We start from the raw sequence: 64,401 nt of genomic DNA, 5'->3' as shown, positions 1-64,401 counted from the left end.
GTGGCACAGCTTCTCTCATCTGGTCTCCTTTTCTAGTCTGGTTTCAATCATTTTGGAAAGTCCTGGAACTATTTCACAACTCAGCAACAAATGCTTTTTTTCTGCTTAGTCAACCAGAATGAGTTTCTGTTGCTTGCAGCCAACAACACTGACTGATATAACATATACACTCATAATCTTGAATACAGGTTGACTTTGCCATACATCATTTCTACCTGGAATTAAAAACACACATGGACACAGAATTTTATGAAAGTTCGACAGAGTGGAGGGTGACTGTGGGAGGTCATTGGGAACAATTTTTAGCTCACTGATCTATTTATAATTCATATAAATAGAATATAGTTATAGTTTGCATGGATGATTATGGAACTTTTCAGTGTGGTTTTACAAAACTGGGATGCAGAAGTGGATTTTTACCTTTCAAGTGTAATTTTACTTCCAAGTCTAACTCTGAGCTTTAAAAATTTTGTGATGAATTTGGCCTTTGAATAATAAGAAAGAAAATTACTTAAATACATATCTTTCCTGTTATTATAAGCAAAATGGCTTCCCAAAATTGTATTACTTGCAAAACTAAGATCACAGAGGAAGTTGAACTGCTGAATTATTTAAAGTAATCTGACTCACTGGAGGCTTAGCTTCTGAGATGGAAGAAGATATGATAGCTTACAAAAAAGTTACTGATAAATTCCAAGATGTAATTCACTTTGAAGAGAGTGAAATGTGGTTGGTGGGTAATGAATCTCTCTGACCTTATGTAATGAAAGAGTTGCATTTGCAGTTTGACAAAGGGGTTACAATTACAAGGCATCGCTGAACTTCTGGAAGAAGCTACTGCTGCAGATGGCCAAGTGGTCTACTGAGATGTCAGATATAAGACAGGAATAAACCTTACAGAGGTCAGGGGTTTGACCTTGGTAAGTCTAGACACACTAATATGATTATCATCACTCTAATCAAGTTAGAATGTAAACACACATTCTACAAAGCAAGGACTCCCTTGTGGTGATTATTTAGAGGATGATGAAAAGCTGCTTTCTGTCTCTGCTGAGAACACAATGTGAAGAAATGAGGTGACCTTCATTAGGTCAGTGGCTTTCAACCAGGGATGATTTGGCAATGCTGGCAAGGAGAGGGGAAAGGCAGAATGTTACTAGCATCTAGCTGGGGGGGGCCTGAGATGCTGCTAAATATCCTACAAGGCACAGGGCAAACTCCCACAAGAAGAATTATCTGGGCCAGAAATGTCAATAGTGCTGAGGTTGAGAAACCCTGGGCAAGATGGAAGAAAGAAATTTCTGAACCTGAGGTTGTATAAATCTCAGAATGGGTTTACAGCTCCAGGACTACTGTGGGGTGAATGAAACACTGGCCTCAGGGTGCATAATTTGAGAATGTCAAAAGCCCCAGTAATCAAGATAAATGATACTTTTAAAAAATCAGTGCAAAAAAATCCATGATGATCAGGGTATAAAAATTTTAAATAAAGACAGGATCGAACAGAGATGGGATTTGAATAGAGGAAGTTAATATAATATTTATCTTGATTACTGAGGAAGGCAAGGATCTCAGTCTCATTCTAGTCTTGGCCTGTTGATTATCAACGGTGTGGAATTGTTTCAGCTTAAAGGTGACTTGATTTGATTGTAATTAAGCTGGAGGTAGTTAAACCTGAGTGAAAGTGTTAGTCACTCAGTTGGACTCTTTGTGACCCTATGGATTGTAACCCACCAGCCTCGTCTGTCCAAGGAATTCTCCAGGCAAGAATACTGTGCTGCTGCTGCTAAGTCACTTCAGTCGTGTCCGACTCTGTGTGACCCCATAGACGGCAGTCCACCAGGCTCCCCCGTCCCTGGCATTCTCCAGGCAAGAACACAGGAGTGGGTTGCCATTTCCTTCTCCAATACATGAAAAGTGAAAAGTGAAAGTGAAGTTGCTCAGTCATGTCCGACTCTCAGCGACCCCATGGACTGCAGCCTACCAGGCTCCTCCATCCATGGGATTTTCCAGGCAAGAGTACTGGAGTGGGGTTCCATTGGCTTCTCCGAAGAATACTGTAGCGGGTAGCTATTCCCTTCTCCCGGGAATCTTTCCGGCCCAGGGACTGGACCCGGGTTTCCTGCATTACGGGCTTCTCAGGTGGCTCAGTGGGTAAAGAATCTGCCTGCAATACAGGAGACACAGGAGACGCAGGTTTGATCCCTGGGTGGGGAAGATCCCCTGCAGGAGGGCATGGCAACCCACTCAAGTATTTTTGCCTGGAGAATACTATAGACAGAGGAGCCTGGAGGGCTATAGTCTGTAGGGTCACAAAGAGTTAGATATGACTGAAGCAACTGAGCACTTATGCTCACATGTTCCTGCATTGCAGGCAGATTCTTTACTGTTTGAGCCACCAGTAAGCCTCGTAGAAGGTAAATGAGAAGGTCTTTTCTGGTTCTAGAATTTTAGATTTCAGTAATTAAGTTAAATGAGGAAGCAACCCTCATGTTAAGCTGAACAGAATTTGTAACATGGCTTTTTAATTTCTCTGATTTATAGCATGGCCTTGGTTAGCCAAGTCATCTTTGTTATGAAATGTAATGTGTGATGGCATCTTAAAGAAATCTGTGGCATTAACTGTAGTCTTTAGCAACACCTTTCTATTGCAAATTTCCCTGCCAGGAAAAACTGTTGTGTGACTTTCCCATTTTACTTTTCTCATCCTCTCCTCTTCTCAGTCCCCAAACCTACATACTATTATTTTCTGGGATACACAGATATTGCCATTCTTCTACATTTCTTGCTTCTTTTGTTCCCCCAAATGCCATGGATGGAATCTTTGTGTTTTGTATTTGTGTGTGTTTGTGTATGGGGGGGAGGGCAGATTTTAAATATTTTTCCTTCTAATAGCCTTGGGGGGATAGTCTGTCTAAATTTAATGACTAAGTTTATGTATGTGGGCTATAGTGTACTTACAACATAATGCTGATCTCCCAGAAATGCCAGATGAAAGCTTCAAAGATAATTTACTACCCTGGGCAGGGCAAGATAGGCAGTTATAAAAATTTTCAGTAATATTACTAATTAGGAGAAATGTGGTCTTGGAGCCGTATTAGAACAAACACTCTAACCTTTATAGATTGCCTTCCATTAATTTCCCTGGTTTCCGTCTATGAGCAGCTCCCGTTAAGAGTACCTGCATTCAGCAAATGTACTCTTGCATGAAGTAACTGGATATGGGACCTACCACTTCCCCACATCCTGTCACTTAATCTAACTGACATATGTACCATTCCTTTTGATCTATGCTAACCATCATTATCTCAATGCAGATCTCAACTTCCTATCTGTTATTTTAAAAAAATGCTTTAATCAGAGGGTAGCAACAAGTTGGGTTGAATTATAGGGTTTGTTTTGGGTTTAGAATTTGTTTCATTCTATTAGAAACAAAGTAACATCAAACTTAGGCTCCTTCTTCCCAACCCCTTAGTGGTTGCTATTTTGATGAGCTATTTTGTGTTTATTTCTTGAAAAATGAACAAAAGGAAAAGAAAAGAAAAAGGAACTAAGTGGTAGATGGGTAGATGAAGGAAATTCTAATTTAATTGGAATTACCAAAGCTGCTGCTGCTGCTGCTAAGTCGCTTCAGTCGTGTCCGACTCTGTGTGACCCCATAGACGTCAGTCCACCAGGATCCCCCGTCCTTGGGCTTCTCCAGGCAAGAACACTGGAGTGGGTTGCCATTTCCTTCTCCAATGCATGAAAGTGAAAAGTGAAAGTGAAGTCGCTCAGTCGTGTCCGACTCCAAGCTAGACATCTCCAAGTGCTTTCTTCTCTTTCTTCTTCATACTTTTCATTTTCATTTTCATCCTGGTCCAGGGTGAACAAAAGTTCAAGTAGACTGACCACTACTTAAGCAAAGAATGCATTTAATTGTTTAGGATTTGGGACTATGAGCTGTCTGGGTGTGTACTTTGCTACAGAAAATCCACCAGGAGAGGATCTAAATGATCCATGTGTTCAGTTTTCAAGATGGTGATGAAAATGTTCAGTTTCCTTTATAATAAATAGGCTACCTGAACATTAGGTTTGTGGGCTTCCTATGGCAGAAAAGAAATTATGTCCCCTGGATAATTTTAGTTACATCCTCAGAAAGAAGATTAAGTGAGACAAATGGGGTGTTTCTTCTCTTTTCTATATTCCTGTTCTTTAAACAGTTGTTACTCCACCTATTTTATATAACCTTACAAACATATACTGAACAAATGGAGGAATAAGTAAATGAATCAGAGTTCATTGCAAATGGTAAGGATTCTTTTAGAAAACTTTGATCTTGGTCATACATTAAGTATGAGTCACGAGGTAAAATGTATTTCTTTTTACAGTGGTTTGCACTAATGATTGCTTAAAAGAGAATATCATACAAACAACATCGCACCCCACCCCCCCAAAAGAAAGAGAGAGTACCATACAACTTTTAAACAGAACCTTACAACTGCTAAATAAACTGTTACTTCTTTATTGGAGGCATCAACTTAGGGTTGGAACATTTTCCTTTAATCACCCTGCTCCCTATGTTAACAATATAATTTCATCTATGTTAAAAACAACTCCCTCCATTGCACTATTGTCCTTTTGTGCATGTTTAAAATTTTTCATAGAAAAAAAAATTAAAAGCTTTCCATCCACTGCACCAATTTATTGTTCAGAGTAAATAAATCAGGGAGTGCCTCTCATGTCTAATACTTTGAGGCAAACCCTTTAAATGCCATCTGGGTCATCTCAGTGCCAGGTTCTGTGCCCTAAGTTGCAGCTTCTGTTCAGGTCTGTTTCAGATTATGTCAGTAGGATGGAAAACAATCCGTTACCATAGTAAGTCAGTACCTTCTCAATATACAAGTTCAATTATGATATTCTCACAGAAAGCTTCCATTGAAAGAAACTGACAAAAATAAATACTAGGCTCTTAGGGAATGATCATTTAGAGGTTGTCTCTTCTAAAAGAGTTGTTTTCTTCTCCTTTATAGATTTAGTGGAAACTCAAAGGAGGGTGAACCTCACATTTGTAGGACACTTGTACATCAGGCATGCTGCTAGGCGCTTTCAGTCAGCACCTCCTTACTCTCCACTGCAAGCGTGGGGTGACTGGTATCAGCCTCACCTTCCAAGTGAGAACTGAGGCAGCTGAAGTTCCGACCCCATTGCTTCTGGTGAGGAGGACCAATGGCGGACTAAAATACGGCTAAAAACTTTGTGAGGAAAGAGCTGTGTATCTACCAGGGGTGACGGGATGACAGGAGTCAGTCACCTCCTCCGGGAGGACACGAATGATGTTGGAGTCCTCAGGTTAGCCCCTCAGGAGGGAGAAGCCACCTTCCTTATTCGAGTGCTCTGGGTTTCACACAAAGGCCATCTCCTTTAGTGGGGTCTCAGAGTGCTGTAGAAGAGAATACTGACCTTCAGAAATGATGCCTTAGCACCCACATGTGCTAAATTTATTAGGATGATCGATTTGTTCCAGTTCAACTGTGACTGTCCCATTTTAAAAGTCAAAGTTGACGTATGGCAAAACCAATACAATATTGTAAAGCAATTAGCCTCCAATTAAAATAAATAAATTTAAATTAAAAAAAAAAAGTCAAAGTCCTGCATCCGGAGAACCCCATCAGTCTTTAGCAAACTGAGTTGGTTGGGTTCCAACATGGCTTTGTAAAAGTTAGTTGTTTGATTTCCGACAATCACACTGATGTGAGTCTCATGAAACACACCAAGGCATTGTAAAGACACCAAATTCATAAAGGAAGGTTCAGTGGTAAAGAACCCACTTGCCAAAGTAGGAGATTTGGTTTTGATCCCTGGGTGAGGAAGATCCCCTGGAGAAGGAAATGGCAACCCACTCCAGTATTCTTGCCTGGGAAATCCCATGGACAGAGGAGACTGGCAGACTGCAGTCCATGGGGTCCCAAAAGAGTTGGACCCAATTTAGTGATTAAACAACAACATAAAGGAAATAAAGTATTGCATTTTCAATGACTCCTCTGCCACAGGAGAGACTAAGCTTCTGTGAGTTGGCTTTGGTAGTGGTAAAATGTAGTCACCAGAGCTCATGCTGGCAAATCAACATAATTTCTGGGTTCCTCTAAACCTGAGGAATTGGTATTTCTTTCACAGGTCAGTCCTGCCCCAATGACTTCACTATTCCTATTTGAATGAGTGGGTAGGCTGAACACATAAAACTTAACTTCGTGTTATACCCACTATTAAATAAGGACAGAGGGTGTAATTTCATAAGACGGAGTAGGGTCCAGGGAGACATTTCCATTTGACATCATAACAGCATTAGCTTGGAAAATTATCTGGACCCATGCAGAGGATACACTGGGTTTAGTTCAAACCCACCAAGTCCAGCTGTTTATAATAGATTCCTTTATGCAGTCTCTGGACACTTGACATGAACTATGAAGTATATTTAGCAGATCTGCAAAAAGGGAAAAAGCATTTGGAGGTATTTAGTAAAGTGAACTCGTTGGAAAAAGAAAAACAGAAAGGGTAAAAAATAAGTCCATCAGGATGAGAAAGGAAAAAAATAGGAATGGAAAGTACAGGGAAATACAGCAAGTTTTAGTTTAGATCTGTTAATTTATCTTTTTAAAACCTATTTTGGGCCTGAATTATGTTGTAGCCTAGGAATATTTAATCCAGACAAGGCTAAATGGTAAAGACAGACTGATTTTTATAGTAATTCATTTAGCATTAGATGTCTGTGTCATTTTCTTCCTGACTGTTTTTTATAACTCTGCTCTGGGAGTCCCCCAAGAGCAGTTTGGTCTTCAAGTCTTTCAACTGGTTTCAAATAATTTTTCAGATAGGCAAAAAGATTTGTCTTTCAGAAAACCTCTATTATTTTTGAATAATAATCAATATCAGGGAGAGAAATCATCTACATCCTGAAGACAAAAAGAACTTAACATCTATTAAAATACGATTAGCATGGGACTTCCCTGGTAGTCTAGTGATTAAGACTTCAAGCTCCCAATTCAGGGGGCCTGGGTTCAATCCCTGGTCAGGGAATTAGATCCCATATACTGCAACTAGCATAGATGGATTGTCAGAGTTTACTTAAATACTAGGAGTTCTGTGAGTCTCAAAGTGTGGTCTGGAAACAGCAGTATGAGTGTCCCCTGGGAACCTTCCAGAAATGAAAATGCTTTGCTCCCCACCCCAGACATGCTGAATAATTAACTCTGGGGGTGTGGAGCAGAGAGGAGGCAGCAATCTGTATCACAACTAGTCTTCTGGGTAATTTTGATGCACAGGAACTTTGAAAATCACCGAATTCATATATCCACAGTGGTGGTTTTATTTCCTAACTACTCTGTTTTATCACAAGGACAGGCTTTACCAACCAGGCAACTAAACTAAAAAGTTCACTCAATCTTCAAAAATTGGTCACGTCTTGCCTGATGCTGCCTCTGGTGGCAGCAGAGTCTGCAATCTGCAGAATAGCTCTAGCATATGGGTCATATTGTCAATCATTATTAAAATCCTTACTAAGGATCTTTTCTAATTTCAAAATTTGTTGGGAGATAAATGACATATAACATTGTCTATATCCTGCACACGTTTTCTTTCTTACATTTTAAATCATCTCTGAATTAGTTATAATACATCATACAATGTAAATGCTGTGTAAATAGTTGTAAATACAATGTAAATGCTATATAAATGGGCTTCCCAGGTGGTAAAGAACCTGCCTGCCAATGCAGGAGACGTAAAAGACACAAGTTCCATCCCTGGTTCTGGTTTGATCCCTGGGTTTGGAAGATCCCCTGGAGGAGGGCATGGCAACCCACTCCAGTATTCTTGCCTGGAGAATCCCATGGACAGAGGAGCCTGGTGGGCTACAGTCCATAGAGTCGCAAAGAGTAGGACATGGCTGAAGTGACCTAGCACTCAGCACGCTATGTAAACACGTGTCAGTGTGGAGCGAATTCAAGTTTTGGTTTTTGAAACTTTCTGGAATTACAAAAACTTTTTTTTCCCTTTGATTTGTGGTTGGTTGAACCCTCAGATGTGGAACCTGCAGATTCCAAGGGCTAAATCCAGGGCTTCTGCTTTTCTGGTTGAATCTTGACTGATACAAATTGGCAATAGTGTCAAGTCCAACTCAAGGCATGCTTTTGTATGATTCCTGAGCCAAGAATGTCTTTTATGTTTTTAGGGAGTTGTAAAATAAAGCAAAGAATATGTGACAGAGACCATATATGTCCTACAAGGCTGAAAATATTTACTCTCTGACCCATTACACGGAGAAGGCGATGGCATCCCACTCCAGTACTCTTGCGTGGAAAATCCCATGGACAGAGAAGCCTGGTAGGCTGCAGTCCATGGGGTCACTAAGAGTCGGACACAACTGAGTGACTTCACTTTCACTTTTCACTTTCATTCATTGGAGAAGGAAATGGCAACCCACTCCAGTGTTCTTGCCTGGAGAATCCCAGGGACGGGGGAGCCTAGTGGGCTGCCGTCTATGAGTTCGCATAGAGTCGAACACAACTGAAGCGACTTAGCAGCAGCAGCAGCAGGCCCATTACAAAAAGTTTGCTGACCCTTGTAGGAAAAGTAGGAGAGTAAAATGCTATGGCTGCTTTTTAAACAGTTAGACAGTCTCTTAAAAACATAAGCACAAATTTATCATATGGCTCAGAAATCCTGCTCCTATGTATTACTGAAAAGAAACGAAAATTCAAAGACTTGTACCTAACTGTTCATAGCTATTTGATTCATAATAACCAAAAAATTAAACAACATAAAGGCCCATTAACAACTGTATAGATAGACAAACTGTGATACATTCATAGAATAACAAGGAATTAACCACTGATACCCAACACAGAAAAACATAAAAAAAAATTATGCTAAGTGAAAGAAGGCAGAGACAGAAGAACGCATATTGTATGATTTCCACTCCTTTTATATGAAGTCCCAGAATTGACGATATCAATCTCTAGTGACAGAAAAAGTGCTGGTTGCCTGAGAGGTCAGTGGGGTGTTGACCTGAAAAGAGTTGAGTGAACAGCTCAAGGAACAGCTTGATTGAAAAGGTCTCACATTTGCCAAAACCCATTAAACTGAACAATTAAAGTGCATAAATTACACATCCATGAAAGCGTTATTCACTCAGTTGTGTCCAACTCTTTGTGACTCCATGGACTATAGCCCTCCTGGCTCTTCTATCCATGGAATTATCCGAACAAGAATACTGGAGTGGGTAGCCATTCCCATCCATCTCCAAGGGATCTTTCCAACCCAGGGATCGAACTCGGGTCTCCTACATTGCAGGCAGGTAGATTCTTTACCATCTGAGCCACCAGGAAAGCCCTATACCTCCAAGAAGCTGACTTAGAAAAAAAAGTCACAGATACACATTGGTTTAAAACCTAAACTTCCTATTTAGGCCACCTGTGTAACCAACATGGCAATGATTGCTGTGTTAGTTTCCTAGAGTTGTTCTAACAAAGTACCACAAACTGGGTAGGCTTAAGTGGCAGAAATCTGTCTCATAACTTTGGAGGCCAGAAATCCAGAATCAAGGTCTTGGCAGCATTGGTTCTTTCTGAGAGAACCTGTTCTGTGCCTCCCTCCTAACTTATTGGTTTGCTGTCAATCTCTGCTGTTCTTTTCCTTCAGATATATCACTCTGATTGCTGCTTTCTCCTGCGTATGTTTCTGTCTCAATTTCCCATTTCCCCCATTTCATAAGGACATTGGTCAAACTAGCTTAGAACTCACCCTAAGGATTTCGTCTTAGCTTGATGATTTGCAAAAATCCTATTATCAGATAAGGTTCCACTCACAGGTACTGGGGGTTAGGATTGTAACATCTTTTGGTGGTAGGGGGGAAATAATTCAATCACAAATTGACAGTTGTTTACGAATTAATGTAGAGGTGTAGGACTTGGCCTTATGAATTCCATCATCTCAACAAATTCCTCTTTTCCTTAAGCCATAAGCTTTCAGAATCTTTGCCCCATCTTTCCTGTCTATCAAGTTATCTTGATCTAGGCCAAGTTCTACAGGATAATCATAATTAAATTGATTTGGGAGGAGGCAAACATTTACACAGAAAAAGACAAACATATGTATTCAATATGCAGCTAACCCATTCATTGATTTACATCAAGGCTTTAAAGTAAATACTACCTATTTAGAAAGGTTGCTTTACCTAAAATAGTATGGTTGCAGCCACAGCTGCCTTTACAAAGTCTATTTTTGAGACTTCTGAATCTGCCATAGCCACACGTGCGACCAATAAACCAATAGTAAAAATCATTTCTATTAATAATATTTTGCTTCCCTTTTCAGAGTGGAAAGTTTCTAAGGCTGACTTCTTCCTTGTCCATTTATTTTTAAATGAAATGCTCTAGAATACTTACTCTAAAATTCTCTAGTGAAAGAGTTAAGATGTTTTTAATGGACAAAGCTATATCTGCCTTGCTTTTTCTTTGCATCTCTTAATTTCAACATCATATAAAAATTTCACAGAATAGAATAATTCTATTGGAAAATAGAAGAAAAAGTTCATCCAGATGTAACTGTATTTTTCCTGAAATTCTGTACACACTCCATTTAGATGTACTGTACTGATTGAACATATTTTTTTCCTTCATAATATAGATGTTCTTCTTCCTGATAGTTACTTTGATAGTATAACATTTCCACTGCAGTTTTGTTCAGAGAGGAAAACAATGTCAGATTCCTTTCTTTAAATGAACCTGGTTCACACATTTCCTAGCTTTTTCTTTATATAACAGCTGAAAAGATGAATCTAATCATCAATTATCCAATCAACGACTAGATGGGCTTATAGTAATGTTCCAGGCACTGAAAAGAAATTAGAGAGGAAGAAAAGAGGTCACTGTCCTTAAGAACGGGAAATCTAGCTGAGGAGTTTACAAAAGAAGTGTCGGATCTGCATGCAGATCAGATTCTCTGCTGTGTTTATCTGCACAGTATACTTCTATGCCACCTCCTCTGAACTGCTATTAGATGACGGCAGCTAAAGGTCAAAGACACTGATGAAAGTGAGCATGGAAAGGAAGCAGTAGACGTGTCAGCCTGGGGAAGGTCCCCCAGGCCGCTGTGTGTTGCTGCCAAGGGAAAAGATTAAGTGTGACTTGATCTCTACAAGGTATTTGCTCATGAAGCTACACAGGTGCTTGAGGGAATGTATGTGAAAATAATACTAATAAGCTAGTGAGATGTCATTTATAATTGAATATGAAAGGAAAATATGTTATTGACATACTATATGAAAACAGAGATTCCTCTCCATTTGAAATGAAAGAAACTCACGTTGACAGCTGCTAATGAAAAAGAAATTTCTACTACCTTCCCTGTGAGACAAAGCAAAACCACCTTCTTTCACATTAAATATTTAATTTCTGGATGTGGAAAATTAATTATGCTGTAGATGAGATGAAGTCAATTTTTTTTTAATTTGGATTTTTAAGCTCATGATATCTTCTATCCAGATGCTAATATTTCACTGGAGGGACAGAGGTTTTATAGATTTACCAAAAAATGGGGCCCCCTCCATGAAGAATTTTTTTTTTTCCTCTGATTAGTGGAAGTCAGGGCATAGAGCAAGTCCAAAATAGTGAAAATTACTAGAAATGCCTCTACTCAAACATTTCCAGTCTTGTTTGAGTCTGGGATAATTGTTTCCATGTCCTAGCTTAATTTGTTAGCATAAACAGTTTTATGAGTTTATCTGAATTTTTTTTTTTTTAACTTTCCAAGTTCCTTTTGCTTACAGGGTCCTAGCCTTTCTTTCTTTCTTTTCAATATTATTCATCAATTTGGTTGCAAAGGTCTTAGTTGCAACATGCGGGATCTGTGATCTTACCTGTGGCATGTGAGATCTTTAGGTGGGGCATGGGGATCTAGTTCCCCAACCAGGGATTGAACCTGGGCACTCTGCATTGGGAATGAGGAGTCTCTAGACCACCAGGGAAGTCCCCTAGACTTTCTTTGGGAAAGGGCAGGACTCACACCTTTTCAAATATTCACTGTGATTTATAATCCTATAAAACAATCTGCTTGATTAGGGCTGAGGTTCTATGGACTATAGACTAAGGTTCGTGACACTGTACAGGAGACAGGGATCAAGACCATCTGCAAGAAAAAGAAATGCAAAAAAGCAAAATGGCTGTCTGAGGAGGCCTTACAAATAGCTGTGAAAAGAAGAGAAGTGAAAAGCAAAGGAGAAAAGGAAAGATATAAGCATCTGAATGCAGAGTTCCAAAGAATAGCAAGGAGACATAAGAAAGCCTTCCTCAGCGATCAATGCAAAGAAATAGAGGAAAACAACAGAATGGGAAAGATTAGAGATCTCTTCAAGAAAATTAGAGATACCAAGGGAACATTTCATGCAAAGATGGGCTCAATAAAGGACAGAAATGGTAGAGACCTAACAGAAGCAGAAGATATTAAGAAGAGGTGGCAAGAATACACAGAAGAACTGTACAAAAAAGATCTTCACCACCCAGATAATCACGATGGTGTGAGCACTGACCTAGAGCCAGACATCCTGGAATGTGAAGTCAAGTGGGCCTTAGAAAATATTACTATGAACAAAGCTAGTGGAGGTGATGGAATTCCAGTGGAGCTATTTCAAATCCTGAAAGATGATGCTGTTAAAGTGCTGCACTCAATATGCCAGCAAATTTGGAAAACTCAGCAGTGGCCACAGGACTGGAAAAGGTCAGTTTTCATTCCAACCCCAAAGAAAGGCAATGCCAAAGAATGCTCAAACTACTGCACAATTGCACTCATCTCACATGCTAGTAAAGTAATGCTCAAAATTCTCCAAGCCAGGCTTCAGCAGTACATGAACTGTGAACTTCCAGATGTTCAAGTTTGTTTTAGAAAAGGCAGAGGAACCAAAGATCAAATTGCCAACATCTGCTGGATCATGGAAAAAGCAAGAGATTTCCAGAAAAACATCTATTTCTCCTTTATTGACTATGCCAAGGCCTTTGACTGTGTGGATCACAACAAACTGTGGAAAATTCTGAAAGAGATGGGAATACTGGACCCTGACCTGCCTCTTGAGAAACCTATATGCAGGTCAGGAAGCAACAGTTAGAACTGGACATGGAACAACAGACTGGTTCCAAATAGGAAAAGGAGTTCGTCAAGGCTGTATATTGGCACCCTGCTTATTTAACTTCTATGCAGAGTACATCATGAGAAACGCTGGGCTGGAAGAAGCACAAGCTAGAATCAAGATTGCCAGGAGAAATATCAATAACCTCAGATATGCAGATGACACCACCCTTATGGCAGAAAGTGAAGAGGAACTAAAAAGCCTCTTGATGAAAGTGAAAGAGGAGAGTGAAAAAGTTGGCTTAAAGCTCAAGATTCAGAAAACGAAGATCATGGCATCTGGTCCCATCACTTCATGGGAAATAGATGGGGAAACGGTGGAAACAGTGGCAGACTTTATATTTGGGGCCCCAAAATCACTGCAGATGGTGATTGCAGCCATGAAATTAAAAGATGCTTACTCCTTGGAAGGAAAATTATGACCAACCTAGATAGCATAATCAAAAGCAGAGACATTACTTTGCCAAAAAAGGTCCATCTAGTCAAGACTATGGTTTTTCCAGTGGTCATGTATGGATGTGAGAGTTGGACCATAAAGTAGGCTGAGCACTAAAGAATTGACGCTTTTGAACTGTGGTGTTGGAGAAGGCTCTTGAGAGTCCCTTGGACTGCAAGGAGATCCAACCAGTCCATTCTGACAGAGATCAGCCCTGGGTGTTCTTTGGAAGGACTGATGCTAAAGCTGAAACTCCAGTACATTGGCCACCTCATGTGCAGAGTTGACTCATTGGAAAAGACTCTGATGCTGGGAGGGATTGGGGGCAGGAGGAAAAGTGGAAGACAGAGGATGAGATGGTTGGATGGCATCACCGACTCGATGGACGTGAGTTTGAGTGAAGTCTGGGAGATGGTGATGGACAGGGAGGCCTGGTGTGCTGCGATTCATGGGGTTGCAAAGAGTTGGACATGACTGAGCGGCTGAACTGAACTCACCGATTATGGTGACTAGGGCAAAATTCCCCAATAAATGATTAAACACCTCAATGGGGACACACTCCCCTTCAAGGTGTTTAATGGAGCTATTAACTCTTAGTGAGAAGCAGCCGGAAACACTTGCATTTCACTCTCATGGCTGGCTCACTCACTGGGCATATGAGGTTGTCATAATGGCCTCATAAAACACAACTGATTGTCTCATTCCTCAATTAACATCTTATAAAGTTGGCAATATGATTATGATAGAATCAAATCATAAGTGAATTTGCATTTTTGTCTGCACACACCATAGCTTCCTCAAAACAATTTATGGAATAGTGTGGGTAGGAAGGGGGTTGTCAAGCTCTTTTAAACCTTTAAGGAAAATAGCAAAGTTTAGTGAGTGCAAACGGGTGCTGTCAATGGGAAGGAATCTTAGCCCTCTGACTCTTTAGCCAGTTTCTTCTCTTTAGCATATACTGTTTACAATAGCCAAGACCTGGAAACAACCTAAAGCCCCATTGACAGATGAATGGATAAAGAAGATGCATACAGTGGAATATTACCCAGCCATAAAAAAGAATGAAATGATGCCATTTGCAGAAGCTTGATGGACCTGTTACTTCCTTCAACTTACTTATCATATTTACTTCAACTAAGTGAAGTGAGACAGAGAAAGATAAAAATCATATGATATTGCTTATATGTGGAATCCAAAAAAAATGACAGAAATGAACTTATTTACAAGATGGAAACAGACTCACAGACATAAAAAACAAACTTAGGGTTACCAAAGAGGAAAGAGTGAGGGAGGAATGAATTGGGAGTTTGGAATTAACAGATACACACTACTAGATACAAAAAATAGGTAAATAACAAGCACCTACTGTATAGCTTCCCTGCTGGCTCAGATGGTAAAGAATGTGCCTGCAATGCAGGAGACCTGGGTTCAATCCCTGGGTTGGGAAGATCCCCTGGAGAAAGGAATGGCTACCCATAGTATTGTTGCCTGGAGAATTCCATAGACAGAGGATCCTGATGGGCTACAGTCCATGGGGTTGCAAAGAAGTCAGATACGACAGAGCGACCAACACTTTACTTTTCTTTCACTGTATAGCACTTCAATATCTTGTAATAATCTATGATGGAAAAGAATATGAAAATGAATGTATATATCTGGGGGCTTGGTAGCTCAGTGGTAAAGAATCTGCCTGTCAATGCAGGAGACATAGGTTTGATCCCTAATCCAGGAAGACTTCACATGCTGTGGAGCAACCAAGCTCATGTGCCACAACTATTGAGCCTGTGCTCCAGAGCCTGGGAGTTATAACTACTGAGCCCACGTGCTGAAACTACGGAAGCCCTCACCCTAGAGTCTGTGCTCTGCACCAAAAGGAGACACTGGAATGAGAAGCCTAGGCACCACAACTGGAGAAAAGCCTGAGCAGCAACAAAGACCCAGAGCAGCCAAAAATAAATAAATAAATAATAAAATTTAAAAAATTAAAGCCTTTTTAAGAAGAATATATAAACCTGAATCCTTGATCATAAATCAAGAAAACTCAGGTTATTCTTCACGTGCGAATGGCAGGAGATAGCTTTGAAATCAGAGAACAGAACTACATGCAATTCACAGGGATGCAGTTCACAGGAAGGGTTTATTCTGAGTAATAAATTTATATATATATATATATTTGAGTATGTCTATAAACATTGACTTTTTTTTTGAAGAATGCTATTAAACAGCTAGGTTTAAAGGAATATGACAAGAATAAATTTTTTAAAATAAGCATTGCCTTTAGCACAATTATTTTTTCAAGTGGCTAATTCTAGGAAAGTTTCCAAATCCTGTCTTATCCCATTTTTTGTGTGCAAATCTTTTAGGATAATAAAGCACAGAGAGATACAGATGAATGCTATGGTCTGGATGTTTACATATTCCCCAAATTCATACACTGAAAATTTAATGTTCAAGCTGAAGGTATTAGGAGCCGGGTGGGGCCTTTGGGAGATGATTAGATCATAAGGGTGGACCCCTCATGATGGAGTTAGCTCCCTCATAAATAAGGTCCGAGAGAGCTCCCTTCTTCCTTCTCCAAGTGATGATACTAATACAAGAAGTTGGAAGTCCTTGACTGGAAGATAATCCTCATCTGACCATACTGACACCCTGATCTTGGACCTCCAGCCTCCATAACGGTAAGAAACAGATGTCTGTTATTTATAAGCCACTCAGTCTATAATATTTTGATGCCAGCATACAGGGACTAAGACGATAATGGAACAACTACCATTCTTCTGTTTTGGAATGCCTTATGAGCTGACAACCTATTTAGATATTCTGATCTCACCAGAATGTTTCTGATTAATGAAATACTGTAACACAGGGCATTGGAGTGGGGAGAAGGAAGGAAAGAAGGACCAGGCAATAGAAAGAAAAAGAGGAAGTGGCTTATATACTGAGGTCATTTAGGCAAACAGTAAAGATGGTGAGGCAGCAATTCCTCATCCTCTAAAAACTCCTTTTGTTGGTTTCAAGACAGAAAGTCTCACCATCTGGGCATTCTCTGGCAGCAATACTCAGGCATGACTCTGGAAGTTTTAAATGTTGAAATCAGGAATTACAGGAGAAAAAACTGTGGTGAAGGAAAAGAAGAGGGAAGAAAAGTGGATGAAAAGGGAGGAAGAGAAGACGGGGAGGTATTCCCAGCTGTAAATTTGAATCTGAGCTCCATCCCAAGGAGGGTCTTTTCTTCACTGCTCTACTTATAAGATGTAGAATAGAGATTCAGTAAATATTTGTTGAACAAATCATGGGATTGTGGTGCTACTGTGATGTGGATGGTTGGGTGTACAGCAAGCAGTTCAGGAGGTGCACCCTCAGATCTCCCTTTAAGAAAGAATTTATCATTCAGTTGTACAACTTGACTGAGAATCACCAATTGGCTGAATCTTTAGGCTCTGCTTCAGTTTTTAAGTTGAAGGCACTTAAAAATGACAATGACAGACCAGAGGAATGGGTGCCAGTTCCTCGCCACCTCTGCCCAGTGTGGTCTCCTCTGGGGAGTTCTTTGCTCTGGAACTTATTGTAGTTGGGGTGGCCGAGACCCTATCAGATGTACATCGTGGTCTGAGACTCTGCTCAATTCTGCTTCCTCCCTCTTTATCTTTCAGAGACATCCCTACTTACCCCAATCCCAAACCTCTTGTACTAACTGCATTTCAGTGTTTGCTTCCACGACTTAGACCTAAAGGTGTGACATTTTGCCTGGAAGTCTCATTACCACTTTGGTGCAGGATGAACTGTCAAGTTCTGAGTTATTCTGGGTGATGTTTCAGTTTTTCCAAATCTCAACAGTCTTCCTGGTTAGGCTATGTACCTAACTTTCAAGGATAGTGCTACTGAAAATGTGATTTCTGGACTGATGCCAATTCCCAAACTATTTGTTATTACCTGTCCACAATAAGATGAGGGCAAAACTGAGAATAATAGTTTAAATTTTTTTTTGACAATTTGGCATCCCTCCAGCAACCAAGATCAGAGAACTGGTTTTCTTGAGTACAGTCTGGATGTTGTTGAACTCACACTGTGACTTCCACGTTGTGTGAATTGTGTACTAGTCGTGTGTTGTAGGATCACACTATAATTTGTGATATTTTAAGGTTAGTTTGTAATTATGCTCTCAGTTCAGTTCAGTCACTCAGCCGTGTCCGACTCTTTGCAATCCCGTGAATGGCAGCATGCCAGGCCTCCCTGTCCATCACCAACTCCCGGAGTTCACTCAGACTCACGTCCATCGAGTCGGTGATGCCATCCAGCCATCTCATCCAACCAGGGTGTCATACGTTGCAGGTAGATTCTCTACGGTCTGAGCCACCAGGGATACAAATCTAGAAAAACGGACCGGCGCCCCACAACCCCCAGCATACCCATTCCCTCCCACAGCTTCAGTCAGTGGGGCCAGAGATCGCCTTTGTGGGCAGAAGGGAAAGGGTTAAAGGGGTGTGGTGAAAAGCGTGAGGTCATCGGAGAGCGTCGCTCTCCACGCTCGCAGAGCTGGCGCGCCACTGACGTCACCATCGCCGACAGCTTTCCGGAAGGCAGACGTGGAAGGTCCGCGAGGTATTATTCTGAAGTGGGGTTGGAATTTTTCTCGTGCTTCTGTCTAAGTCCGCTTCTCTTGGGAGCCCCCTGTCAGGGGAGGAGCGGGGCCGTGCTGCGTAGCCTTCCGCGAGTGCGAGAGTTGGGGTAACCTGCAATGGGGGTCCATTGCAGTACCCCCACTTCCGCTTTCTTAAGGCCGCTTGCTGGCTTGGGCTTCTCTCGGCCCCTCCCGTTTCTTTGGGTCCGGCCTTTCGCTTTTCTTCGTCTGTTAGCTCCGCCTCTTAAGTGTTGGTGGGCGGAGAAATTAAAAGCTCGTGACTTCTCCGTTACTTTTCTGGTGCTTTGAAACCTGATTGAGAGAGGAAGGCAGAAGTGGAAGATGTAGGAGAGTAGCTTTCCCTTGTCATCCGCCTTTGTCATTTAGATACATGATTATGCCCTGCCTGCTGCTGCGATATTAACCCACCTGAGATGGGAAGCTAATTTTGATCCTAAGTTGAAATCTAATGGAATCTTTTAACAGTGGTTTTTCTTTGTGGTCCAGGAATAGTGTGATTCAGATTTCTGTTTGAATGTATCTTTCGTGTCTTGCTATTTGTTGACTGCAATTCATTTTTGGCTTGATAAAGATGTCTCTGTCCCAGTGAGATGTTTGCTGCCCACCTTGGACTATCTGATAGTAGAGTGACCCGAGACTTAGCCGAATGTTGACTTAGGATCCGGAAATAAGCAGATAATCCCTGTTGAAACTCCGGGAACCGTTTGTGATGGATGGAAATGATATTTTTGAAAGAGAAAAGAATGATAGTGTGAACAGTGGTTTTTCAAAATAGTCAAGGCAGTTTATATGTCATATCTCAGTTAGTGACTGTTTCCAAACTGTTGACCTTGCAAATATGGCTTTAAGCCGCCCCCAGTGGTTTGGGTGTTTGAATATTTTCACATTAGTAAAATAATAACTAATATTACTAATTAATATATTGAGTCCTGAGACAGGCATTATTCTAAAAACTTTACCTGTATTGTTCATTTAACCTGCACAGTATACCTGAGATGAGAATCTTGTCATAAGCAAATTCCATAGTTTTGGAAGGTAATTTTGCTGCTTCACATGACTAATTTTGAAAACACTTCGAATGAAACTTTGGAATTAACAATAGAATTAATTTCATTGTAATCTGATTTAACTATTTGTCTCAATCTTAAGCAACATCTTTGTAATTTATATATTTTTTTCTATTATGAGACCTCGGGATAATTTTGTTTTTAGAGGTTAGCATCTCTAACTTTTCTCTGGGATTTTACTCTAAATATGAAGGAGAGTTACAAGTGACACTAGCATGGACTGTCTGCTAAAGACAGTATTTTTGGAGAGATCGTTGTATGGTCGTTTCACCGTTATTTTCTAAGGTAATGCTGTGCATTGGAGAAGGCGATGGCACCCCACTCCAGTACTCTTGCCTGGAAAATCCCATGGATGGAGGAGCCTGGTGGGCTGCAGTCCATGGGGTCGCTAAGAGTCGGACACGACTGAGCAACTTCACTTTCAGTTTTCATTTTCATGCATTGGAGAAGGAGATGGGAGCCCACTCCAGTGTTCTTGCCTGGAGAATCCCAGGGACGGGGGAGCCTGGTGGGCTGCCGTCTATGGGGTCCCGCGGAGTCGGACACGACTGAAGCGACTTAGCAGCAGCAATGCTGTGCAAAAAAGTCATTATGTTAATAGAGTTCTGATGCAACATCTGCAGAAATCTCTCTAGTTTTCCCCCAAATAGTATATTGATTTGTTTCTGATTTAGTTCCTAATTGTATGTAACTCTGCTTGGCATAAGGATGGAAACAGCCCCGGGATGTACATTATTGTATATCTTCTTTTGAATCCACATGGTGACTATCCTAATCTGGTATTGAGATTCTCCAAAATTTGGTTCCAGTTTACTTTCATTGTTTTTAGTTAGTGAACAGATAGTTACCATATACTTAATATGTGGCAAGACTTTATGTTAATCATGTGGAGATACATTGGGAAATAACCAGTGGAGAGTTTTGAGCAGAGGAGTGATACAATCTGATTTAGGTATTTAACAGGCTCATTCTGCCTGCTGTGTTAGAGCAGCTTGTTGGAGATAGGGGTAGGGCAAAGCCAGGAGACTAATTAGGAAGGTGTTGTAATAATTCACATAAGAAGATCGTGTCTTCACAGCTGAAAGAAGTCACTGGTGAGTAGCAGTTCGGATTTTGGATGTACTTCATAGGTAAAGCTAACAGATTTGCTTATGGATTGAATGTGGATGGTAAAAGAGCTGTCCAGGTTTGGGACTTTGAGCAACCAGAAGGGTTAATTCCCATTAACCGAGAAGTGGAGAACTATGAGAGCAGCAGGTTTGTGAGGTAGAATTGAGTGTTTATTATGATATGTTAAGTTTGAGATGTCTGTTAGTTATCCAAGTGGAGATGCTATAGGCAATTGAGGTCTGGAATTCAGTGGGGAAGTCATTAGTGGAAAAGGTCAGTTGGGAGTAGTGATACGGTATTTAAAATTGTGGGACTAGAGGCAGTTGCCAAAGGACTGTAAACAGAAAAGCAGTAGACTTGAGTCCTGAGGCATTTTGGCCTTTATAGGTTTGGGGCGATAAGGACCCAACAAAGTAGACAGAAAGAACAGCCATCCGAGGACAAAGGACAATTTTGAGAGTCTAGTGTTGTGGATTGACACCCCACTCCAGTACTCTTGCCTGGAAAATCCCATGGATGGAGGAGCCTGGTAGGCTGCAGTCCGTGGGGTCGCTAAGAGTCGGATACGACTGAGCGACTTCCCTTTCACTTTTCACTTTCATGTATTGGAGAAGGAAATGGCAACCCACTCCAGTGTTCTTGCCTGGAGAATCCCAGGGACGGGGGAGCCTGGTGGGCTGCCGTCTGTGGGGTCGCACAGAGTCGGACACGACTGAAGTGACTTAGCAGTAGTAGTAGTAGTAGTGTTGTGGAATTCAGGGTGAAGTAATGTGTTTACTGTTGTCAGATGCAGGTTATGGATCAGATAAGTGAGGGTTGACATTTTCAGGTTTATCTTGATAAACATGAGAAGGAGTGTTATTGTTGGATAAATGACAACAGTATGGTAAATGTTAGGACAAAAAGGAAGAAGAGACTACTTTGGCTTGGGAGGTATGGAAGCCTTTATAGAGAAGAGGGCATTTGACATGGGTTTTAAACGATTAATAGGTTTTATTAGGCCCAGAAGACAGGGGAGGAATCGGGAGGAGGTATTCCAAGCAGAGGAAGAAGCCTTACTTCTCTCCCTTCAAGGCCACAGCTCCCAGTCAGCTGTTAAAGATACTTTTGCAAGTCCTTTCTCTTGGGCCCATTAGCCAGTGCCTCATTTTGGATTACCATTCTTGCTCCAGGCCCACTATGCTATGCTAAGTCACTTCAGTCGTGTCCGACTCTGTGTGACCCCATAGACGGCAGCCTTCCAGGCTCCCCTGTCCCTGGGATTCTCCAGGCAAGAACACTGGAGTGGGTTGCCATTTCCTTCTCCAATGCATGAAAGTGAAAAGTGAAAGTGAAGTCGCTCAGTCGTGTCCGACTCTTATGAACCCTGCTAAATAAATTCACAAAAGACCCAAATTAATGCTACCTTACTTCAACTGAGTCCTTTGTCGGTTGCCTGACAGTTGCTTTATTTATCCCTATTTTTTTCCCAGGTGGCTCAGTAGTAAAGAATCTGCCTGCCGATACAGGGGACTCGGGTTCGATCCCTGGGTCAGGAAGCTCCCCTGGAGGAGAAATGGCATAATCCCATGCCATTCTTGCTGGGATAGCCTGACTGGCTATAGTACATGGGCTCGTAAAGAATTGGGCATGGCTGAACACATACGCGCAAACATTTGTACATGAACACACGAACTCTCTTCCCACCACATACTCCTCAATGTCATGTAACTGTATAACATTTACTTAGCATTGACTACGGGCTTCTCTGGTAGTTCAGGTGATAAAGAATCCGCCTGCAATGCAGGAGACCCTTGTTTGATTCCTGGGGAGCAGGCTAGACAGGGTGGTGGCTGGGAGTCCCCCAACAACTCAGGGAGGAGTTCCTACAGAGATCGAGGCTAAAACGGCTCTTCTACCTTGAAAACAGGGAGAAAGTGGTCTTATGGTAGCTAGAAAATTTAGGTGTAGGGAAGGCAATCCATTCATATGGTTCTTTGAATATAACAGAGCTAAAGAACGTAGGTTTGATTGTAATTGCTAAGCTGGGTGGAAATGACATTTTATCTGGCATATTTGCGACTAAAGTAAAATCAGAATTTCAGATAGTTGAAATTTTTGTTTATATACGTATGTACTATTGCATTACAGATATTATTTAGAAATCTTAATTCTGAGAGTATAACATAAAATGTGCTCCTTCACCGTACTGCTTTGTTTTTCCAGAAATAACCCTAGTTAAGGGTCTCCTTTGTATTTTTTAAGAAATTTACATAAAGAACTATACCTCCACACTCATTTCTTTTTAAAAACAAGTGGGTTGTACTATGAATGCTGTTCTTCAATTTTTGCTCACTTAATATATTTCAGGAATTGAAGCTCTGCTTATTTTTCTCTGCTACACAGTATTTCATTGAAGGAATATTTCATGTTATGTAGCCAGTTCTCCTAATGAGCATGGAAGTTGTTTCTTGCTTTAAAGTGTATTTTAAGAAGTGTTGCAGTGGACATCCTTAAACGTTATCTTGTGTGAAAATGTACATTTTCAGAAGTAAAATTGCTGGGTCAAAGACTTTGTGCATATACAATTTTAAAGCATAGTGCCAAATCTGCCCCCAAAATGGTTGGTTTACACTCCAATTAATAGTGAATGAGAGGCTGTTTCTCCTCACCTTTGCCCATATTAAGTACTATCAATCTTCTTGATTTTTGCTTGTTTGACAGGTGAAAAATGGCATCTTGTTCTGGTGATTTATGTTTCTTTAATTATGAGTAAGATTGAGTAGCTTGCTTTATGCCTCTTGGTCATCTGGATTCCTTTATATGTGAACTGCTGATTTTCTTTGTTCATTTTTCTTTTGGGTTGAAGGTTTTTTTTCCCCCTATTTTATTTATTTTTGTTGGAGTATAGTTGCTTTAAAATTGCAAGTATTCTTGTGTGTTGTTGATTTGCAGAGGCTTCTTTTATCTGTCTTTATGTTGCAAATATTTTCCCCTAGTTTTTCATTTGACTGTAGGCTTGGTTTGTTTATTTTTGCATGCAGACATTTTTGTAAGGGCCAGGTAAAATGTAAGCTAAGTCGCTTCAGTCCTGTCTGACTCCGTGCCCCCCCATAGACGGCAGCCCAGCAGGCTCCCCCGTCCCTGGGATTCTCCAGGCAAGAACACTGGAGTGGGTTGCCATTTTCTTCTCCAGTGCATGAAAGTGAAAAGTGAAATTAAAGTCGCTCAGTCGTATCTTACTCTGTGCGGCCGCATAGACGGCAGCCCACCAGGCTCCTCCATCCGTGGGATTTTCCAGGCAAGAGTACTGGAGTGGGGTGCCATTGCCTTCTCCGAAAATGTAAGGCCTCAGGGTTTTTTTAAGAAGGAAGTTTGTGACATTATGGAAGTAATAGATACTAGAACAAAGCCTTTGTTGGAAATGTTAGTAATATAAACCTTATTTGAGGCCACTGGCTTTGTCTTATTTTTGTACGTTGTTCGGCAACTATCACAGCTGGTGAACACCCAGTAACCTATGTTCCCCTGACCCCAGATTATATTTGGAGTTGGAATGAAATTGTAGTCGAGTATTCTAGACTATACTTTCTATGTAGGTGTTCCCCAATTTATGGACTAGGTTATATTCAAAAAGTTAATTGATGGGTTGACTATCTAATATTTCTAATAGGAATATTGTACATGGGTTATCTTTGTTCTCAAAGCATGATTAATCCGTGAAGACCAGCTTTTTTTTTTTTTTTTTATTAAGGTAAATTCAACATGTTCTATAATTTTACCCTATATACATTAGTGTGTGTGTGTGTGTGTGTGTGTGTGTGTGTGTGTGTGTGAGACTCTTTGCGACCCCTTGGACTGTAGCCTGCCAGACTCTTCTGTCCATGGGATTTTCCAGGCAGGAATACTGGCGTGAGTTGCCGTTTCCTCCTCCATGGAATCTTCCTGACCCAGGGATCAAACCTGCATCTTTTGCATTGCAGTCGGATTCTTTACCACTGCACTCATGTGTATCAGTGTTCATTCTTAAATGATAGGAGTATTTTCTTATGTAACTGTGAAGCCATTTTTATAGCTGAATTCTAATTTCATAGCAACATTCTCAATTTCTTAGTGTCATCCAATACCTGATCCAGATTCAGGATTCTTTCTTTCAAAGATATCTTTTTACACTCAGTTTATTTGAATCAAGATCCAAACAAGGTCTGCACATTCCGTTTGATTGTTAGATCTAAAGGTAGATCTCTTCTTTCTCTCCCTGCTCTCCCTTTTCTTAGTTTTTCTTCATGCCATTTACCTGTTATGGAAATCAGGTCAGTTTTCCTGTACAATATTTCTCATTCCAGATTTGTGTATTTGCTTTCTTGTGAACTTCTCTATCTTCCATATTTCCTATAAATTGGAAGTTAGCTCCACAGGCTCAGTTATATTCAGATTCAGCTCTTCTGAGGGGAGTCGGAAATGCTACACAGATGGAGCTGTGTTTGTCACATTGCTTCACATCAGGAGGTTCATGATATGTTTATGTCCTGCTTGGAATGGTGCAGACTCACCCGTGGGTTCAGGTATTGACAGTCTTACTCTTCTGCTGTAAGCTTCCCCTTTTATCTGTGATCATTACCTGAATCAGTAATTTCACTAGGGGTTACAAAATGATGATTTTTTTTTTTAAGTTATCATTTCTTCCACATTTGTTAACTGGAATTTGAACTCTAGTTTTGTTACTTGGGTACCTAATGGTCATCAGTAACGTGGCTATTGTGGAAACATGGTGTCAGAGCAGCAGTTTGTGATGCCAGGAATATGCCTTTCCTGGCTGTAGATCTGGAGGCTTACAGCAGTGGATGGTCTTTTGATGCATCAGCTTGGCTAGGCTGCAGCCCCAGACATTCAGTCCAGCACCACCCTAGGTATTGCTCTGAAGGTATTTGTAGATACAACTGAAATACACAAACAGTTGACTTTAGGGAGATTATTCTAGATAATCTGAGTGGGCTTGATCCAGTTAATTGGAAGGCTTTAGAAGCAGAGCTGAGGCTTCCTTGATGAAAAAGTTCCACCTGTGGACAGCAGTTTCGGCTTGCAGCCAACGGTTCCAGCATGTTCTTTCTTGCTTGCCTGCCCTGCAGATTTCAGTGTTACTTAGCCAGCCGCCACAATTGCATGAGCCAGTTTCTTGCAGTACATCTCTTCAAACTACCTCCGACTGGTTCTGCTGCTGTGGTTGAACCCCAGCTGGTACTGGGAGCCACTTCCTCAGCTCTCCTGTTCTCTGACAAAGTCGGGTGAGGAGTAGTGGCAGAGGTCAGAGAAGCTCCTTTTGTTTAGGGTGACCCTGTAATTTGTTGCTCAAACTGGGACTTCTGAGAGAGAAATAGAGAGCAGAGCAGATGGTGAGCTGAAACAGCAGGCATAAACGAGGACTGTCTTGGGCAAGGTGGGACATAAAGCCATTCTGGTGACACATCAGTGTGACACCGCCTCCTCAGGGAGCCTGTAGTCAAAGGGAAGTTAAGTAAATCAACACGTGTCACCAGATCGTGCTTTAGGTGACATGATAACTTGTAGTTGTGCTCACCTAGACAGAATGGAAGGATGTCACTCAGAGAAGTCATATCCACTAAAAGAAACCTGATCTTACCTGCAAAGATAAGCAGGGTTAGTACAGAGTGAAGTGGGAAGGGTGGTTCCTGTGTCGGGAACCAGATGGGCAAAGAATATTTGGAAAGCTGCTATGGTGGCTATAGCTGTAGGATTGGAAGAGGGGAGAAATGAAAGATGAGGCTAGTCAGACAAATAGGGGCCACTGGAAATGAGCTTGACATCCATACAAGAGGTTTGGGGTTTATCTTCCGGGTAGCCGGGAGCTAAGGCAGCATTTGAAGCAGGGGTGTACCATGACCAGACTGTCGTTACAGAAAAGTCATGTTTTGTAGTATCTTAAAATTGAAAGTGGAGAAAAACTGACAGGAGGGAGACTACTTTAAATGACTTAGTGAAATTTAGTGAGAATGGAGGAGAGCTTGTGGCCCAAGGAGATTAAGAGGCCGAACTGACAGGACTGGTGGGACTGGGGCCTGAGGATGGGGTGCGGGACGACTCCCAGGTTCCTGGCTGCACTGAGCTCCCTGAAGCAGAGGGTGGAGGGGGGAGAGCAGGGATGGTGTCCTGTCCCCCTCCTCTTCTCTGGTGGGTGTTGCGGCTCTCATCACTGGCAGGGAGGGGAGGGAAGGAATGGCAGTTCCATCCTGTAAGGGTTGCTGGTAGGGATTCTCCCCTCTGTCCCTGCATCTCTGCCAGACATTCCTGAGAGATGGAGAGAGGCAGCTTCTCTCTGGTCCTCTTCCACTTTCTCCACTTCTGCGGTCGACACTTTAGAAGGAAGGTGGAGGGGTGAGGAATGCCTTTGGCACCAGGCAGGGAGTGAGGAGCAGTGGGTGAGTTCTCTTTTTCTTCTCTTCTTTGGAGTTTTACCATGCACAATCTTGGGCAAGTTGCGTGTGGTTCCATTTGTAGTCTGTGAGGAGTAAATGGAGAAATGTGTGTGGATGCTTAGAGTAATGCCCGGTTCACAGGCAGTGGAGTTCAGGTGTTGGCTGTTGCTCCTGATAGTGTCCATTCACAGCTTCATCGTGGCATCCGAGTAACAAAGGGGACAGAAGGCAGTGACTGCAGCTCCTTCCTTGCAGTGCTTCCTGTGGAAGGAGCAGATACTCCGGAACTGTCTGTGTAAAATGTTTGAAGAAATCATTTGAATTGGAGGTAATTTCTGGTACTAGAACAGTCTTTATTTTCCAGTCTACATTGCCTTTGTTTTTTAGTTAGGAAAAAGGCAAGTGGTTTGGTTCAGATTTAATGAGAGTCATTATTCTTACTTACTGCCTTGCTTTCAGTGTTCACCCTAACCCATTTCAACAATAAATAACTACTTGCTTATTGGGGCTTAGGGACAGGGAATAATTGCAGGAAAAATCTCCGTCATGATTCTTGAGGGGAAATCTTTTCTAATAGAAAAATCAGATGAAAAATTTCACATTTAAATAAAGGTCTTGTGTTTTTTATTCTTACAGTATTTGTTAAAAACCAAAGTACATTATTAAAGTTTGCCTTTTAAAATTTAATGATTGTTTATTTTTATTATGATTTTAATACATGCTTTTTGAAATAACAAAATTTAAACAATGAAGAATGAAGAGTGAATAACATGAGTCTGCGCTGATCCCATTCCCTAATTCCTGCCCCTTCGGAGAGAGAATGTCTGATTTTGTGTGTCTCCTTCCAGAGGTTTTTCAGCATTTGTTGTTGTTGTTCAGTCACTAAGTCATGTTCGACTCTTTGCCTCTCTGTGGACTGCAGCACACCAGTCCTTCACCGTCTCCGGAGGTTTGCTCAAATTGACATCCATTGAATCAGTAATGCTTTCTAACCATCTCATCCTCTGCCACCCCCTTCTTTTGCCTTCCATCTTTCCCAGCATCAGGGTCTTTTCCAGTGAGTCAGCTCCTCATATCAGGTGGCCAAAGTATTGGAGCTTCAACTTCAGCATCAGTCCTTCCAGTGAATATTTAGGGTTGATTTCCTATAGGCTTGACTGACTTGATCTCCTTGCTGTCCAAAGGACTCTCAAGAGTCTCCTTGAGCACCACACATCTACATATATATAATGGCATTTGTGTTATGTGTTCTATACTATGTTCTATGACTTTTTTCACCACTTATTGTGTATTACTATCTAAAGATTGGGAGAAGGAAATGGCAACCCACTCCAGTGTTCCTGCCTGGAGAATTCCAGGGACAGAGGAGCCTGGTGGGCTGCAGTCCATGGGGTCGCACAGCGTTGGACACGACTGAAGTGACTTAGCAGCAGCAGCAGCAGCATATAAAGATTAACTTCTTTATTTTTACTATTATCTTGGATAGATGTGGTGTAATTCACTTAACTGTTCTCCTGTTAATGACTATTTAGATTATTCTTAGTTTTTGTTCTATATAGTTTCTTCATTCAACAAATGTGTATTGACTGCCTGGCAGTGAACAAGACACAAAAATTCCTGCTCTCCTGTGTCAATGTTTACTGTCTTTTGGAGGTAGACAGACAATAAATGAAATATGTCAGATGCTATTGAGGACTGTAGGAGAAGGAGATAGGAAGCTCTGGAATGAGAGGAGGGGTGTGCATTTTAAATAGGGTGGTCAGGAAAGCTTTACGAGTAGACAGCATTTGAGTAGAGATGTAGCAAAGGTGAAGTCGTGAGCTCTGAAGCCACTGGTTCCGGAGAAACGTTTCTAGGAAGGAGAGGAGTCCAAAGGCTCCGAAGTAGGGGTGAGCCTGATAAGAAGAGCAGTGAGGTCTTCATGGCTGGAGTGGAGTGAGCTGGGGCAGAGTGAGAGGAGATAAGGTCACAGAAGAAGTAGCAGAGAGTCAGGACTTTTTCAGTCTCTTCCTGAGTGAAGCAGCAAGCCTTTAAAGGTTTCCAAGCAGAGGCTTGTGGGAGTCTGACTTAGATTTGGGATGATCATTTGCTTTCTTGATAGTAAACTATTGGAATAGAAACGAGGAGGCCATTTAGGAGGCTGTTGAAACAATCCCAGCAAGACTCAATGATGGCTCAGACTAGTTTGGACCAGGGTGGAAGCAGTGAAGGTGGTAGGACGTGGTTAGATTCTGAATATGTTTTAAAGATAGGGTGGGAGAGGAGTCAAGGGTCATTCTGTAACTTTAGGCCTGAGCAGTTGAAAAGGTGGAGTTGCCATGAAATGAAATGGGGAAGACAGCAGTAAGCAAGATTAGTCTATTTTTTTTTTTTAAATTGAAGTATATGTGTGCTCAATTGCTTCAGTTGTGTCCAACTCTTTTGTGAGCCTATGGACTGTAGCCTGCCAGGCTGCTCTGTCCTTGGGATTCTCCAGCAAGAATACTGGAGTGGGTTGCCATGCCCTCCTCCAGGGGATCTTCCTGACCCCGGGACTGAACCCTCGTCTCCTGTGTCTCCTGCATTACAGGCAGATTCTTTACCCACTGAGCCACCTGGTAGAGTTGATTTATATTGTAGTAGTTTCAGGTATATAGCAAAGTGATTTGATATGAATTTGTTTTGAAAGGGAGATGGAATATGGACTTCAGCTGGAGGCGGGGATATGAAATCAAGGTTTTTGTTTCTTGTTTAAGATGGAGGATGAAAGGTTTTAAGTTGATGAGTAAAGACCCCACCAGGGAGAAAAATGGGTGAGAGGCAGAGTTCCCACTTGAAAAGTTTGAGTCCATTTTAATAATTTTTTAATGCATGTATACAAGGATTTCTGTAGCCTGCTTTCTAAAGAGAATTTCCTGAGTCAAAGAGTGTGTGCATTTAAGAAATCTGTACCAATTTATATTCTGCCTCTAGTGTAAACCTTTGCTAACGCTGAACTTTGCCAGTCTTTAAAATTATTGCCGGTCTTCTGGGTGAGATTTTCATTATTTTAATCTTTCATGCTTTGTAGGAAGTTTTTATATCATCTAACTAATCTTTTGTTGTGTTTTGGCAAATATTATCTCTCAGACTGTTTCTTGCCTTTTAACTTTGCTTAAGGTATACTTTTACAATACAGATTTTTTTTTTTCCAGTTTTTATGTAGTTAAGTCTGTCAGCCATTTCCTTTATAGCATTTGGGTTTCATTTGGATCATGTAAATATTTTATATAATCTTTAATACATTTATACAGAATTTGCCTTTAAATTCATCTGGAGTTTATTTTTGTGTATGTCATGAAATAGGTATCTAAGTTTTCCATCTCTTTCTGTGTTCTTAAACAGTTAAATACCTTAAGAATTAACTGTTTTTTGAAGATTTGGAAGAAATTACCTGTAATGTCTTCTAGACTTGGAACTTTTTAGGAGCATAGATTTTTGACTTCTTAAAAATTTTTTTTGGTCTGTTGTTAATGATCTGTTTGGTTTATATACTTCCTTTTAGGTTAGATTTGATAACTGGGTTCCCCCCCCAACCCCCCACCCCGGTACCTCATCCTTATTAGTCAGATTTTTCAAATTTATTGGTTTAAAATTCTATGTAAAGAAAAATACCATCTTTGTATTTATGTCTTACGCCTTTATCTGGACAGTAGATGCTGGAGCTGTCCTCTCGCAGGTCTGGAGGTTGGCTCATCTGCTTTCAGCCCTCGGGGCTCAGCTCTTACTGTCCTTCATCCTGTGTTTGTTCCTGGGCTCTCCTGTTTTGTTTGGAAGGGGTTGCATTCTCCTTGCTTCTGTTTCCTATCAATCTAATCTCATTTGCTGTTTAGTTTATAAAAATGTCTGCTGTTGAGGTCTGCTGATGGATAGGTGCCCTTCTTTGTTCCAGCATTACTATGGATTTATTTTTGTATTTCTTCTGTCGTTTTGGAGAGATTTTTGGGGGGCGGGATGAGAGGCAAATCCATGGTTTTAGTTATTAGCCTTTTGAAATAGGAAGTCACAACTCTCTCCTGTGTGGTTTTCTTTTCTCATAGTCCTTTGTTTAATTGCTGTTCGCACAGTAGTTGATAGTAATTTTATAGCATGTATAGTGATGGTCCCCTGGACTTCGTCTTTTTTTTTTTTAATTTTAAATGAAACCACATGTCTCTGTGGACTTTACTTGTTGAATCGAAATGTTGATGTATTATGACTAAATAATCAAATAGTACTTTTAAAGCTTAAATGACATAGTCATAACATTTAGAACTATTAGGGACTTTACAGATTATTAGACCAACTGCCTTTTTTTATGAATGAGGTGTTTGGGGCCCAGAGAGATACTGTGATTTATCTAAGGTGACAAAAGCCAGTGACCGGGCGAGATGGAAAGCCTGAGTCTGTTTACTTCAAATTGGTTATGTTCTTTGCTATTTTACACATTCTTGATGTTCTCCTTAGTGATGTAATGAAGGAGGAATTTTCAGCTAATAAAATTTTTTTAACCTAAGGATGGCACATATGGCTTTGAATTGCTTCTGAAATTTGATCTTAGATAATGATATTAACAACGAGATTAACGATTGGAGAAGGAAATGGCAACCCACTCCAGGGTTCTTGCCTGGAGAACCCAGGGACGGGGCAGCCTGGTGGGCTGCTGTCTATGGGGTTGCACAGAGTCGGACACGACTGAAACGACTTAGCAGCAGCAACGATATTAAATACAGTGATGTGGAGTTTTCTTATTCTCATATAGATATTAAATATTGTTATAATGCAAATATGAATTTTAAAGAATGGGCTATGAAGGTATGCTCTGGCCTAAATAAAAACCATATAGTTTATTTCTCCTAAGTTTCTTCTTTTCTGCTTATAGGCTTTATGTGATTTATGGCCTCTTGAATTTCTTATTAATATTTTAAGCTTAAGGAATATGTATATATAAATATAGGCTTGAAAAGTGATTTTAGTGATAAATGATTGTAAGGTACTTCAGACCCAAGATTTCTAATTTTTTGGTTTAATATGCTGTTAGATCAATGCCTGAATTTAGAAGTGCTAAAATATATGTTTCCAAATAAAAAAGAGCTTTGCTTATCATTGTTTTCAATAAGCATTAGGGGGTAGGATATATTGACTTATCACACTTCCATTGCTTTGCTTAGTCTTTAACATCAGCCAGCCCTTGGCTTCCCTGGTGGCTCAGATGGTAAAGCGTCTGCCTGCAATGCAGGAGACCTGGGTTCGATCCCTGGGTCAGAAACATCTCCTGGAGAAGGAAATGGCAATCCACTCCAGTACTCTTGCCTGGAAAATTCCATGGACAGAGGAGCCTAGTAGGCTACAGCCCATGGGGTCGCAGAGTTGGACACGACTGAGCGACTTCAGTTTCTTTGTTTACTTTCTTTAACATCAACAAATTTTTTTTTTAATGTATTTATCATTGATATAACATATTTGGTAGTCATGTCTCAGTTATTGAGAAGCATTGAGGGATTGATATGTGTAGCATTAATGAACTTGGGTGGGTCCCTTCCTGGGACTCCCCTCTTTCTCCCCCCCGCCGCCTCCGACCCCACCAAGCAACTTAAGACGAGGGTAAGTTTGAACATGGTTGCTCCAGAATTATATTCTAAGAAGATTAGTTAAATTATCTTCAGATTTTAACTTTTAGAAGTTTTGAGACACATGATATGACCTATTGATTTTTTAAATAACCTACGGAGCAATCTCTGTCTCCAATATGAATTTTAAGAATTTAATTTTTTTTCCAGTTGATCATAATGGCAGGTGAAGGAATTAATGAAGACTATCCAGTAGAAATTCATGAATATTTATCAACATTTGAGAATTCCATTGGTGCTGTGGATGAAATGCTGAAGACCATGATGTCTGTTTCTAGAAATGAGTTGTTGCAGAAGGTATTTTAAGTAATTTCTAAAAATGTAATTCATAATACTGAGTGCTGTATTGTGAAACATACAGAAGAAGAAACAGATATGTGATTTATGCCCCTTTCTCTCCTTTTTCCCCCTCTGTTTTTAAGTGTTTAGATATGTTTAGGGGAAAATACAACAAAACTTAGGAAATGCCTCCTAACTATATTTTTATTTTGACTTGGTTTTGAATTTAAAAAAGCACTCCCCACATTCTTTCTGACAGACTCTTATCTTTGACCTTTTAAGTATTACTATGTTATCAGGGTTTCTGGAAACTCTATAGGACAGAAAGAGTAAATTGACTTTGACAGTCTAAAACAAATCTCATTATGTTTCTTCTGTCTTTGGTATTGCCTAAGCATTTTAGCCTGCTTCTTATACATAAATGCATCATGTACAATGTTTATATTGACAAATTACTTTTGACATACAAAGCCCAGATTGTAACTCCTGAAATTAAAGTAATTCAAAAGAACTTTTTTTTTGTTTTTGAATTTTACACATTCCTTGTTTAACTAAAGATGATACCCTGAAGTGAAAATTTGTGGGCAAAAATCACCAGTTAACAAAACTTTACTTTCTCAAATTATTTCCAGATTATTTGGTTATTGGATTATAGGAAGTGAAAAAAACATTTCTTTGTTACATTGTGCTTGGTGAAAGTTTAAAATATTTGATGGTACTCAAAGTTTATATTTCTTTTTTCTTTCTCTTTTTTTTTTAATAGTTGGACCCACTTGAACAGGCAAAAGTGGATTTAGTTTCTGCTTACACATTGAATTCAATGTTTTGGGGTATGTATATTACTTTGGAATTAATTACAAAGCAGAATATTTATTGTGTTAAAGGTGACATTTAAAAATGCTAACAATTTATATACAATTATACTTTATGGCAGTTTTAACTGTCAAGTATTTATTTCTTTTAAATCAGAATACCAGATGCCTATGAGCCACACATACATTTAGAATTACAAAGAGTTTGAATAATTTAAGATTTAATTAATCATTTGTGTGACGTTTCTTTTTTGTAACAAGTTTCTTTAATTAATGCCTTTATTAATATATACCCATTTCATTCCATGAAATCTTTCTCTTGTAGTTTATTTGGCAACTCAGGGAGTCAATCCCAAGGAACATCCAGTAAAGCAGGAACTGGTAAGATTGCCGTGGATTGATTTCTTTTATTTCACATGTATTTCTGTTGTAGTGTTCTTGCAGTTAAAATTAGAGTATCTTTATCACCCTAATTGTGGAGAACAAAATTATTTAGGGTTGAAATTATGAAAGTGACCCAGATTTCATTGTGTCTTTAGTTTCTCTTTCTCTCACCTTTGTCAGAGAATGGTGTTCCATATATTATATAAATCTCTGGATGGGAAAATGTTACGATTCTAGTAATTATTTATAACTTCTATATTATTTTTCCTATAAATTCTTGAAATCCTGTTCATCTCTACAACTGCCTTTTTAAAAAAAAAACAACTCTTACACAATTCTTAAAAGTATATTCTAGTTGATTTACTAGCAAAGACGGGAAAGTTTCTCCTCCACCTTTTCAATTCTTCCATTAATTCATTTTCTCAGCAGTAAAGAATCTGGTTCAGCAACAAAGCTAAAAGCTTTTTTGGCACCAGTTGTATGTGTACTGTCCAGTAATTCTGCATTAGTGACATATTTACAACCTGTAATAAATCTTCTAGGTTTGTCTTTGTATTCCATTTAGATGTATAAGTACAGTATATAAGGTCTGGTATCTTGGAATTTTTGCTGACTTCAAAAATTAAATAAAATCATTCAGTTTGAAAGAAAAAATTTAGAAATCAAACTTAAGGTTACCGTCTTGACTTGGCTTTATGAATAAGAATGTTAATAAATTTATTCTTTGTGTTTATAAAATATAAGGTAAATATATATGTGAAATACACTTGACACTGTATTATTGTTCTAAAGTCTTAAGGTGGTTGATATGTATGTATTTTATAACTTAGTAGAGCACTTGGTCATTTATTAAAAAAAAAAAAAAAAGAGTAAAGCCAGATATGTTGTCTTCAATTTTTAAATGTATAGACTGAGACCTTTTTTTCTTTTAAATTTCTTGGAGGAAAAGTAAAAAAGTAAATATTTTTTAAAATACAGAAATTGTGAAAAATACTTAAAGCAAAATATATAAAGCAATATGGTCCATAGATCTTGATTTGACAAATGAAATTGGCCTTAAATCATAGGAAGAATGCATTGTATCATCTGTGTTCAACTTTCTAATGTAGCCTTTACGTTTATAAAATTCCTCTTTTTTATCTTAAAAACAAAGTTATTTGGAGTAGTTTAGTGCTTGATTCTGTCATCTGTCTTCTTTTTTCCTCAGAATCCACTTTATGGAGAAGTGCATTCATATTTTAGACAAGGGTTAACAAATGAACAGCATCCATAAACCTGTTCTCCTTTTCTGACTCTGTGACAGATGTCACTGATTGACACAGAGTTAGGGTGTGAGAGGAAGCCTGTTTGCTATCTATATCATGAATGGGGAAAGGCATTGAAAATAGTCAATTCATTTATTCAAGAAATATCTGAGCGCCCACTAGAAGCCAGGCTTTATTTCCAAGCGAGATAGTTCCTCAGTGTATAAAGCCACCAAAATATCCCTGCCTTTGTGGCAGGTGCCACACTATCTAGTGGTAGGAAACAAACAAGCAACAAATAATACATATGTAAAGGCTTCCCTGGTGGCTCAGAGGTTAAAGCGTCTGCCTCCAAAGCGGGACACCCGGGTTCGATCCCTGGGTCGGGAAGACCCCCTGGAGAAGGAAATGGCAACCCACTCCAGTGTTCTTGCCTGGAGAATCCCATGGACGGAGGAGCCTGGTAGACTACAGTCCACGAGGTTGCAAAGGGTCAGACACGACTGAGCGACTTCACTTCACTCACTATGGATATATAATATGTTAGAAAGTTATATTGTGGGAATAAGGAAAAAATAGTACAGGGTAAGGGGCATTGGAGTACTTGAGTAGGATTGCCATTTTCAGTCATTACTATTGAACTATTAGCAAGGTGAACATTTGTTGGGATTGGAAGGAAGAGAGGGTGTGGGTTTGTGAGGGATGATCAGTTTGGGGAGGGCTGGGCCGGGTGTGTGTTGTGAGGACTTTAACTCATGAGAGGGTTTTGAGTACAGTTGTTAGTTTTTTAAACTTAAAAAATCCTAAGGTTCTGCATTTTTATGTGTATGTTTGTAAAACTATTTTGATAATTTAATGAAACTTGCTTTTAAGTGGTGATCAATCATTTACTATTTTGTGGCTCTCACACCTTTATTTCTCTAATTGAAGTAGGGAAATAAGCCTTTATTCTGATTAATGGCCTCAGAAGATTCAAAGTGGTACAGAAACCTAGTATGTTTCTCACTGTGTAAAGTTTGATAACAGCTGTAGATTTCATTAGAAAATATCACGTTCTTATCAGTCAGAACTATGACATTGGCTAAAATGATCTTGTATTTTCATTCTGCTTAGTTTAATTGTGACACTAGAAGGTAACACAAAAAAACAAATAGTTAAAATGCTGCCATAGCCATTTCCTGTTTCACATAATTTCTGGAGAATTTAGTTTGTATATTGTAAGCCTGTGAAAGTTCTATTTTAGATTATAGACTTCAGATACAAGGCAGTTAGTATATGGATTTAGGTAAATTAAAAAATTTAGTGTAACCACATATAACCAATTCAGTGTTTATCTCTGTGGTGTCTAGGTTTTCCTCTTTTGAAACACTCAGAACACTTCTGAAATGACTTTCTAATGTCTGCGTTTCCCCTAGACTGAGACTTCAGGAGAACGTGGAGTGTGTTTATCCTGTTCACTTTGCACTTAACTAGCACCACTCAATAGGCAATAAATACACAGCTGTTGAATTTAACTGAGGTGTAGTATAATACAGCTTAGTGGTGGTGAACAGCTTGGTAAATCTATTGCCTTTCTTTTTTTTTTTCCTCTTATCTTTAAGGAGAGAATCAGAGTATACATGAACAGAGTCAAGGAAATAACAGACAAGAAAAAGGCTGGCAAGCTGGACAGGGGTGCGGCTTCAAGATTTGTAAAAAATGCCCTCTGGGAACCAAAACCTAAAAATGCATCCAAAGTTGCCAATAAAGGAAAAAGTAAAAATTAACCTTTCAGTTTCAATGTACACATATTTAAAAAGTACATAATTTTGATTGTTTTCCACAAAATGGATGATGATTATGTGGCACTGTAAGGTTTAAATGTATTCCTTACTGGAATCATGTACAAAACTTGCATTTGAAATTTGTAATGCTAAGAACTGTTTCCTCCAGAAAGATTGTTATCTTTATTGGTTTTCCTATAGAACACTATGAGGTTTTTAACATTGTAGTATGTGTGTGTGTGTGTATTTTGTATGGGAGTATAGCTGATTAATAATGTGACAGTTTCAGGTGAACAGCGAAAGGACTCAGCCCTACATGTACATGTATCAGTTCTCCCCAAACTCCTCTCCCATCCAGGCTGCCACATAACACTGAACGGAGTTCCATTTGCTACACAGTTGGTTATGCATTTTACATTTATGCATACATTTACAGCAGTGTGTACATGTAATCCCAAGCAAAATTGTAGTGTATTTTATATTTATACTTTACTGTCTCTTGACCAGACTCTGATTTGTTTAGGTCAGTCTTTCAAGTGCCATTTTATAAGCAACTATGAAGTTTAAGTTAAATGTTCCTTGTAAACATTTGTCTATTTCGATGAATAATGATTTTATGAAGTATGCCGAAGTTATAAATACATCTGTTCTCACTATATAATATTAAGAAAGAGTGAAATGTCTTAAATGTCCATTTTTTTCTGTGTAGTTATTTCATTATGCTGTCATGATTTTGGGAATTACTGCTTTTTGTGATATTTGAAGTATGAAATTAAGACTTTAAGGTTATTCTTTAATTCTTGGCACTTTGCCACGATGTCCCATTTAAAGTAAAATACATTCTCATTAACTTTAGATAGGAAATGAGGTTGTATATTGATGGCTGAATTTTGGCATAATAGCTATACCCTATCAAAGCTGTTAATGCATGGCTGACCTGTTTTTTATTTTTCTCTTTTGTGTAAATTTTTCCTTGAAATTAGGAAGGTGGGTTTTAGAAGTCCTTAGAAATGGAGGAATTCATGAGTTTTTGTTCCTTGTGCATAGTGCCCTTAGTTCTCTTGGCCTCAATTTTTTCAGATGTTTTAATATTTATGAGGCTGTAACAAGTATGTACAAGTATTTGCAACTTTGTATGTTACATAGTGTCACTTAATCAGAGGAGGAATCTGAAGGAGAGTACATTGTATTTATATTGTTTTATTTTTCTGTAATGTTTATTACTGAGAGTTCTAAATATTAAAACTTTTTAAATATCTAAGCCCATGAATTTTAATTATATACCCTTAATGCTTTCAGTCTTTGAATTCACATCATTATGTATAGGAATGCCAAATATAGCAAAGTACTTGTACTTTAATTTTTGAAAAAGAAGTTGTTAAAATTTTCTCTGTGATTAATTCTCCGTAAGTAACCTTGAATAAATGGATTTCTTGATTTATGATAGCAGATATTGGAAATGGTCTTAAAATATAATGGATTTTGTAAAGCATGTTGAACTCTTTCTGTGACACATGAAGAGGAAATCACTGATAGATGCAGAAAGTCTTCTGGCTCAGATGTCAGGCAATTTTTGAAGTAGAAGCACATTTATAGTTATTTCACCCCTTGTTTTACCTTTATCTCTTCTAAATTCCAGGTTTTTTTTTTAAGTAACTTCATGAGAGAAATAAATGTTATTAAGATCAAGTGTAGTGGCTTTGTTATTTATTGCAAAGAAGGTTATAACTTTCATTTCTTTATGTTTTCTCATTTCATCAAGAAAAAAAGGTTAAAAGAAAAATGTCACAGAGTTGCAGAAAATCATTGGCCAAATTATTGGGTTGTGAAAGTCCAGCTCTTCATTCTCTTATATTTTTTTAACTATTTTATATTGAAGTAGTGTTGATTAACAGTATTGTGATAGTTTCAGGTCAGCTTTTTATTCTCTTAAACTCGAGATTCTTTAGTGAATAATTCTTTTAAGTGTTTATCAGAAGTAAAAAAAAGCAGTTTAATTGTATTCCATTTTATTAGGTGTGATTTTAAATACTATTTCTTAGCACATAGTAAAGAGCTGAATGATAGTAAGTGCATTGGGTTGCTTATTTTCTATTTATTCATTTCACAGATATTATACCTAATGACATTTACATTGCTAAATACAGTGTTAGGTTCCAGATAAGACAACTCCAGCCTTTATTCTATTTTAAGAAAGTATTACAAAAAAACTAAATCTTTCATTAAATTCAGTTTTTCAGAGTTACTGGAAAATTTATGAGAAGTTGTGCTCATTAAACTAGTCAGAATCATAAAGGGTGATGGGTTGATCTATTTGACCATGAAACAGTTATCGTTAACATAGTTTGTTCCAAACTACCATCTGCTCTAAGTTTAGATGTTAATTACATCTTGTATTAATCTCTTTGGGAATTAACAAGTTGGAGAGGTTATAGCTATAGATATTTTTTAGATTAGAATTATGGACTATTAATCTAATACTAAATAATGAGATTTGGTCTTTTAATATTTTAAGTACAATTTTCTTCTTGTTCATGATTGCAAGATGGGAAGTCATTTTTGTAAAGTAGAATATGTTAAGAGGAATATTGAAGCTTGAATTATGGTTTACATTCCTGGAATTTAAGGTTATGTCAACTTGATTGGTTTTTAAGATACCCTGCAGATTAAAAAATTGTTCTACTTGGCAGTTAGAAATGAATTAGTGTTATTTCTAAATAAAACTTAAAAAATTGACTAGAAGTGTAGGAAGTACTTAAAAATGGACAGTATATTGAATATAGATACTTTTTCTCAGATATAGGTTATTGGATTAAAAAGCTATTTTAGGAAGCAGTTTATGATATAGTTAGACCATACTTTTATGCATTTAGATTATCAGAAATTTGGCTTTAGTGAGTGACATTAACTGAGAAAGGTTTGAATAGTGATTCTGAACTAAGTTTGGTAGATAAAGTGGAGAAAAAGAGGCACTGGCATCTCATTTTCTCACTTCATAGCATAGTTAGTAAACTTGCTCTGATAAAGATTCTTTAAACTGAATAGTAACCTATTTTATATAAATGTGATCCGAATGTACTTAACTAACATTTCCTTTTCCCTATATCCTGGTCTAAAATGCATCAGTTTTGGAAATACAAACCATATTTTGTTGATATTTGTATATTAGCATTTTATAGTTGTCATTAACAATTATGTTGGGGTAAAGTATACAGGGTTTTATTCTGTTTGTTTTATTTGATTAATTTGCTATTATGTTGCTTGTGAGTAGGATTTCAAGAAAATGCTTTGAATGATTTTGGTTTGCAGATTCATTTTCCTTTCAGAGAGCAGCCACCCTCTGAGTTGACTTTTCAAGTGTTTATTTTATGGTATAATTTCAGTATAACTAGAAAGATTAGTTAAAGCTGTCCAGGAAAGGGAGTAGTTATAGTGATATCTATTGGCAATTGAGGCTTAATCTTAACTCTGTTACCTCCTACCGCCCCCCGCCTTAGGCCAGAAAGCAAAACCAGCCTAGCTCTTTATTACTCATCTGTTATAAAAGGTTGAGAAAAGATGCCAGTCCTCCCCCCGACCCCCCACCCCTGATAAACCTTGAAGTCTGGCAAATGTGTCATGGCAGAATAATTGCAGGCAAGATGTCAGTATTGTAAAGTGATATATTTCAGATAGTACACAAAATTTGATGGCAGGAAAAATAAGCTTTCATAAATGAAACATTTAAGAGACTCTTTTTATTATTTGCTTTCAGTTTAGTGTTGCCTTTAAGGTGTGCCATTTCAGTTTGGCAGCTACAATAAATGACTGAAGGAAATTGAAGATGATAATTCAGCATTTCAAGATGCTCCTGCTGAAGTGAATGTAGACCTATCCAGGGCTTGAATTGAAAGTTTATAGTAATACAATATTTTAAAGCCAAGTACCCAGGAAATTCATGGTGATAGGATTTGAATGAGATGATTAGGAGAAATAGAAAAGAATTCCTTCACTTCCTTATTAGGTGGGTATTAGCTATTGAGAGGCTGTGTTGAAAAATGTTATTGTAAAAAGGATAGAGGCTTTTTATATGTAATTTTCTATGGAATATAATTCATCGTGGACCTTGTCCAAAAATGTTTGGCTATTAAAATAACAAAAGAATGATTATAATAAGGAATCACTTCTGATTTAGTGTTACAGCATTTTGTTGCCTGTAGACCATGTTGTGCTGTATTTGGGTGGTAACTGTTTCATTTAGTGACTGTTGATTTCTCTTTTAACACATTCCTTATTTAAATTGAAATTATTTACCACACCTTTTCTGATCCTTCTTTGTTATTCTTCCCTTGAGAAGGTAATCATTATTAAAAGTATATAGAAACATTTGGGGTGCATGTTTCTTTTCAGATTACTGATTTAGTTTTTTTCGAGTATAAAACCAGGAGTGGAATTGCTGGGTCGTATGGTTAGTTCCATTTTTAAGTTTTTCAATGTCTGCAGCAGCATTGTTTACAATTGCCAAGGTATGGGAGGAACCTAAGTGTCCGTCAACAGATAAATGGATAAAGATGTGGTGTATGTATATACAATGAAATACTACTCAGCCATAAAAAAAATGAAATTTTGCCATTTGCAGCAAATGACGATTTAGAGGGTATTGAAGCGACTTAGCAGCAGCAGCAGCATGCTAAGTGAGATAGGGAAAGACAAATACTGTATGATGTTACTTAAATGTGGAATCTAAAAAATACAATAATCTAGTGAATTAAAAAAGCAGACTCACAGATACAGAGAACAAATCAGTGGTTGACAGTGGGTAGAGGGAAGGGGGAAGGGCATTATAGCATGGGGAAAGGATGTATAGTTGTTGCTGGGTTTTATGGGTTTTGACACATGAGAGTTTCAGCATTTATGATTTTGACTATTGGTGAGTGACTTTAGATGTCCATGGAGTGTATAGTATTTTGCAGTTTTGCCAAGGCATAATCTTAATTCTTCTTAATTAAGGCCTTGTTCAGTTAATGATTTAGCTTAGCTAACCTCATCATCCAAAGCTGTTTTTCCTCACTTGCAGTCACGTTCATTTATTCACTCATTCGGTCAGCAAGTATGTCGAGCTCCTCATGTGCGCCAAGTTCCGTTACAGGCATGGGAAGTTCAGCAATTATCCCAGCAATATTTTGTGACCCCATGGACTATGGCCTGTAGTCCACCAAGCTCCTCAGTCCATGGAATTCTCCAGGCAAGAATACTGAAGTGGGTTGCCATCCCCTCCTCCAGGGGATCTTCCCAACCCAGGGATCAAACCCAGGTCTCCTGCATTACTGGCAAATTCTTTACCGTCTGTGCCACCAGGGAAGCCCAAGAATACTGGAGTGGGTAGTCTATCCCTTCTCCAGGGGATCTTCCCAACCCAGGGATCAAACCGGGGTCTCCTACATTGCAGGTGGAATCTATCAGCTGAGGTACCAGGGAAGGTAGGAGATACCAAACTTTATATGAAATATGGCCACTCTGGATTGAATTGTGTTCCCACAAAATGAGTATATGGAAGTATTAACTCTTAATACCTCATAATATAACCCAGAAATAGGGTTGTTGTGGATGTAGTTCGTGAAGAGCAGGTAATAGAGTGAGCCCTAATCCAGTATGGTGAATGTAGACTCACACCTGGCAAAAACACCATGTGAAGAAGAAGGCAGAGACAAGGGTGTTGCTTCCATAAGCCAAGGAACACCAAAGGTTGCCTGCACAGCATGAGAAGCAAAGCGAGAGGCTTGGAAAAGATTCACAGCTCTCAGAGGAAACCCATCTTGCCAACAGTGATGGACTTTTATTAGCTTCCAGAATTGTGAGGCAAATATATTTCTGTTTTGTAAACTACCCAGTTTGTGGCACTTTGTTATGGCAGCTCTAGCAAACAAATGGCCGCTTCAGTTTAGTTCAGTTCAGTCGCTCAGATGTGTCCCGACGCTTCGTGAACCCATGAACCACAGCATGCCACTAGCTGAAATGAATTTAAAAGGTTAAAGGGGTAGGATGGGGGGGAGGTGGGAGGAAGGTTCAAGAGGGAGGGGACATGTGTACCTATGGCTGATTCATCTTGATGTATGGCCGAAACCAACATAATATTGGAAAGCAATTATCCTCCAATTAAATTAAAAAAAATAACTTGGATGTGAAAGTATGTCTAAGAACTTCATGATGCAGGATGAAAATGTAATTCTTAAAAACAGGAAACTGTAGACTTATCTAGGACTATTTTTGAATATGAACAAAGTTCTCAACATTTAGAACTTGAAATTTCAAGGATCTGTTATACTCTTTCTAAAGCCAAAAGGTTCAGATCTGTAGCAGACACTATTTGTTTTGATGGAGTATACCATCTTTTTCTTTTTAGCCGCACTGCAGGGCGTGTGCGATCTTAGTTCCCAGACCAGGGATCAAGCCCACACCCCCTGCATTGGAGTCTTGACCACTGGGAACGCTAGGGAAGCCCCTTGGTGTGCCATTTTTAAACTTTATCTTGGTTTGAAGAAACTCATTTCCCTGCAGGAAAGAAAACCCTGTCAGGTTTCCATGGAGGAGAGATTTTCACCAGGACTATTATCACGTGCCATGTGGTCTTTTCCTAATATAACACAGCAGTCCGGTTCAAATAATGAAAATAAATACGTAAAACATCTTACACAAGTTGTATGTAATTTGTGCTCATCCAAGAGTACAAACCACTTAAAAAATAGCTTATTGAATTCATCTGGATACAGACTTTTTTAAAGCCCTAAAACATTTTTTTTTCCGCCTGCAAATTCTTAACTCTATAGTGTACTGTCCATTTTTTTGTTGTTGTTTTCTTTAAAGTTAGGTATTAGCTAACTCAGAAGTGGGTTTTTACTCTTAAAGATTTGGGACCAATTAAAAAAAATTATAAATGTTGCTTACTGGTTTTCAGCTTTTACAATCAACCAGTAGAGTAAACAGAAGACAAGAATATAAAGGAAGACAACCTTGATGATGTAGAAGTGAAGGTGTGGTAGACTAAAGCAAGTTATAAATGGCCAGAAACACAGATGCTACACAGACTGGTGGGTGAATGTGCTTTTAAATAAGTTGTAAAGGTAATGACTATTTTTTTTCTTTCTTTTTTTAAAGTTGAAGTACAGTTGATTTACAATATTGTGTTAGTTTCTGGTGTACATGCAAAGTGATACACATGCACACATATATATGTATGTATTCATTCTGTTTAATTCTGTCAAAATTTGGAGGGGTAAAGTCAGGGGAGTAGTATAAACTAAATTCTCATCTTTAGGATGGGAGTCAATAGATGAGGGCCAGCAAATTGGTGATGTAGGTGTGTGTTGTGAAGGTAATCAGCAGAATTAAAGACCAGTTATTTAAAAGATACAGTCCCTCGCATGAACAGAAGTAAAGTGAGAGCGAAGATTTTTCTTTTCTGTTTTGTTGTGTAATGATTTATTTGGTGAAATGAGAAAAAAAAAATTATGCTGATCAACATTTGCTCAAAAAGCACGAAAATCAGATAATCTAGGAAGTGCTAGTTATTTACTTATAGCTTGCATAAGTAAATATACAATAAGTAAATAAGCCAATAAGTAAAATCCTTCCGTGGCAAGGAAGTAACATAAGAAGCTGGAGTGTAATAGCAGATATTTCATTGTCTTAAAAAAAAAACCACATTGCATATATAAAAATATCTACCGGCATTTAATATATTAATTTTCTTACATGTGGGCCCATTTATTTTTAATTGTAATGTTAGACAAATTACATTCAGATACAGTCAGAAAAATGAGAATTCTTATTTGAAAGGGGCTCATTTTCTAGCCTGTTTCTATACTCTTTTGAAACTTCAGCGTTTATTTATGAAGGTTATATGCCACAAAAATAGGGTTATATGCCACAAAAATAGGGCTATATATAAGTGATAGTGTGCGATCTTTGCTTGACTGTCTTAATGCTGACTTGTAAAAGGGAGCTTATTGCACCTATTTTTGTAAAGGGAGGTCAGCTTATAGGAAACATGCTTATAAGTTTTTAAAGATCTGTTTTCTCACCGCAGTCTAACTGGATTGTCATTGAAATTAATTGTTCAGTATCAAAAGTTATACATGTCAGAAGTGTAGCAAGATATAAGACCTGTTTTAGAATTTGTTCTAAACACAATTTAAAGGAAACCTTAAGGGAATTGCAATTGTTAGATTTTTATCTATCACTTTTTAGATTTGTAAAGATAGTAATAAAGACCAGCATAACAGTGTTTCCTTAATTATTGACTATATAAATTTTTATTTTAGTATAAGTTATTTGAGCTATATGACTGTAGCCTCCAGGCTGCTTTGTCCATGGGATTTTACAGGCAAGAATTCTGGAGCAGGTTGCCATTTCCTTCTCGGGGGATCTTCCCAGGCAGGGCATCAAACCCACGTCTCCTGCATCTGGTGCATCAACGGGTGGATTCTTTACCGCTGAGCCAACTGGGAAGTCCCACGTTATATATACTTAGGTATATTATACTGAAATACATAATATTGGAAATATTCGTGATTAAATTTCATTCACCTACTTAGCTAGGCATTTAAAGTAACTTAAAATAATTTAAATATATAACATTGAAAAGAAATGTTAAAAGCAGCTTTTGGGAATAGTGTTAATGTGTGTTTTAATCCTTTAAGGGAAGTACTATGTACAGCTTAATAGATATCTTCTTTGACTTGTTAGGCTTAGTTCTTATGTGCTGCCTTGAAATTTACAGAAACATTTGAAATAATCATCTTAAGGGAAATAGATGGGGAAACAATGAAAACAGTGAGAGACTAATTTTTGGGGCTCCAAAATCACTGCAGATGGTGACTGAAGCCATGAAATTAAGAAATGCTTGCTCCTTGGAAGAAAAGTTATGACCAACCTAGACAGCATATTAAAAAAGCAGAGACATTACTTTGCCAACAAAGGTCCATCTAGTCAAACCTATGGTTTTTCCAGTAGTCATATATGGATGTGAGAGTTGGACTATAAAGAAAGCTGAGCACGGAAGAATAGATACTTTTTTTATGTCAAAACCAATACAATATTGTAAGTAGCCTCCAATTAAATAAATTTAAATTAAAAAAAAAGACAAAAAAGAATAGATTCTTTTGAACTGTGGTGTTGGAGAAGACTCTTGCGAGTCCCTTGGACTGCAAGGAGGTCCAGCCAATCTATCCTAAAGGAGATCAGTCCTGGGTGTTCATTGGAAGGACTGATGCTGAAGCTGAAACTCCAAAACTTTGGCCACCTGAAGGAAGAACCGACTCATTTGAAAAGACCCTGATGCTGGAAATGATTGAAGGTAGGAGGAGAAGGGGACAACAGAGGATGAGGTGGTTGGATGGCATCACTGACTCAATGGACATGAGATTGAGTAGGCTCCAGGAGTTGGTGATGGACAGGGAAGCCTGGCGTGCTGCAGTCCATGGGGTTGCAAATAGTCGGACACGACTGAGCGACTGAACTGACTGACGGACTGAAGCTATAATTATGTGAGATTGCTTGTTGCTTTGTACTCTCCTCTTATTTGTAATTTTAATAGATTAATTCATGCACTTTAATGTTTAGGGTAGTTTTAAGTTCAAGAAGTTTCCATATACCTCATTTTCCCTCTCCTCCCCCTGCCTCCTGCACTAAGGACATCTATCACCAGAGCGGTGCATTTGTTACACTTGTTACACTGGATGAACCTATGTCATTACCACCCAGGGTTCATAGTTAACAGAGTTCGCTCTGAGTGCTCTACATTCTTTGGGTTTGGGTAAATATGTGATGACATGTATCCATCATGATAGTATTCTATAAAATAGTTTTAACTGCCCTGAAAATCCTCTGTGTTCCACCTGTTAATCTGTTCCTTCCCCCAGCCTCTGGCCACCACTGATCTTTTTACTGTCTTAAGAGTTTTGCTTTTTCTGGAATGTCTGATTATTAGAATCATGAAGCATGTAGCCTTTTCAGCTTGGCTTCCTTCACTTTAGTAATATGCATTTTAATTCCTCCATGTCTTTTCAAGGCTTGATGCTCACTTCTTTTTTTTGTGCCAAATAATATTCCGTTGCCTGAATGTCCCGGTTTATTTATCCAGTCATCTACTGAAGGACATCTTGGTTGCTTTCAAGTTTTGGCAGTCATGAATCAAGCTGGTGTAGCCATCCATGTGCTGATTTTTGTGTGAACACACATTTTCAATTCCTGTCCAGAGTGTATGATTGCAGTAAATAAGTATCTTACTTACTTACTGCAGTAAGATAGTAAAAGTATCTTCAGTTTTGTAAGAAACTGCCAAACTTTTCCAAAGTGGCTGTACTGTTGTATTCTCACCAGCAATGAATAAGAAGAGTTCCTGTTTTTTTTCACATCTTTGGCAGCATCTGGTGATGGTGTAATTTATTTTTGAAGCTTTTATTTGTAGATTTTGCTGTACATTTTTGTAGAGGTCCGATGCAACAGTATTTAAATGATCAAAGGAAATGTAAAAAATCTTGAATTTTTTAAATGATAAAATTGAGATATACGTAGGGTCTGCTTCCTGAGAAGCTGGCAACTAGAACATTTCATTCTGAGTAAGACTTGGGCTTTCATTTCAAATGCATCTTAAAATTCCTTGAATTTCCTAACTCATTGGAAGATATCTTCAATATATTCAAATTTCTATGAGGCAAAGCATTAGAATTCTCTTCCCCAAACATGTATTTTTGTCAAAGAGAAATAAGATATGTACATGTTGATACGTGGGTTGGAAAGCACAATTGAATTTATTAGGGCTTTGTATTTAATGCTGTGCTTTCTAATTGTTTTAAATATTTTTGCCTTTTATCAAGACAAAGTAGAATAACTGATATCCTGAAATTCCCACTGGATCGACATTTTCACTGCTGGAATCTGGGTCTATGTTTACTCTTTTTATACTCCTGTCCATAGTTAAAGCAGAGTATTCCACTTAAAAAATGATTTACAAATGAAAGATTCTACAATCATCCCTTCCTCTCTGAATATTGATTGTTCTATGAGTGTGTATATTAAGGTCATGCCTGGTCCTTGTCTGATGTTCTGGGCATTTATGGCAGCTAACCTCAGGTCTTGGCCACCAGTGGGTCAGACCTGTGTTATCTCATCTGTGATCTATACAAGCCAACTTGAAGTGGGTATTTATGTCTAAAAGCACACAATTAGGCTGGGATCTGAGTTCACTCTGGAGACTACACCTCTCACTCTCTCTGCCCTAAGCTTTATAGAAGTGCCTATTGGCCCCGGAACTACACAGACGGAGGGGCTTCGCAGGAGGAGAAGCTGGGTCAGACATGGATGCTGTTCGGTGGTTGGCTAACCCTCCACTGAAGTTTCAAACATTGGAAAGCGGGCTTCAGTTTTGGTTTATGTTGTGTGGATGTTTAATTTGTGCACCAACTTTGGAGCTGTGCAACGCCTCTGATCCTGTGCTTTATCGCTTGTGTTGGTGACAGGAAAATCATCCTGAATTTCTGAACAAGTTGTGTCAGACTTTTGTGACCCTATGAACTGTAGCCCGCCAGGCTCCTCTATCCGTTGGATTTCCCAGGCAATAGTGGAGCAGCAGCTGCTGCTGCTGAGTCGCTTCAGTCGTGTCTGACTCTGTGCGACCCCATAGACGGCAGCCCACCAGGCTCCCCCGTCCCTGTGATTCTCCAGGCAGGAACACTGGAGTGGGTTGCCATTTCCTTCTCCAATGCATGAAAATGAAAAGTGAAAGTGAAGTCGCTCAGTTGTGTCCGACTCTTAGCAACCCAATGGACTGCAGCCTACCAGGCTCCTCCATCTATGGGATTTTCCAGGCAAGAGTACTGGAGTGGGGTGCCATTGCCTTCTCCATAGTTAAGGGTAGAGACCATCTTAAAATGATTCAAGAAACATGCTATTGATACCCTTGGCATAGTCTTCAGAAACAATTCTTTCCTTAAATTAATTGGTTGAATTTATTGATTCCCCAGGCCTCTTGGCCATAAAACATGTTCTTTACAGAAAACAAGCAGAAAGTCCTCCACCCCCCACTGAAATAATTGACTTATATTCAGAATATTTTTTAAGCCTATTTTCCATTTACATTCAAATGCAAGCATAGCTTTTTCATTGTGTTTTTATTTTCCCACTTGATTATGATAAGCATTGTTTTTCTTTTTTTTTGGCCTCTTAGAATCTTAGTCCCCCCACAGCGGGGTGGAACTGTGTCCTCTGCAGTGGAAGTGCTGAGTCTTAACCTCTGGACAGCCAGGGAAATCCCTACAATAAGCATTTTAATGAAACAGATTAAACATGTAGTTGGTTAGGCTAAACAGGTGTTGAATAAGTTCCTACTGTGCATTCACTCCCAGTCAGCTTTGGTCTAGGAAGAGTGAAGCACCGAGTTCCCACTCTTGCTTGAATTTATAATCTAGGGGGAGGTTTTTTAATGCAAAATAAAGGGACCCTTGTTCATGTAACTGCCTGCTTCAACATTTATCCCTTTTCAGAATTTGCATTTTCCTGCTTTGGATTTTCTTGAAGATGTGTTTGTCTCTTTAAATTTGTCATCCTTGCACTTGCTGATCAGAGCCACTGGGTGGCAGCAAAAGAACACAGAAGAGCTGTTTTGCTTTTGCGGTCACAAAAGTGAACAGAAAGGTATTCTTTGGATTTCATGGGTGATGAGAAAATAAAATGATTAAAACTTGACACGTAACTAAAGCAGATGAGACCCCAACATGTCTCATTACTGAATGTATGTTACTGTAGTAACATAAAAGATTAAATTTATGCTTTATTATTACAAAAACCAGATTGTAAAGTTCTTTTCCAGTTTCTTTCAGTCACAAAAATTATCTTTCAAACTACCTATGCCATTACTTTTGTATTTATAAAAGTGAAGAATAAGAGCCAAACTATATATTAATAAAAACTTGTTTAGCAAGAAACTTGTGAACAGAAAATGTCAAGGAACAATGGAAAGGGGTCATTTTCTTGATAGCCTGTTTTAAAGATCATTCTTAGAGAAGAATTCATTGAGTTTGGGGATCTCATTCGTGGACAAGAATTTGTTTTCCTTTTTCTTTTAAAAAATTGCTTACCAAGCATATTTAAAGTAATGAGTCTCTTTGAAGATTTCATTCCATATCTATAAAAGTATAGAGGCTTTAGTTCTGAGCTGAATATACCTTATAAATGATAGATAGCTCCAACTGAAAATGTGAAATGAGGTTGAGGCAATGACAAGGTAACAAACACTTTTTTGTTTTATTTTATTATATGATTTTGTAAACATGCATGAAATTTGCTTAGGTAGAAATATAGCTGTCCCTTTTTCCCAAACGTTTTTCAACATAATACTTTAAAATAATTTTTAAATTTTTAGACAAAAATATATTTTTCCACCTGAGAGCTTCAATAAGTTGCATTAAAATACTAAGTGCAGAATGAAAAGATTACTTTTGTCCAGAAAGCTGAGTATCCAGTGAAGCCAGGGTATCCTGAGGCTTGTTCTCAGAAGATCATGGAAGATAAGATTATGTGTTTCTTCTCCCGTTGAACTTGGGACCTTCCAGTTATGCTTGGAACCTGAACCCTTCTTGATTTTATTTCTTATTGGCACATTATCATTGCCTTTTGATGTATGTATGATATGGATCAAGTTGAACATTATGTTACTTAGCTCTTAGTGGAAATGAAGTTTTGGAAAAATGGGAAAGTTTTCCCTCCATAATGAGTTTTATTGCCACCAGATTCTCGATGCCACCTTCCCTTCACAGTATTCAAATAAGAGGTTCCAGCGGTATTTACAGATACTGAGATCTGAAACCCCAACCTGAAACTATAGCTGATAATCTAACCAGGTCTAGACTCTGGCTGTCAGTGTCTGCTGTAAACTGAGACCAAGGAGAGAGAAATAATTCTTACTTTCCTTTTGGAGCTATTTGTGTGTGTGCCAGGGGAAGGGGCAGCATTGAAGCATGTGTATTATCTTGATGCAAGGCAGGTTTGTGCAAGATGTATTTAGTTTCTTTAGAAATTATGTAGACTCGCTACACTGAAGGAGTCTTGGTTGCTCTATTTGGGGGCTGAGGGTTTTGTTAATTCTCTTGGAAAATGTCTAGGAAAAAATGTTCTACTTACTTCTTCAGTAATAGTCACCTATACATCTCCCCTGTGTCTATCTTTGGCTATGTAATTTTCATTTATTTGTATTGGCTATCAAGATATTAAAAGAAATTATAAATATAATGACTAGTGATAAAGAATCCTCTTCCCAGTGCAGGAGACACAAGAGACGCAAGTTCAGTTCCTGGGTTGGGAAGAGCCCCTGGAGTAGGAAATGGCAACCCATTCCAGTATTCTTACCTGGAGAATTCCATGGACAGAGGAGCCTGGCAGGCTACAGTCCATGGAACTGCAAAGTCAGACATGACCTAGTGACTGAACAGCAACAAATAAATATAATGAAACAAAGTTTGTAAACAAAGGTAAAACTAAAGATCAAACTAAATATAATCTGTAGCTGTCGTTAAAATCATAGGCACCTAATTTTCAAATTTGAGCATTTATTTGACTCGACTTTTATGGCTATTTTAAATTTCATGGAATTGATGTTGGGAGCCGCGTTAGGCATTACTGACAGCTTACCTGGCCTTAAACCACTGGTTCTTAAAATGTATCTTGGGGTGAATATCTCAATAGAGTATTTGGGGGTATAAATCATAGAACTTCATAAAAACATTACAACAGCTTTGATTTTCTTTATTTTGTCCGTGACTGCTAGCTTTGAGATAAGTCACCAAAATTTTGCCTACATTTCTCCATCTATAAGGTGGGCACAACCATGCCCACTTTTCCCCATCAAGTATAAAAATTCAAATAAAAAGGAGTAGGGGTTTTGGAGTAAAAGGCTATTTAAAATGCTATGTTGATGGTATTAAAATGAATATGACTTACATTAACACTGGACAGATTTAATGGAAAGTTTGTTTGTCTTTTATTTTCTTTGTCCCAAATAAAGTTTCTAAGGTAACAGTTGAAGAGTTCCTCTTGGGATGTTAGTGTTCTCAGACCTCCATACGTATGAGTCTTTGCCTGAAAATGTGGCCTTGGAGTCTTTGGCACTCTGTATAGCTAAGGTTTTCCTAAATTGTTTAAAATGATAGGTTAATCCTTGAAGGAGTCAAGCAGTGAACAGTTTCTAACAAAGGAAAAGATACTCTATTATATGAGAAAGTGTCGGCACTTCTCTAATTTACTTGGAGAAAGAAGGCCACACCAAAAAGAACAGATTCTCTTGCATTTGTCATAAGTGGGAATTGTTCTCTTGACTTCAGAGCAGCGTCTAGACCAGCGTTTCTGAGTTTGGCTCCACATCACTCAGAGCTTAAAAACAATCCTCAGGCCCAGGAAGAACAAATCAGACTTCCTAGGCACGGGGGCCCAGGCATTGATATTGTCTGAAGGTCCACGGAATATGTAATGACTATCCAAAGTTGAGAAGCATTGATCTAGAGACTGCAGCGGAGAATAACAATTTTGTAAAAGGCTTAAAAAAGAGAACAAGGACTCCCCTGGTAGTTCAGAGGCTAAGAATCTGCCCGCCAATGCAGGGGACACGGGTTTGATCCCTGCTCTGGGACTGTCCCCCATGCTGCGGAGCAGCTAAGTCTGTGCGTCACAACTACTGAAGCCTGTGCCCCTAGAGCCCGTGTTCCACAACTAGCAAGCTACCGCAACGAGAAGCCCACGCACTGTGAGGAAGAGTAGCCCCCACTGGCCGCAACGAGAGAAAGCCCCGCAGCCATAAATAAACAAACAGCCTTCAACATCCATTACTTGTTCTTGCTTTTGTGGTCTTACTTTTCCAAAGAGAACCTGTAACTTGAAGACAAACAAACAACATATAACAAAGATGTGCTCAAAGTCAGACAGCAAATCTTGTTAGCTAACCATGGGCCTTCCTGGGACAATTCTAACTCAGCTGCACTACTGTGAGGGAAGGGCTCATTCCTTGCAGCCTATCTACTCATTCTGTGAAAACCGACTGGAAAATGAACATGAAATTCATCTAAGCCATCTCAGATACTGCTGAAATTTAGATATTGACACAGAATGAAAGATTTTCCCCAACTCGAACATGAGCCATTTAAAAAGGAAGAAGAAAATAAATGTTACTACTTGAAACATTCAAATAATGATGTAAAATAATTTGTATATGCTCATAAATAAAAACATGCAGGAGATATCCAGTGTGGGAACACAGCTCTTGATTTCATCTTGTGGTATGAAGAAGATCCACCTGGAGGATAGACAGAGATTCTGGACCTGGGTTGGTCCTGGCTAGGACATTAAACGTTTCTTTTATTCTCACTCAACTTTAATTTCCTCACTTATTAAAGAGGGTTGCATTTGTGATTCTGGCAAGCCAGAGACTTTATCTGCTACTTCTATGATCCTTATCGACTTCTCAAATTAACCCAGCTTATAGAGATATGAAGTCCCAATTAGCTGGAGACATGCTTTAGAGAAATTCCAACCACAGGTGATAATTTTTGCTGGGTGAGTAGAAAAGAATGTTGATGTCATTTACTATCAATTGCATTTGTCCCTTTTTATGAGTAAGATAATGCAGACGTCGGATTAAATTTCAAGGCTGTCTTAGAAAGACACATTACACTGAGGACTGGGAGACAGTCTTTTCACTGATTATGTTACAGACACTAATGTTTCATATGACACATAAATCAGCAAAGGACATGAGCAAGAGTCTGACATATTTTTAAAAGGAACCCAGCAATATACTTATGTGTTTGATACATAGTTAGTGCTCAACAAATATTTGTTAAATGGTGAATGAAAGATTGAAAGGCAATTTCTCAGACTCAAATGCTGATCTGAAGAGGTTCTAAAAATCAGTGGTTTGGGGTCATAATTTATACTTTTGATTTAAATTAAATTTTCTTAAATGGTTATAATTAGAATAAAGTTGGAAAACTTGAGACAAGAATGACAGTCATTAATTTGATAGTGCTTGGGTTAACATATTTTTTCATTTTGAAAAATTCGTGAAAGTTGAAGCAAGCTTTGAAATATCTTTAACCGATTTTATCAAAACCGTAGTCTCAATGGACAACTCTCAGGAAGCTTTTCTTGTGGGGCATACTCCTGTTAATAGTTATTCCTATGGTTACTTCAACTATGATAAACTTTGTGTCCCTGAAGCACAGTTTTGTTAAGATGTTGAAGAAATTGGAGGTCAAATTAGTATTCTGATATAACCTATATCTTAAACTTGTACAGGGCTATATGTCAAATATATCTCAATAAAATTGAAAGAAAAAGTATTCTGATATAGCCATTTGTTTAAATTAATACTTCTTAAAATACATTAATTTGGTCAAATGAATATTTGGTTGTGTGTGTGTGTGTGTGTGTGTGCATGCTCAGCCATTCATGCCCTACTCTTTGTGACTTCTATGGACTATAGCCCACCAGGCTCCTCTGGGCTCCATGGGATTTTCCAGGCAAGAATACTGGAGTGGGTTGTCATTTCCTTCTCCAGGAGGTCTTCCTGACCCAGGGATCAAACTTGCGTCTCTTGTGTCTTCTACATTGGCAGGCAGATTCTTTACTACTTGAGCTATCAGGGAAGCCCGAATATTTGATTCAGTTAAGTTCAGTCCCTCAGTCGTGTCCAGCTCTTTGTGACCCCATGAATTGCAGCACACCAGGCCTCCCTGTCCATCACCAGCTCCCGGAGTTCACTGAAACTCATGTCCATCGAGTCGGTGATGCCATCCAGCCATCTCATCCTCTGTTGTCCCCTTCTCCTCCTGCCCCCAATCTCTCCCAGCATCAGAGTCTTTTCCAATGAGTCAACTCTTTGCATGAGGTGGCCAAAGTACTGGAGTTTCAGCTTTAGCATCATTCTTTCCAAAGAACACGTAGGACTAATCTTTAGAATGGACTGGTTGGATCTCCTTGCAGTCCAAGGGACTCTCAAGAGTCTTCTCCAACACCACAGTTCAAAAGCATCAATTCTTCAGCGCTCAGCTTTCTTCACAGTCCAACTCTCACATCCATACATGACTACTGGAAAAAACCATAGCCTTAACTAGATGGACTTTTGTTGGCAAAGTAATGTCTCTGCTTTTTAATATGCTATCTAGGTTGGTTATAACTTTTCTTCCAAGGAGTAAGTATCTTTTAATTTCATGGCTGCAGTCGCCATCTGCAGTGATTTTGGATCCCCCAAACATAAAGTCTGACACTGTTTCCAACTGTTTCCCCATCTATTTTCCATGAAGTGATGGGACCAGATGCCATGATCTTCGTTTTCTGAATGTTGAGCTTTAAGCCAACTTTTTCACTCTCCTCTTTCACTTTCATCAAGAGGCTTTTGAGTTCCTCTTCACTTTCTGCCATAAGGGTGGTGTCATCTGCATATCTGAGGTTATTGATGTTTCTCCCGGCAATCTTGATTCCAGCCTGTGCTTCTTCCAGTCCAGTGTTTCTCATGACGTACTCTGCATAGAAGTTAAATAAGCAGGGTGACAATATACAGCCTTGACGAACTCCTTTTCCTATTTGGAACCAGTCTGTTGTTCCATGTCCAGTTCTAATTGTTGCTTCCTGACGTGCATATAGGTTTCTCAAGAGGCAGGTGAGGTGGTCTGGTATTCCCATCTCTTGAAGAGGTTTCCACAGTTTATTGTGATCCACACAGTCAAAGGCTTTGGCATAGTCAATAAAGCAGAGATGCTTTTCTGGAACTCTCTTGCTTTTTTGATGATCCAGCGGATGTTGGAATATTTGATTACTTCAGATTAAATAATTATAAATAGATGAAATGCTTGAAAATAGGAAGAATTAGAAAGCTTCTTGTTTTCCTAGCTCCTCTTATTTAAGATTAAAAAGGAAGGATGAAATTAGGTGTAAGTGTCTTCTGCTTTTAGTAATGGTGGACAGAGTTACTTTGACTCATCCCCCAAGCCAATAATCTAAGCTTGTGCCTCAAGATGTTAGAATAAAATATCAATTTTTATTTAGAGAAGGAGAAAAAGAAGAAATAATAAAGAGTAGAAATTGATGAAATAAGAAATAAATGTATAATAAGGAAAATAAATAAAATAAAAATTAATAAAGTCTTTAGCATTACAGACTAAGAAGAAATTAGATACAGACCACCAATGCTAGGAACGGAAAAGGGGATATTATCATAGATCATCTCAATAGATGCAGAATAAGCATTTGATGAAATTCAGCACCCATGCATGATAAAATCTCTGGGTAAACTAAAAGTAGATAGAAACTTTCTCTGTCTGACAAAGGGTAACTGCAAAAGCCTAAGGCTGACACCAGAATTCCCTTTGAGTTTCAGAACAAGGTAAGAAAAAAGTGAAAGGTATAAGGACTGAAAAATAAGAAAAGTGCCTTTATTTGAAGATAAGATTATATACATAGAAAATTTAAAAGAATAATTTATAAATCAGTTGAGAATACTAATTATCCAGGAATAAAAGCCAAAAACATGACCCAACACCTCTGTTAATATACTGAATGTGTACCTCCAAAATTTTTATGTGTAAACCTTGACCCCTAGTGTGGCTGTATTTGGAGATGGAGACACTGAGGAAGTAACTGAGGTTAAATAAAGTCAAGGGTGGGGCCCTGATCTGATAGGATTAGTGTCCTTATAGGAAGAGACATGAAAACTCTCTTGCTGTGTCTGCTCATTCTCAGAAGAAAGGCCATGTGAGGACAAATAGGCCATCCACAACCAAGGAAGTGACACTCACTAGGAACTGAATCAGTTGACACCTTGATCTTGGATTTGCAGCCTCCAGAACTGTGAGAAAATAAATTTCTGTTGTTAAGTCACCCAGCTTGTGGTATTTTGTTATGGCAGCCTACACTAAATAATAAACCTCTCTACAGAAAACTATAAAAAATTACTGAGAGCCATTATTTATGGACCTAAATAAATTGAATAAGGTAGCTGTTAATGGATTGGAAGATAACCATTCTCTTCCTACAAAAGTACTTCTCAAAAAGTTTACCATGTACACAAATTACCAAGGGGATCTTGTTCAGTGTGGTTTCTGATTCAGGGGATCTGGTGTGTGCCTGAGAGTCCCCATTTCTAACAAGCTGGTAGGTGATGCTGGTCTTTGAGCCACATGTTGGCTATTAAAGGTCTACAGATTCAATGAAATCCCACGAGTGCTCTAGCACCTTCTCCCTTCTCTCTTTCTGAAGTATTATTAATGACTAGTGAGGTAGCTTTCACAAGTCTCAACAAAAGGTCAGTCGTATATCCTCAAATTCCCCTCCTTTCCTGCAGTGGATTATTCTGAAGTAAAATTAGACATTGTATCATTTCATCAGTAAATACTTCAGTGGGAATCTTTTTAAAGCACAGTTATCACATCTAAAAAAATTGACACTACTTTAAACAAATCATCAAATATATAAAAAGTTTTCAATTTTACCCTCATATTTTCTTATAATTATTTATTAAGAAAACTAATGTAGTTTCTCTTTTCCTTCATGACATAGTTTATATATGCCTTCATGTCCTCCCTTGCCCATAAAATGGTAATAGATCTAGATGAAGCTTGACAAGATTTGACTTTTTTCTTTTTCCAAGAATACTTCAGAGGTATAGTGTATACCTCCCAGAACATCTAAGAGAAGGCACTAACATCTGTTTTGTTTTTTATAACATTAAGATTGATCAGCTTTTCACTTACTGGTTTTAACAGTCATTGGTGGCATCTGCCCACATCCATTATTTCATGGGGGTTGCAAAGTGGTGCTATTTCAGTTCTATCATTTCTTATTTATTAAGTGGAATTCTTCAAGAAGTGTTTTCCCTCATCATCTATTGTTACTCTGAGGTATAGTTCATATAGGGAAGGCAGAAGAAATACTTGATTAATTTCATTTGCCAGCATTCAGAATAATGAGTTGATTCTCTGGCATTCTTAAAAGGTGACTAATTTTTTAAAAAATGTCAATATCAACTCTGGGTTTCTCACTTTTATAGTGTTTCAATTTTTTTTGTAGATATCATTCTTTTTGGTATTTCATTTTTCCATCTCAGGTCAGCGGGAACCTTTTCAAGCTATCTGCAACATACTTTTGGAGAAGGCAATGGCACCCCACTCCAGTACTCTTACCTGGAAAATCCCATGGATGGAGGAGCCTGGTGGGCTGCAGTCCATGGGGTCACTGAGGGTCGGACACGACTGAGCGGCTTCACTTTCACTTTTCACTTTCATGCATGGAGAAGGAAATGGCAACCCACTCCACTGTTCTTGCCTGGAGAATCCCAGGGACGGGGGAGCCTGGTGGGCTGCCGTCTATGGGTCGCACAGAGTCAGACACGACTAAAGTGACTTAGCAGCAGCAGCAGCAGCAACATACTTTTGACACAACCCCAGTGAGTCTGTAGCTTCAGCCCTATTCACTACTTAGCATCTCCATTCTTTTCTGATTCAGAGAGATTTTTATTTGGTTTTTGAGCCCAAGTTTGTCTCTTTGTCTATGTATCATTGCCTTTATTTTTGTTTTTAATGGAGCAGACTGGTGAATCACTGTACCAGCTTAAGTGAAAAGCCTGAAAAATTTTTGAAATGATCATCCATTTATTTGTAAGATACCTTAAAGAAATAAGCTGAAATTCAGTACATGATGACATGGAACAAAAGTTTTATGATTATGAGACATACATAGGAAGATGAGAAGTCTAGAAAGGGTCAGGCTGAAGATGTGTGGTTTTGACCACGGGTTGGAAGGAGGAACAGGATGTTAGAACTCCAAGCTTGCTGTATACATTTTCCACTAGGTCAGCCCTAGCAAAATGTTGATCATTCCTGTTCTAGAATGTAGAGTAGCCACTCTTAGCAAGTTATTTTGCCTTAAGCTTTAGCTCAAAGGAATTCTTCCAAGTACTGTTTATCCTTAGATTCTTGGCTACATACCTGGTGTCAAGAATAAGTATAAGCAGGTAGAATGCCCTCCCAAAGAGCTGTGCTACGAGGTATATTTTTGTTGGTTGGGCTTTTCCTCTACAATGACATATTCAATATATTAAGTTCTCAAAATGATACTGTAGAAATAATCTGTTCATGTTTTATTTCTGAAGAATCCTCTTATTTAATTAATATTAATTTTTGAGTAGTTCAAAAGGATGTGTGTTTCTAGTTAAAATGATTTATGCTATGCTGAATGAAACTGTCTGAAATATGTTTATTAATTTAAAAGACAAATGTGTATATGTCTTTAAAGCATTGTTTTGGGTTTTAATGCTATTATCCTTACCTGACATCACAAAAATCTCTGCCCTTTCTCCTTCCCAAAGGTTCATGATTAATATTTTAAACTGGAGCTAAGTAGCAAAACAAACAAACAAAAATCAAATATAGTAATTATTATTTCCTGAGGTACTCTTGAAATCTGAAAAATTTCTTTAAATTTACTCTAAATTATTCTTAAGTTTAGAATAATTGAGCATTTCTTTTGGTAGGAAAGATATTAAAATTAATCCTAGGCTAGTATTTCATTTTTCTGAGGAGTATTATAATTTAAATTAATTCACCTTGTATTAGTTAGTTAATGTAATTGAAACAAGTTGTTTCTTTTATGTATATTAATGTGAGTGGAGTTTCAGACTGTGAAGAAGAGAAAGTGTGAAAGTGTTAGTCACTCAGTCATGTCTGACTCTTTGCAACCTCATGGACTACTATATCCCGACAGGCTCCTCTGTCCATAGAATTCTCCAGGCGGGAATACAGGAGTGGGTAAACGTTCCCTTCTCCAGGGGATCTTCCTGACTCAGGGATCAAATCTGGGTCTCCTGCATTGCAGGCAGATACTTTATCATCTGAGCTATTGGACATTAAACAACAACATGAAAAAAAAGCGCTAACAAATAAAGTATCTGATGGTTGACAAGGCTTAGACTTCCTAGTTCTGTTGTGTATGAATCCACAAACACCAAACTTTGGAAACTGAGGCCTCACTAAACTGGGTGGTTTTAATGTTCCAATGTCGATTGAAATGAATTTCCTCATAACATTCTTATCTCTGCTGGGTTGCTAGTATACGTATGTAAGTTTTTAGTTTAAACTTAGGGTAATACTTTTTATAAATCTTTGAATTTTCCAATTTTGAAGACAGGTGATCCAAAGCCAGGCATGAAGTTTAGGAAACCAGTATCTGTTTTGGCTTGTCTTCTGTCCCCTCCAGGAGCTTGCTGCACTAGGAATATGACGGAGAAGACCCTCTGATTCAGAGCTTAGTGGCACATGAGATGACAGATCTATAGTGACTGTGATACCACACCACACAGTGGGTCACCTCATTCACATTGGGTAAATATGGTTCTGCATTTCTTGTTCTCATTTTGAATCAGACAGTTTAGCTGCTTGCAAGAGCTACATCTAATCTCATCTTTTAAGTTTGATTTTTGCATTTTTCCTCTGGTGTGTGCATGTGTGCTAAGTCACTTCAGTCATGTCCCAGTCTTTCCGACCCTAAGGACTATAGCCTGACAGGCTCCTCTGTCCATGGGGATTCTCCAGGCAAGAATACTAGAGTGGGTTGCCATGCCCTCCTCCAGGGGATCTAATGGACCCAGTAATCAAACCCACAGTTCTTATGTCTCTTGCATTGACAGGTGGGTTCTTTACCACTAGTGCCACCTGGAAAACCCTTCTTTCTGGTATTTTTAGCTATATGTGTATTAGTATTCCTGCTACTAATATAATAAATGTTTACTGAAATATTCAACACGAAAGAAAGAAAGAAAGAAAGAAAGAAAGAAATTGAAGTTGCTCAGTTGTGTCTGACTCTTTGCAACCCCATGGACTGTAGCCTATCAGGCTCCTCCGTCCATGGGATTTTCCAGGCAAGAGTGCTGGAGTGGATTGCCATTTCCTTCTCCAGGGGATCTTCCCGACCCAGGAATCGAACCCGGGTCTCCCACATTGCAGGCAGACTCTTTACTGTCTGAGCCACCAGGGAAGCATGAAAGAAGTACAATGTAAAAATTAACGCGTTCAGCAATCTCACTGTACTAGATGCTCTTGGTGGCCCCATCCTCAACCAGTCACACTCATCAGTTTCATACACTTGTTGGTTTCATGCATCACTAGCAGCACCAGAGATTCTTTATCTGCAGACTTTGCTTGAGGGCCTGTTCCTCCTGTGTTTGGGATGGTAGGAAGTGTTGGGGAATTAATAGCCCTTGGGATCCCTTAACCAATGACTGACAGGATGTGTGAGTAAATACCTCGGCCTCCTTGTCTCTTGGTTGGGGTAACTGAAGATAATGAATATTCTTCAGTCTTTTCTGGCATTCCCTGGTGGGATTAAGCTGCAATTGCCCTCAGCAACTTGCTGGAAAACACACCTTCTATTGGCTTTCTTCCCTTCCTGGTTTCAGATCTGCATTCCCCTACTGAGGTTTCCAGGGATCACCTCCCAAATGAACCACTTGTACTTGTACCTCCTGAGAGGACCAATCTAAGGTACTCAGCACTCAAGGATGACACCATGGCTTTAAATTCTAGAAACTTTCTTGAATGCTCTTAGTCTGGAAATTTAACAGAGATCCTGTTTATTATTTAGGTACTGAATCGGGTTGCCTGTTCCCCCTTGTTGCTGTTCAGTCGCTCAGTCGTGTTACACTCTTTTTGACCCCATGGACTGCAGCACACCAGGCTTCCCTGTCCTTCACCATCTCCCAGAGCTTGCTCAAACTCATGTTCATTGAGTTGGTGATGTCACCCAACCATCTCATCCTCTGTTGTCCCCTTCTACTCCTGCCCTCAATCTTTCCCAGCATTAGGGTCTTTTCCAATCAGTCAGTTCTTGGCATCAGGTGGCCAAAGTATTGGAGCTTCAGCTTCAGCATCAGTCCTTCCAATGTTTCCTATAGGCAGTCATTTATCAGGGTTTCTCCAGCTTGGGACCACTGATATTTTGAGGTTGGCAACTTTGTTGTGGGGCCTGTCTTGTGCACTGTAGGATGGTTGGCAGCATCCCTGGTTTCCATCCACTAGTTGTCAGGAGCATTCCTCACCCTAGTTATGACAACCCAAAATATCTTCAGACATGGCCAAAAGTCCCAGGGGCCAGAGTTACCCCCAGCTGAGGACCACTGACTTAAATCAAGTGTTGCTGCTGCTGCTAAGTCATTTCAGTCATGTCCGACTCTGTGCGACCCCATAGATGGCAGCCCACCACCAGGCTCCCCCGTCCCTGGGATTCTCCAGGCAAGAACACTGGAGTAGGTTGCCATTTCCTTCTCCAATGCATGAAAGTGAAAAGTGAAAATGAAGTCCCTCAGTCGTGTCTGACCCTTAGCATGGACTGCAGCCTACCAGGCTCCTCCGTCCATGGGATTTTCCAGGCAAGAGTACTGGAGTGGGGTGCCATTGCTTTCTCCGAAATCAAGTGTACATGGATCTAACGGGATGAGCTTGCTTAGGGCAGGGGTCCCCAACCTGTGGGCCACAGGCTGGTACATCCTGTCAGATCAGCATTAGGTTAGAAATAAAGTACACAGTAAGTGTAATGTGCTTGCATCATCCCCAAACCATCCCTCTCCTGCCCTTGGTGTGTGGAAAAATTGTCTTCCCATGAAACTGGTTTCTGGTGCCAAAAAGGTTGGGGATTGCTGGTGTAGGGTACTTGAAAGCTTTCTGATTACCCAACAGGAAGGAAAAGACAGATTGAAGATGATCTGAAAAAATCTTTCAGGTTATCCTCTTGCATTGGAGCTACTCCTCCCAATAAAATAGATATAAAAGGTATATATTAGAAGGGTTCTTGTATGGCACTAAGGGTTCTTGGGTAATGTTACTTAATCTGAGAGAAAGTGGCAGCTGGCTGGTGTCCTGAAATAACTTGAGAAGTTGCTATTGACTTTTATAGAAAGCACAGTGGATGGAATTCTTTAATAAGAGGGTGTCCATGAAGACCTGGGTTCTGGATTGAACAATCAAAGCTATGAGCTGAGAAGAGGGTCTCATGCTGTAGTTATGCCTTTGAATTGAAGGCTATGGGTCAAGCCTCCCTGAGAAGGGAAGGGAACAAACCAGGGTCAGGCATGGTGGTGACATGGCCTTATTTTCCATAAAGAGCAAGCGGAGAGTAAATGCTTGGAGGGTGTCTAGGAGACAACTGCCCTGACCTAGTGTACTTAGAGAAATGAAATTGATGGTGAGGGGCTGCATAAACCTACCCCCTAGGATGATACCTGGGAGTGGCAAAATCTGGGGATGCACTGTGCAGCAATGGTATGCAGAATGGTATAGACCTAACAGAAGCAGAAGATATTAAGAAGAGGTGGCAAGAATACACAGAAGAACTATATGAAAAAGATCTTCATGACCCAGATAATCACGATGGTGTGATCACTCACCTAGAGCCAGACATCCTGGAATGTGAAGTCAAGTGGGCCTTAGGAAGCATCACGATGAACAAAGCTAGTGGAGGTGATGGAATTCCAGTTGAGCTATTTCAAGTCCTAGAAGATGATGCTGTGAAAGTGCTGCACTCAATATGCCAGCAAATTTGGAAAACTCAGCAGTGGCCATGGGACTGGAAAGGTCAGTTTTCATTCCAATCCCTAAAAAAGGCAATGCCAAAGAATGCTCAAACTACCGCACAATTGCACTCATCTCACATGCTAACAAAGTAATGGTCAAAATTCTCCAAGCCAAGCTTCAATAGTATGTGAACCATGAACTTCCAGATGCCCACGCTGGATTCAGAAAAGGCAGAGGAACCAGAGATCAAATTGCCAACATCTGTTGGATCATTGAAAAAGCAAGAGAGTTCCAGAAAAACATATATTTCTGCTTTATTGACTATGCCAAAGCCTTTGACTGTGTGGATCACAACAAACTGTGTGAAAAGTTCTTAAGGAGATGGGAATACCAGACTACCTGATGTGCCTCCTGAGAAATCTTTATTCAGGTCAAGAAGAAACAGTTAGAAAGGGACATGGAACAACAGACTGCTTCCAAATCAGGAAAGGAGTATGTCAAAGCTGTATACTGTCACCCTGCTTATTTAACTTCTATGCAGAGTACATCATGAGAAATGCTGGGCTGGGTGAAGCACAAGCTGGAATCAAGATTTCCGGGAGAAATATCAATAACCTCAGATATGCAGATGACACCAGCCTTATGGCAGAAAGTGAAGAAGAACTAATGAGCCTCTTGATGAAAGTGAAAGAGGAGAGTGAAAAAAGTTGGCTTGAAACTCAACATTCAGAAAACTAAGATCATGGCTTCTGTTTCCGTCATTTCATGGCAAATAGATGGGGAAACAGTGTAAACAGTGACAGACTTAATTTTGGTGGGGGCTCCAAAATCACTGCAGATGGTGACTTCAGCCATGAAATTAAAAGACACTTACTCCTTGGAAGAAAAGT

The 64,401-nt window shown here is 39.1% G+C and overlaps 1 protein-coding gene across 4 annotated transcripts; it reads left to right on the top strand.

Moving 5' to 3' along the window:
• Positions 1-18,036: 18,036 nt before the first annotated feature.
• On the top strand, positions 18,037-38,621 carry C1D (C1D nuclear receptor corepressor). Of its 4 annotated transcripts, none has more exons than XM_025261256.2 (5): positions 18,037-18,193; positions 32,601-32,747; positions 33,493-33,559; positions 33,867-33,922; positions 36,771-38,621. In XM_025261256.2, exons 2-5 carry the CDS (start codon positions 32,610-32,612, stop codon positions 36,933-36,935), a joined length of 426 nt encoding a protein of 141 aa, XP_025117041.1. In that variant the 5' UTR covers positions 18,037-18,193; positions 32,601-32,609; the 3' UTR covers positions 36,936-38,621. The 4 variants fall into 4 exon arrangements, with proteins under 4 accessions (XP_025117041.1, XP_025117042.1, XP_044782005.1 ...); XM_025261257.2 differs by having other exon boundaries at positions 18,118-18,184; XM_044926070.1 differs by lacking the exon at positions 18,037-18,193 and adding an exon at positions 18,317-18,599.
• Positions 38,622-64,401: the final 25,780 nt, after the last annotated feature.

The sequence above is a fragment of the Bubalus bubalis genome, chromosome 12 (genome assembly GCF_019923935.1).
Source record: "Bubalus bubalis isolate 160015118507 breed Murrah chromosome 12, NDDB_SH_1, whole genome shotgun sequence".
In the NCBI taxonomy this organism is placed as follows: Eukaryota; Metazoa; Chordata; class Mammalia; order Artiodactyla; family Bovidae; genus Bubalus; species Bubalus bubalis.
Note: the sequence above shows the minus strand (reverse complement) of the source record. Positions and strands in the feature narration are given on the sequence as shown.

Excerpts from the sequence above, each read along its gene's own strand:
- C1D (XM_025261256.2), top strand. The coding sequence starts at position 32,610 with ATGGCAGGTGAAGGAATTAATGAAGACTATCCAGTAGAAATTCATGAA. Across the intron at positions 32,748-33,492 it reads GAAATGAGTTGTTGCAGAAG|TTGGACCCACTTGAACAGGC; the intron begins GTATTTTAAGTA and ends TTTTTTTAATAG. Across the intron at positions 33,560-33,866 it reads ATTGAATTCAATGTTTTGGG|TTTATTTGGCAACTCAGGGA; the intron begins GTATGTATATTA and ends TTTCTCTTGTAG.